The sequence below is a fragment of the Pollicipes pollicipes genome, unplaced genomic scaffold, assembly GCF_011947565.3.
Source record: "Pollicipes pollicipes isolate AB1234 unplaced genomic scaffold, Ppol_2.1 Scaffold_6052;HRSCAF=7182_pilon_pilon_pilon, whole genome shotgun sequence".
In the NCBI taxonomy this organism is placed as follows: domain Eukaryota; kingdom Metazoa; phylum Arthropoda; class Thecostraca; order Pollicipedomorpha; family Pollicipedidae; genus Pollicipes; species Pollicipes pollicipes.
This window is the reverse complement of record NW_023596805.1, coordinates 2935931-3000921: the sequence shown is the minus strand read 5'-3', so window position 1 is coordinate 3000921 and position 64991 is coordinate 2935931. Positions and strand designations below refer to the sequence as shown.

Sequence of the window (64991 nt, the reverse complement as noted above, 5' to 3'; positions counted from 1 at the left end):
GTTTAGTGGGCGCCACATTTGAGAGTGCAGATGGGCTGCGCCACACCTGCAGACGGCGCCGCGAGCGGTCACCCCGCCGGCACCGGCCCGCTTGCATGATGTGCGACTGCACATGCTCCTGCTCTAATCCTTCGCCGCCACCGTTCGTTTGGCTCGGTGTGGTCAGGGTCTTTGCAGCTGCGGCAGTCCGATTCAAAACTATGGAACCGAGGAGGGAGGGAATCAGGACTTGAGGAGGGAAGCAAGTGATGGGGCAATGCTGCGGCCTTTGAGAAATCCCCGTTGCCGAGCCTTGCCCCGCACAGGGAGCCGACTTCGGGGCGTGCTGGTGCTCGAACCATACAGTTCGAACGGCTGACTCAACGCCGGAGCGCCAGAGCGGAGCGGGGTTCCGCCAGAGCACCAGAGCCCAAGAGCGGAGCGGGGCTGGCCTTTCACTTGGCTGGGTCAGCAGCATGCTTCCGACCAGGCGTCGCGATGTAAGGATTTCGCATGCAGCGGAGAGTGCGGCGAACAGGCAAGTGGACGGACGCACCCTGCGTCGTCACAGCTGGTCCGGTCGACAACATAGCGAGCACACGGCGGGCACTGGTCGCATACCATGTGCGCGTGTGACATTGGGGCTTTACGATGCACCCAGCTGTTGAGGCTGTATGGCGTCGCCTCCCTCTTACCCTGGCAGGAAGGACGGGCACCGCGGGGAATCGAGCCTGTATATCTGGTTTCCCAGACGCGCATCTTAACCACCACACTATCGGTGTACCAGCCTCATGCCAGCATCACGCTGGTCCCGTGCTGGGAGTATGCTGGCCAGCTCCCAATCTAGCACTCCCCCTTCCCCTCTATCAGTGTGTGAGGTCAACATCCATCAGACTGCCGTCTTTAACAAGTGCAGCGCTCGCGCCTGCCTGCCATCTGCCGACCATAGGACAAAGTTATAGTGGCCACCACAGCCGCTGCCATGCCCTACCCTCAATACCTCACATCTGACAGAGCTTAACCAGAGGCGACAAACAAGATTCAGCGATCATGCAAATTTTGAGGAGGGCAGCAGCAAGACAACCGACGGACACCCGTAGGCGTACGGACAAGGTGTAGTCAGAACACTGCAGGCCCGGCCAATATTATATACAGTCAATATTATATGCAGTCCAATATACATTATATATATATATATATATATATATATATATATATATATGATATTGCTATATACAGCAATATTATGTACAGTCCGAGGCACGGATGGTGAAGCGCAACACGAAGCACACTTAGAAGCCGCAAGTAAAGGCACAGCTCCCTTGCCCAAGCCGAAGGTACAAGGTAGTGCATGGATTTAGACACAAGGACATACATCGCTCATAAGCCCTCCCTCGTCCCCTCGTCCAACCCAACTCACTGCACGTACATACACGCGCGTGACAGACTTCACCATGGAAACACCATGGAAACACCATGGCAGATTCCAGCGTCAGAACATATCACACACCGATTATGGGATATTTCTCCTGCAGGCGCTGCAGTCCATCCCCGAGAACCTCCTCTATTCTCAGGCAGTTCTCCATGAGCTTCTCGTTCTCTATCACCTTCATCACAGCCATCGCCACAGCACAGGAGACTGGGTTGCCGCCGTACTACCGGACAGGGCAGTGACAGGTCAGACAGATACCGCTGATCAATAGAACCCGTCACGCAGATACCGCTGATCAATAGAACCCGTCACGCAAAGACAGTTGATCAATACACGCGTGATTTGCTGCGTCTGTGTTCCTACTTTTGCCGTCCTCCAACGGTCATCTTCGAGGGCAAGTGAAGTATCTACGCAGTTGGTGGGACTTGAAATCAATTTGTCGGTGCGTCGCACGCTTTCCACCACTCATTGGATCAGGCACAATTGAACACGACCGTTTTAGCACTTTTAGCACATCATATTTTTGCGATCCTCTCCACCGACCACCAGGGATTACGCATGTGTCCAAAACTATCCTGCATAAAAGCATCACCGCTTTGTCCCAGCCAGCTGGCCGCATGTACCACCCATGCCATTGGGTCACAGAGCACAGAGCACACAGAGCACACAGAGCACAGCACAGAACGGCACCTTATATTTCGCACGGAGTAGGCATTCTTTCTATGATATTGGTGAGATAGCCGTGTAAATAAATTCCGACTGTGCCTCAGGGTAATTGATCGGATAATTTACCACGCTCCCGAAAAATTCAAACACGCGCCTCTATATCGTTCCGTAAGCATCTCCCGTACGGCGGCTTACCGTGTTAAAGTATTCGACGCCGGTTTGCGCGAAGCTTTCGGCCACCTCTTGTGTGGTTACCACAGCGGCTACCGGATGACCGTTTCCCATCGGCTTCCCTGGCGACCGGGCCAAGTAAGGTCAGATGAGATCGAGTGAGATCAGGTGAGTCGGATGAGGTCAGGTAAAGTTGAGATCAGGTGAGGTCGAGTGACGTTAGGGTAAGGTCGGGTGAGGTCGGGTGAGGTCGGGTGAGGTCAAGTGGGGTCAGGTGAGGTCGGGTGACGTGAGGGTGAGGTCGGGTGAGGTTGGGTGAGGTCGAAACAGGTCGGATGAAGTCAGGTTAAGGCATATCAAGTCGGGTTGGGTCGGGTGATGTCAGATGAGGGTAAGGTCTGATAAAGTCTGGAGACGACACGGCATGGCATGCCAGGGCCGGGCTGGCCACTTCATCTCGTGGCCAGCTTCGTCAGGACACACAAGTCTAGTCAGAGATCAACAGCTCTGGAGAGGTAAGAGCAGGGCAGGGCAGGTCGGACAGGACAAAATCGGTATGAATATACACGTCAGAACGGAACAGCGCGGAACACACTGTTGTTTCTGAACAAAGCAGAGTATGTTAGGTGAAGTCGATAACGCTAAGGTCAAGTAAGATAAGATACAATAATGTCATCTACGACCTGTTTTTGTCTTACCCAAAAATAAACCGGCCGTCTAACTAATTTGATGCATGAATAGGACAGAAATAGCACGAAATCGCGCCGATTTAGAGTAAACTAAAAGCCTTTCTAGGTACCATAAAGTGACGCCATGGATTGAGTCGCACTTACTGACGTACCAGCCAGAAGACACGGTGCGCAGTCTCACAAAAAGTCGCGCAACATTGCCCAACCAGCGAAACCCCCACAGGTGCGGCCCCCGAGCAGGTACCCAGTGTGACGATGTCCGGTATGACGTCATCTCCCTGCGTCTGGAAGGCCCACCAATGGGTGCCGACCCTGCCGAAGCCGACCTGAACCTCATCGGCGATGCAGACTCCGCCCGCCGCCCGGACATGTCTGGAGGAGGGAGGGGAGGGGGTGCGTCACCAAGGATACCACACGGAGTCACGGAGACGAAGTCGACCGAGTCTGCTACACGGCCTGTCGCCACATCAACCTCACCGCCGCGAGGGCGTGGAGCGGACACCTGCTGCCAGTTGCGCCAAGGATTATGACCACAGGTGGTGGGAGAAAACACATTTTTACATGTGTTTACATGTAGACTTGTAATATTCAAACTTGTAGCATATGAACTTGCAACAAGTAAATTTGCAACGCGCAAACCGGTAGCATGTAGACTTGTAACACGTTTACATGTTACAAGTTTATACGTTACAAGTTTATATGTTACAAGTTAACGTGTTGCAACCATAAGTTTACATGTTACACCTTTACATGCTAGATGCTATAAGTTCACATGTTAAGTGCTATAAGTTCACATGTTACTTTCACATGCTAGGTGCTATAAGTTTGCATGTCACAAATGTACATGATACAACGAATACATCAGGCCTCTGAGCTCCCACAAAGCATCACTCCTAACCCAGCGTAAACCTAGACGCGGGCCTGGCGCGGCGGCTAGACCATGTCAGGTGTTCCATACGTTACTTGAGTTTGACTGCTAACCCAGCCATAACCTGCAGCGTAAGCCCAACGTGTTTACAACAGCCAGTATGAACCCACTGGTGGACCGTTCACGTATAGCCAGGCGCGTCTTGGCACCCAGCATACATACAGCCACCGGCGCTGACCCAGTGCTCCTGGACCTTGTCCCCGCTGCGAGGCCGACCCATCCCAGTGCTCCTGGACCTTGTCCCCGCTGCGAGGCCGACCCATTGCTGGACCAAACCAGCCAGCCAAACAGTGATAAGCGCGACTGTTACACGAGAGTCGGGACTGGTGGTGTTATGGGCCTCTCTCGTTCTCATTGCATACAAAGTGTGTTTAGAATATCCTGTGTACGCCCACTCGTAGATTATGCAGGGCATAGCCTAGGTCAAGTGTGAGGACCGAGCGTAGTCACAATCCCAAGCACAGGCCAAGCGCCTTAATTTGTGAAGATCTAGCGTACTCACAACCCCCAGCGTAGACCCAGCGTCTTCAAACCCCACACCACCCACCCAGCCCCTCTCCCCACATCCCGCGTGAACCCACTCGTAGACTGCGCGCAGGTATCCGGTCGGCGGCAAGATCTGGCCGCCGCAGCTCTGTAGACTCTCGGCGATGAAGGCTGCCGGCCGTCGGCCACTCTCGGCCAGCTTCGCGATGATGTCCTGCACCTTTTCGGCGTACTGCTGGCCGGCCGAGCTGGCGTCCCTGAACTCGCCCCTGTACGTGTCCGGGCACGGCGCCTGTTGATGGCCGTTGATAACGATGGCTGACATAATCGCACTGCTAGTGATCATGGAGATAGACAAAATATAAGTACAATAGTAATGAATGTAACGAACACAAAGAAACGTCGGAATGTATGGTACACGTCAAGAAAACAAGTGTGATTTCGATGATTGCATCGATATTTAAAACAATTTGAATGTGAATTGACAGCAATGACAAATGGTGTTATTGTAATGTCACTGATCGTAACAGCCATCGACATAACTACACCGATAATAATTGAGTCTGTAAATCATCCATATAGCCATTGCAATTATTGTAACGATGAGCAACACAATGATAACATTGATTCCCGTGTCGATAACAGAAATGAGAATAAAAAGAGTAATACCATAAATAAGATCTACGGTAAGATTAATGGTGATTTCAATAATCATGATAATGGTGGCAATGGCAAAAGAGATGCGGCATTGCTCTGCGAACTGATTGGCAAAGACAACAGCAGGCGTTTGGAGCGCTAAGTGTTTAAAAATTCAGACCATTCGGAAGCAAAAAGGCATTAATACACGAGTCCAAGCGTTGGTGCCTCGGAAGCAGAATCGATGCCGCTCTCCTGTGACGTCACTCACCAAATGAACCTCGCCGGATTTGGGTGCCCGGTCACCCTTCTTAAACTTGTACGGTGATATCTCCATCGTGGATGTCACGTGACCGTGGTAGGCGCTGAAATGATTGTCATTGCCAACGTCATGTGACCACCACTTGGCGCCTGGTCACATTCAAAAACGGACGTGCGGCTTTAAGCGTTAACCGCAGCAGGGACTTCTGAAGGGATTCTGGTCGCCCGCATAGCCGATGATGTTAACCGACGCGACTTCTGACTTCTCTAAGCCAGAGGCTCCGCTACGGGTCAAAAGCTGTGGAGACGCGAGTGTTTTTTAATGCGTCCATTGCCCTTACTGCGGTCGCCGTGCTTAATTTCTTACAAATATAAAGATCCTTTCTCACCGTGCCCCCCATCTTTCTGGCAGATCACATGACTCAAGCAATCAAATCCACTTTTCCCAGACAGTTTTGCATTGTTGGGACAGTCCGCGCGGAGTACATACCCGAACTGCAAATTGCAACAACATTACATTACAAATCATACCCAATCACATTGCGAATACAACCGATTTCAAAGACAACGTAGCGACATTCGAAACACAGCCGTCTCAAAACGTCCGGGGACGGAGTCGCCGATGCGCGCACGTGACGCAAAACACGTACGCCACACCCACGCGGCAGCCAACCATCCGCTTGCTTCTCCCCCGCCCGTCCCCATTCGCCAATCCCCTGCTCACTGATCCAGCGTGATGACGTCACTGGCCTTGGTGTGCGCCTTGGCCAGCCTCAGCGCCAGGTCGTTAGCTTCAGAGCCGGAGTTCACCATGTAGACTATGGACAGCGACTCCGGAAAAGTCGCCGTTAGCCTGAAGCGCGAGCAGAGTCACTGACTCCGCGTCATCGGGGTAGAGGGCGGGCGGGGTGGCCACAGGTGTACACTGGTGAAACGGCTGAGCCGCGTGTGACGCTACTATGACGGAGTTGAAACGGCAAAGGTAACCAGTGGAGAAAATCGCCTCAGCGTGCTGCAACGTAAGGGAGCGCTCTGCAAACACTCTTTGATTATTGTAGTGGTGAATAACGGCGTGCATGGTTGGCCGTGCGGTGCTACCCCAAATGAAAAATAAAAATAAAAGTAATGAAAATAAACACAAAATGTCAAAAACAAATACAACCAATAATAAACTAATAAATAACAACTTAATAAAAATATATTCAGCGGGAGCGAAGGATTTCAGCAGTCGTCAATTCTCCAGCCAGTTCAGTCCACTTTCGTGAAGGCTCACGGTTCAACACAGCGTGCCAAGAACATGGAACACAGGCCACAAACGTCCTTAGAGTCGTCATGCTGTCGACGAATCCGCGACTCCAAACAACGCGCCGACCCCTGCACTCACTTTTTCGCGTAGAGAACGATGTTTTGGTGCAAAAATCGGCTGTTGGTATTCAATGCAGCTGCCTGGCGGCAGAGGGCGCCGACGACATCCGGATGGCAATGGCCGACTGCGGCAGGCAGGGCGTGGGGTGGAGGGTCACGCTCGATGACCCGAGGCCAAACAAGGTTGCCACCAGAGAGCACCGAGGTAATCAGCTTCGGCGGCTTTCGGTGACGTCCCGTGGTCACAAAACAATGATCAGTGATGAAAGATCAGTGTGATCAGTGATCGGTCATCAGTGCCCGTCCGCTGGTGTCACGTGATCTACAAAATTAACCATTGAAAGGCCATGATATCCGTGACCGCATGACAACAAATTCAAGAACGACTTTCATTGGAGCTTCAAGACGCACTCGACTGCTGGGGTTATATAGCCCCGCCTGCCTCTCACCCTGGCGGGCATTGCGGGCATCGCGGCGAATCCAACCCCACACCCCTGGTCTCCTCGACCCACAGCTTAACCGTTACACTATCGGCACCACGAATTCAAGCACGGAAAAGCGGATCTAATCGGTTGTTTTTGTTACGCCGTTCTTGAATTCGTGCTAAACCACAGACGTGGAGGAGGAACACTCAACCACGCAAACGTCGAACCAACAAGTGGGCATAGTCAGGGCCTCGCGTACATCGCAACTCAAACGCAATAAAGCGGTAACTTTTCTGCCCAGAGCGAGTCATTTCCATCCCACACACCGCCGAGTATTCCAACAACATTATCAAGTGTCTCCCGAGGTCAGAGGGCCTCTGTGAATGAGAACTGCGTTCAAATGGAAAGCATTCCGTCCAGAGCCGCCGCCTCCTTACCGTGGCAGACGTTGTTGATGCCGTCCAGATATGCCTGGCCGGTTTCATCATAGAGGTGAATGCCCTCGCCCCGAACTATCATCAGGGGTGCCTCCCTGAAGAACAGCTGACATGACCGCCTGCAAGAAAGCAGGACAATCAGCCCCAGGCGAGATCGGCAACACGACATGACCTGACCTGACCTGACCTGAGGGTTAGAACACGACGGAGTGTGGTGTGAGCATGCTGTGGTGTGAGCCTGTTCCGCACAATAAATACGATGTTGGTCAAAGCGTCAGCACTGCAAGGATATTCAGGATATGACGATCATCAATCCAAGCATCAACTGGCACCCAAATGCTTTTTACATCTGCATATATCTGCGTACCTCGCCATGAGGAGGTTTCTGGTTAGGTGCTACCGGTGTAACATTCGTACGCAGCCACCACCCCACTCCCCAACCCCTATTCGCACGCACACGCGCGCGTACGCTCAGCGCCATGTAAAAAATCAATTTTTCCGGCACATTTTCGAAACGACACTGACAATTCCATGCCTGGATTTCCACAGCACGCATGCGCATAGCGGGCCTATCCCGATGTCTCGCACCCAGAGGTCAGAGGCCTGCTTTGGGGGCTGAGAGCGAGGCCGTGTCGTCGGGGGGGGGGGGGGGGCACAGGACCACGATAAAACAAACTACGTCACGGCAGTCCAGGCCGATGAACTCGTTGCCGCGGGTGCGCATTGGTGCCGGGCTAATACTAGTGCCGCAACAAGACGATCACTCTTCAATTGCTGTCATCGGTTAAGTAGGAGCCGGTCGAGGAAACTCTGGTAAAGTCAAGCTTGATTAGGGGCGGGGGGGGGGGGGGGGGCACGCAGCATCAGCTCTACCATCCACGGTGCCTAATAAAACGAACTAGCATAATTTCTGAAGGGGGCCACAAAGATCAATGCTTGCCTTGATTTCAGCTGTGTTCTAAACGATTACGTTTATTTCGGTCGCTTGTCCTTCGAAAAGTTAGTGTGGAGTTATTTCATTGCAAGCATGAACAAGCCACGGAGAGTAATTATAGGTTATTCGTGCTTTTTGAGTGTGTTTCATTTAAAGAACTTCAACTGTGTTTGGTGTTTTTACACTACTCTTATATACTCCGCGCCCAAAATGACACTCCGTCATCAGTCAGTAATGAGATGGGGTTAAGAGAGTGGTATTAGCCTTATTCCTCGGGAAAACCAGGAGAATGGAGATATAGCTAGGTTGATATTTCGGTAGCATGCCTTCATCGAAACAATGACAGAAGTGCTATTGTTTCTATTTGTGCTACAAGTGCTACTAAGTGCTTAAGTGCTTACTACTTATGTGCTACTCTTTCTATTTGTGCTATTTGTGCCACACTTCTGCTATTGTTTCGATAAAGACATGTTGCCGAAATTTCAACCTAACTATATCTCCATTCGCCTGTTTTTTCCGAGGAATAAGGCTAATACTTCTGTCTCACCTATGTGAATAATGTTCCCCGCCAATGCACTGAACAACTTAGGTAATTATGAGCTGGGGTTTTTATCCTGACGACCAACCATCTACCATCCATTTACCAGGAGGCGTTAGTTAAGCGAGGCTGCCCAGAACACACTTGCAAAATGCTGACGTAGCTGGGCCAGTCCTTGTTACCATATCAAATGTGGACAATTGTCGGAATAAGTATTTGCAACTCAGAATGCCGGAAACCAGGATCTCAAGACCCTCTCTGCTTGTATCAAGTATATAGGGCTTCCTTAGCTTGGAGCGCAGGGCACCTCGTCATAAGCCGTCCTGGAGCCCCCCGGGGCGCCAGCGACTGTTGCGGCTATACTGGCGTCCAAAGCCCATGACGCAAACGGGATTTGAACCCGGGCCCCCACGTGGGAACCCAAAGTGCCAACCACTCGGCCATTGTACCCTTATAAAAAAGGCGTAAATAATTAAGCTAATAGCAATGATCAGCGGCTACGGGAGCAGAGCATACGTAACCAATGGGGCGTATCCACTGGGACGTAACCATTGGGACGCAACCACTGGAGTGTAACCACAGGGACGTAACCACTGGGCCGTAACCACAGGGTCGTAATCCCCGGAGTGTAAGCACTGGGCCGTAACCACTGGGACGCAACCACTGGAGTGTAACCACGGGGGAGTAACCACAGGGACGTAACCACAGGGTCGTAATCCCCGGAGTGTAAGCACTGGGCCGTAACCACTGGGACACAACCGCTGGAGTGTAACCACAGGGACGTAACCACTGGGCCGTAACCACAGGGTCGTAATCCCCGGAGTGTAAGCACTGGGCCGTAACCACTGGGACGCAACCACTGGAGTGCAACCACAGGGACGCAACCACTGGGCCGTAACCACAGGGTCGTAATCCCTGGAGTGTAAGCACTGGGCCGTAACCACTGGGACGCAACCACTGGAATGTAACCACAGGGGCGTAACCACTGGGCCGTAACCACGGGGGAAGTAATCACTGGGTGTAGCTACTGGTCCTAAGTCAAGTTTAATTAAGTTCAATCTGCGCGGACGCCGTTCTAGAAAAAAAAATAAAGACGGCCCAAAATATCTTACAGCGTCGACCTAAAAATGCTCATGTTTAATCCCCGCTTGCCCAAGCGGCGGTGACACTCACGTCCATAGCGGAGATGTCATCCTTGTTTACAAGACGTCACGGCTGACACGTGCCATCACCTCGCCCCATCAGCCATGGCGGGGACGTGACGACATTGGTGACGAGCCACAGATGTGTTTTCGCAGCGTCTAGTAAACCCGCGGAGCAGATGGACTCGATCTGCATACCACGACGCAATCAGCCCGCATACCGAGTCGGAACCGACCGGTCCAGGGCGCATTTCGCCGCCACTGCCGGTACCGTGCCGATGCGGCGAACTGCCTCCGTACTGAGTATGTTGTCAGCCAGGATCAGTGCCGCTTTTATCTTTTCTGGTCGGAAGTGACCGTTAGGATGCGGGATCATTTTTTATGAAAAATACAAGACTTGCCATCTCTTCTACCGTTAATTTTTTCTACAATTTTCTTATACAATCTTCTTAATTCCTCTTATTATTATGCGAACATATGTTCTCAATTTCTACCGTCTTTTATCAATCTCTACTATCGTTTATGCAGCTTCTTGTATTCTTTTCTCTTCTCCATTTCTATTTGCCTTCTGTGAAACAGCAACCATCCACAATGGACCGCGCTGGGGCAGAGGAGTGGATGACCGCATCTGCCCTCAGACGCGCGGCCCCGCCACCACACCAATCAGTCGAGAGTGACGCACGCCGCGGCCTCGCACCACACCAATCAGGCGAGGGGGACGCACGACGCAGCTTTGCATCGTACCAATCAAGCGAGAGGGACGCACATCACGGCCTCGCACCGCGAAAGTCAGGCGAGATCTACGCACGCCGCAGCTTCACACCGCGCCAATCAGGCGAGAGCGACGCACGCCGCGACCTCGCACCGCGCCAATTAGGCGAGATCTACGCACGCCGCAGCTTCACACCGCGCCAATCAGGCGCGAGCGACGCACGCCGCGACCTCGCACCGCGCCAATTAGGCGAGATCTACGCACGCCGCGGCTTCACACCGCGCCAATCAGGCGAGAGCGACGCACGCCGCGGCTTCGCAACACGCCAATCAGGCGAGAGCGACGCATCTGGGACGTGCCAAGGTTTCGGTGCGTCGGACCGCCTGCACCAACCACCGACGGCATGAAGGCCGGGCCCAAGCCGGTGTCACTGGCAGATGAAGCTAACGGACATCCCCCCCCCCCCCCCAATGCGGCGGTCCTCCGCCGTTTCCGGGAGTCGGGTATCGAGTCAAGTCGAAAGTCGAGAGAGAAGTCAAGTCAGGCAGCGCGTGTCACACGCACCAAAGAGCAGGGGTGGTGCCACAAGTTTTGAGTTGGGGGGTGGGATTGGGAGTTTTTTTTAGGGGCTTCCTGGATAAAATAGGACCTCCTCACAGGAGAACCTGCGCAACACAGTACTCAAGGGAGAGTAACACCAAGGGCATGTGCGCACTTATTAAACAGTTGCGTATATCATACCCTAGCAAATCAATGTCGACAGCTAAAAAATCTAGAATGGTGGGGGGGGGGGGGCCTTCTAATGATTCAGGCAATGGTTTCCCCTGCCTAAGACAAATCCCCGTGTTCCAGAAAAGTCATCCCGATAAATAGAGAGGCCTCCAAATCCAGAATAAGAGGCTTACGACTCACGAAGTGGCCACCAAATCAAACAAACGAGCCTCGCCATCCCAAACCAGAGCATCCTTATTTGGAGCTGCGGCCATCTGACGCTTGCAAGGGGCCCCCAGCCCGGAAATGGGCCCTCCTGAATATAAAGGGTGCCTCCTAAACCAAAACAGGGGCTTCCTGGTTTGTAACGGGGGTCTCCCACGGCGCCGCTGAGACAAATCTGATTTTTACCGCTAAACTGTTGTAGTTTGACGGAGACGGTTGTGGGAGAGCAAAGCCCAGCGTTGGAAAGGGGTGTGCGTGAAATAAAGTCTATCGGCAGCTTATCTTTATCTTTCAGTGATTCGCCCTCTACAATATGTACTGTATGGGTTGTTTTCATGACAACTAATACCTTGTTTATTGTAAGGCAAGAGACTAGTCGAAATAAGGTTCTGTGGTAAACATTTTCCGCCACTTAAGTCTCGCTTTGTTGAAGTATCTTGGGACCGTGATGTGGTTCTTTCTTGTAAAATGTTATGCTGTGATTACTTGCAGAGGTAATCTAGTTATCCATCGTAAGGTGTTCTTAAGAAAGCGGGGCCAGTCAGAAAGAACTTTGTTGCCACATTGCCAAACGATCGCTTGGATTTAAACCACCGCCCAGAGATATCCGAACTATCTAAGCCAACTAGAAAGGTAGAAAGCCATCAGAGCTAGAGCAATCAAACTATTTACTCACGGTTGCTAGTTACTAGTGTGAAATGTATTGTTGTTAACTAATTATTACGGTCTTACATCATAAGTTGTAGCCAGTTATTATAAACATCACAAATTCGGCCACTCTGCTGCGGTGCAGTGTTTGTGCAATGCACGACATGGTAAGTATTAAAAGGGAATTAAGATAACCTTACAATAATCATACACGTGACATTCGTTGAATGGTATTTTGAAAAAGTCTTGGAAAACTTAATCAAAATACCACTTTCTTAACAAATATCACGCATACAATTAATGTAATCATTCCTTTTAACAATTACCTATTCTTTTTTATTTGATTACAGCAAAACCTTGTATTTGCAGGCTGTACCGAGAGTTTTGTCGGGTGTGTGGTGTCGGGTGTTGTCGGGTGTGTGGTGTCGGGTGTTGTCGGGTGTGTGGTGTCGGGTGTTGTCGGGTGTGTCGTGTCGTGCGTTGTCGGGTGTAACAACCCCTAATTCTGGCAAACCTCAGAGGCTTTCCAAACTCATCACGTTTCCTGGCGGAAAGGCCTGGCTGAGGTCCCCACCCAGCAGGGATTTAGCGCCTGCTGACCAACAGTCAACCAATGAACGGGGGGCTCTCTCGCAACCCGACGGCAGCCGCCAACAAACCAGAGCCACCCAAACTCTTCCGGTGCCATTCAAACTCATATCTGTCCAACCAAACCGCCCGGATCGTCTCCAAAATACGCGCGCGCACCCACCACCGCTCTACAGCAGCTTCTGTGACACCACATCGTAACACCTCTGCAACACACTTTTGCTGCAACATGACCTCTGTCGGTCCGCCTCTCACCCGATGTGCCTGTTGCGGAGGCTGATGATCTGCTCCCTGGTCAGCTGTGGCAGCGCCGCGTCCATGGCGAGGTCACGGGTCACGCCCTCCCTCCCCGAACAGAAGCGCCGTGAACACTGAGCTGCTCGCGGCGTCGTCAGCTGATCGTGGTCGGCGACGAGCCGTGACGTCACACCCCGACCGCGGCTCAAGCTTGCCCGACAAGCGGTCGTTTAGACGGCGCGCTTCAGGCGTGTTTGTGTCAAGCGAAGACACTGGCGGATCGCCAAATTACGTTGGAGCGCTGCGAGAGTATGAGCGTCCTGACTGAGAGCGTCCTGAGAGCGTCCTGACAGTTCCTCGCCAGAGGGGACCTCGCATGGAAATTTCCATGCATTTGAGGATCAAACGTGCAAGTGTTTTCAACTGAATCGCTCCTGACCATTGCAAAGTTTCTGAACTTTTGGCCGTTAGGCGGAAAGGATTGGCCCTGTGCACTAGTAGTAAAGCGTCGTGAAAGCAGAACTTTTAAACCGTAGCACTGGCTGAATTCTGGGGTCTTCGGCATGTCTGACCGCAGCTAGTACAGCTGATGCATAACTTTTACGGCCAAACCCCACCTGATCCCGCTGGGCCACGCTAGCAAGGGCGTGCCTTTTGTCATAAAATTAGCACGATGTAGGTCGCCACGTCCCTTCCATGGAGCGTCACCGCCTGCGCTGGCCATAGTAGCGCACAGGGTCTACGACACAGTCAAGCTAGCCCCCCCCCCAATCCCCCAGCCACGATGTGCGATGCCACGATGCCATGATGCCGCGATGTCTGAGCACGACGCGCTAATCACTCGCCCTTTCCCCGCAGGGGGAGGGGGGCGAGTCCAGCCGACCCGCTGGCACCGGGCCAGCAATCGACCCCAGCGGCACTCGACGGTTTCCAGTCGCAGGTCGAGTGTGCGATCGATGACCTCCTGGACTTGGGTGACGGCTGGAGTAACTACAGCGTCGCCACGCTTTCAATTTCGCCGGGCAGTGCACCCGGCAAAGTTCGTGGAAACGCACATCGTCCTCCCCGGCTGGGACAGCGAAACCGCGAACTTAGCATTTCTAAATTCCGCGTTATATTGTGAGTTCGCGGTTCTTACGCTGAGCTATCGCGCTTCAGTGTACCAGGAAGTGCTGGTTAAGCGACGTTATAAAGAAAACATTGGTTGAATTGAGAGTGCTCGACGTTTCAAGCTGTGTTTATGACCACCAGTGAGAAATGCTGAGCGATGTTAGACACTATACTTGGAAAGGAAGACGCGTGCATCCAGAAAATGGCCCGAATCCGTACAGGCACCGCGCCCAAAACGATACCAAAATAGTGATTATTCGAGCTCCCACATCCTAACACGAAACACACAGTGCCTCTAAAGACTGCATGAAACACCATCGGTGAAGCTGAGAGGCTTCGATGACCTGTGTTACGGGTCGCGGTAAAAACAAATTTGTTCATGAAGTGTTGACTGTGTGACGTTGATAACCCTTCTTAGTGTTCAAACGCTGGCACCAAATCAGTGAGTTATGAGAGAACTGTAACTCGCTGCATTGTGGAAGCAATTTGCTCATCAGCAATACAAAAGGGCCTTACACAAACATCAATGTTTGTGTACGGCTGTTGTTCAGCTATGTTCAGGGCCGAAATGCCCTGCCCGCTTAGCAAATTGGTGACATTTCTCACCACAAGTAGTGCGGGAAAGCCTCCTTGCATAAAAAATTGTACTCAAACATCGATACACCTGGCTCGAAACCTTAACAACTGGCTGGTAGCTGGCGGCACGAACACTGGGCCGGATCCAGCAACGGGTCTTGGGTGGGGCCAAAGCCCGTTCCCAAAGTTGTTGCCAATTGAGCTCAAATGAAGCAAAGACGGTATTTTGGTGTTGACTATTATATTGAGGGGGGGGGGGTTGACTATTGTATTTATGACTATTATATTTGGGTTGACTATTATATGACGGGCAGCCATGCCGTAGACGGCACACGTTCGCTGGTGGGGCCTGAGAGGCAGTTATGTCGTTCTCGATGCTGCCATGGAGTGCTGGCAGGGGTCCAAGGAAGGGGTGCAGTTTTCTATTCAGTTGGGAACCCCAACTTGGGCTCTAGCCCGCTAGCCCCCCCCCCCCCCCTACCGACTTTGAGAACAAAGTGGGCCAAATCCGGGAAGAAAGCCGTTTGTTGACGAACTTCGAGAGTTGGTTTCACAATTTTCGCGGTTTATCCCCCTTCCCCACCCCAATTCACATTGCGATACTTCGCCCTAGTCAAAAGATCTACACCTCATGCTCGAGACGAGGGTGCCTATAGTGTAGTGGTTAACGCATCAACGTTTGACACTGCGCTTCTCGGAAACCAGAGGCACGGGGTTCGATTCCCCGCGGTGCCCGCCCCTCGGCTCCCGCGATGAGAGACAGGCGACTCCATGCAGCCTCAGGATTAGAGTGCGCCGCAAAGCCCCAGTGGCGACAACAACATGGTCGAGACTGGTGGGTGTACGGTGGATTAAAAAAAAAACAGTTGTGGCGATGGAAAAACGTGATGCTGTTTCAAACACTTTTCTCATTCGCCATATGAAGACATACAAATTTAAGTACGCAAAGCCACATCTACAACGTTATATTCTGGATAGGAGCTTGAGGCCGCTCACTTTTAATTTAAAGGGAATGTTCCAAACTTAAAGATGTCAACGCAAACACGAGTTATGATGACACAGGCCCACTTATAACTATTGGTATACTTTTGAGTAGAAAAGACTGCTCTTCACAACACAATATCTCCATTTAGTACATATGCTCATCAATGTGTCACTGTTTGATTACGTTATCCTACCTTGTACAGCATGAACCGAGAGCCTACTGAAGGCCCTACTGTTTGGAAACCGCACTCACACACGCTAAATATGAACGACTAGACAATCACTCTTTCTTGGCTTTGATCGCCGGGTGGTTATGACATGACGGGATTCACGGGTGTCGATTTGCATTCTTTTGTGAGAGCCCTGCCCCCCCCCCCTCATGTTGAGTTGCCTCCCCCCGTGTGGACTTGGGCCCCGACCAATATTTTTGCATGAAATATGATGAAAGCGTGGGGAAGTGTCGCACATCACACAAGTATCTTCTTTTATCTTCGTGGCGGCGTAGCCATGGAGGGTGCAACGGGGTAAGCTAATCCCGCAACCTTAAAATCATTTCACCAAATTGGAGGGCGTTAGCGAGCAAACGGGCCGTCGCTGCCGGCGCGGCGGCGGCGGCTCCGTGATGGTGTGAGCAGCCCCTCTGTCGATTGGTTCCCACCATCTGGAGCCCATAAACCCACGTGGGTTTATGGTGACACGCGGGCGGGGACGCACGGTCCCTGCCGAGCAGTCCACGTTCAGGCTCCGACGGCGCGGCTTGACGCGAGTCGCGACAGCGTTTACGACGACGACACGCCGCCCTTCCAACCCCTCTCTCACCTTTGCCTTGCAACTCTTTGGCTAATAGAGACTCTTTCCTTTCAACGTCTCAAGTCGATGGTCCTCCGGAATATTAACGAACTCTTTCGCACGCACAGAGGGTAAGTTAAGATATCGACCGTGAAACATTTAAAGGAGTTTTTGTTGTCCCTGTCAAACATCCTGACGTTTATTTTTTCCCCACAGTCCAAACATGATATTGACGCCGCTTATTCACCCATCTCGTGGTCCCGTTGCGGGACAGACATTTGGTTCTCACACCCATGATGGGGTACGAGCGTAACGTTGCTTTACTTGAAATTAAAACCCGAAGTAATTCATTGCAAGGTCTCGTGAGAAGACAGAGTCGGATGACATTTGGGGGGGGGGGGGGGAGGCACGGCATCGTTAGTCCAGATTATAGGTCCAGGTCAGATACAAAGTGATGAACAATACGGAAAACAAAAATTTTGCTGCGATGGATTTTTCAGCTGATGCCACGCTGAACACAATTTATTGCCAGCACTCTGGACGCACCAACCCATTTTTGTAGTGCACGTTCAACGAATCCACTTTGCCTTGGTCTTTATCCAAATAACACGAAAGGACCATCACCGTGTCATGCAGCTATACGACTATTTATGGTTCCGTCTGTGCGTCCCTGTGACCAGGCCGACACAATCAAGCCAAAGACTAAATGGCCCTCTCTGTCAAGCCATCGCGAATGTGTTCAGTATAACTTCAACGCTCTACGGAAGCTGGGCTTCCGCCATTTGGTGTTTTGGTGTTTGGTGTCTACGCGGATAGTTCATTTTGCGAGCATTTTACTTAACGCAGGCAACTGGTTCGGAGAGAGACGATGTCGGGAACTGTCCTTTTGCTAACTACCGCTGTCAAGAGATATTATCAGTGACCTAGAAAGCAATGGGGCTTAGATAAACTAAGATAAACGCATGACGTTAAGTGGAATATTGGTTTTGTTTTTAATATCGCTTGCGTTTTTCAGTCCTGTATTAGGGTGAGGTTTGAGCTTCATCTGGAATCCTCTGGCCAATATGTTCTATTTTTTGCTTTAGCTGCGTTCTTTTATCATAGTGGAATTAAGCGGTTTATATAGATCCGGTTGTGCCATCTGCACCATGACCGATTTATTTTAACACTCTCAGGCAAAAGACTTGGCCAATTTCGTACCATGTCTCGTGCGTTTTGATGCCGCGTCTTGCTCGGTATTCATCAAACATTGGCAAAAACACGGCTGAAAATGAATGAACGAAGAGAGGCATCAGTAAGGAGAAGCATACATTCCATATATGTACAAATAGGAAGCTGCTGTTCGCCATATCGCATGTAAGATGGCATCGGACCGTACTCTAATATAGCCGAACACCAATGTAGTCACGACGACAATGAATGCGGGGCTCGAGAGAGAAGATGATCATTGTTGTGATCATTGTGACAAGGATGCATGGAATGTGAAGATTGCTTCTTCGAGGAAATGTTTCACATTTGAAGATATTGTAGATGGCATCTGATATGATGGAACAGGCCCACTTAAAACTGTTGGTGTACTTTTTAAGTGGAAAAGACTGATCTAGACAGCACTATATCTCTGTTTTTTAAGCATGCTCCTCAATGCATCATGGTTTGGTTACGTCATCGTACCTTACACAACATTGATTGATGGCCAATTGACGGCCGTTATGTTTGGAAATCGCGTTCACGAACGCCAGATATGAACGTCTCGATATTTCTTAGCCTTGGTGGCCGCATGACTTATGGAATGGTAGGATTTTAATGACGTTAGTAGGACATAAAAGGCCAAGGTGACTTTGAAGTATCTCCCCGATAAACCTTTCCCTGTTTTCGCGGGCGTGTAGCTCAAATGCTCGACAGGCGTAGGTCTTAAGAAGGCAGGATTATGAACAGCACCGAAAGGTCCTCATGATGGATATTTCAGCTCAAGATACAAATGTGATACACTCCCTTTAATGTAGCCATGTTTTCGCATGGAATCTTGAAGCAGCGATAATGCCGACAGATGATTTGAGTGATGGGGATCAGCTAAAGTGATGGAGGATGGGGGTCATGGCTGGGTGGCCATCGATCATTCCTTGCACGAACACTATAGCCATAATTCTATATTGACAACTGTATTCGGTGGTCACATCGCGGCGGACCACCCCACACACAACGGCGAACTACCGCACACGCCGCCGGCAGAGAGACTCTCTCTACGCGCCCCGAGCAGCACCTCTTATGCTCCTTTCAAGCACACTCGCAACACGATCGGCGTGCGACTCGCCGGCACCACCGCGTCCCACCCCACCGCGTCCACGGACTGACGCATCGCCCCTGAGCCGTGACCGTTTCCCTACGTTAACACTGTCCTGGGGCGTGATCTATGCCACATATGGTCCACCGCTACATCCACCCCTGATCTTCAAAGATCATACTCTCACACCAACGTTCATTCTATCCAATCACTCGACACACTGTCCATAAAGTTGGCCCGGTTGCCGGCGCACACGCTGGCTGCGTCGCAGCGGCATCGTCGCGACTTCTTCCGCCGGCTGCTCAGGACAGGCCAGGATGCCCACCGGTTCCGTCCCAGTCGCCGTCGGTGCGTGCTCCGCGTTGTCCGGGTTGTCAGTGGCTGCGCCAGAGGCCTCCTGGTGTGACGGGCTCGCGCCCAGGCATAGGGAGGGGTCCGTCGTCCTCCTTGTCACTGGCGTCACATCGTGATGCATCGCTGTACCGAGGCCGCAGGTCCCGCACGTGCCACGGTACGCCATCCACCTCGGCCACTTGCGAGGACACGATCCGTGCGACGGCGCCCTGACGAGATGTTGCCGTACATCGGGGGTGGCGTCCAGCTTTGCCATATTGATGCGATCTGCGGCAGATCCTTCAGGTCGCAGCCAACAGCCATCTTCCATCACGCCGCGGTCCGGTGTCTCGACGACGACACCGGTCGCGATCGAGCTGGCGTCGGTCCAACGATCGCGCAGTCTCCGGCTCAGCACCACTGGCCACGCGTCGGGTCGGGTCAGCACCACTGGCCACTGGCTGCTCCACCGCTCCACCGGCCGCGGGAGGCTGCTCCACCGCTCCACCGGCCGCGGGAGGCTGCTCCACCGCCCCACCGGCCGCGGGAGGCTGCTCCACCGCCCCACCGGCCGCGGGAGGCTGCTCCACCGCTCCACCGACCGCGGGAGGCTGCTCCATCGCTCCACCGGCCGCGGGAGGCTGCTCCACCGCTCCACCGACCGCGGGAGGCTGCTCCATCGCCCCACCGGCCGCGGGAGGCTGCTCTACCGCTCCACCGGCCGTGGGAGGCTGCTCCACCGCTCCACCGGCCGCGGGAGGCTGCTCCACCGCTCCACCGACTGCGGGAGGCTGCTCCACCGCTCCACCGGCCCCGGGAGGCTGATCCACCGTTCCACCGGCCGCGGGAGGCTGCTCCACCTCTCCAACGCCATCTGCAGCACTGGCACTGGCGTCCGTCCACTTCCAGGCGACCGTCTACGCCTGCTGCTCGCCGCTAAACCTCGCCGTAAAGTCGGCTGCATCCACCTCCACGCCTCCTGGGTCACAGCTGCCGCCGCACAGAACCGCACGTCTGTCGGCGTCCGCACGCTGATACCTCCCAGGGCAGCGATGCCACTCATGCCGGGCACGACGTCAACACCCAGCGGTCGGTCCGGCACTACCAAGGCCTCGAGCATCACTCGACGGTCCTTGGTATCGACCACCATGCTGCCGGCCCCGCAGCATCCGAGTTCCCGGCCGCCAATCGTGGCCACTTTCACCGTCTGCGGTGTCCATTGTTCGCAGCGGCCAGCGTACACGAGCGCATCCGTGCAACCCGCGTCCACCAGCGCCCCGACCATCCATCCGTTCACCTCCAGCCAGGTGATGGGCAGCGCGCCCCTCAATGGCGGGGAGATGGCGTTCGCGCTGACGCGGCGTCCCCCGACTCGCTTCTCGTCCGACGCCGTGGGCAGGCGACGGCGACGTGGCCCGACTCACCGCACGCCCAGTAGCGTCGCAGTGGGGGCCTCGTCGGCTCGCGGAGGCGCCCCTGCACGCGCCACAGCCGTTGCCACAGCGACGCGTTTATCGCTGAGCACGGCCCGTGCCCGTGCGAGAACGCTCGCTAGGTCCAGCGCGACGATCCATCGTACGCCGGGATGAGCCGGGCGTCAAACGGCCCGCCTCCGTCCCGCGTGACGGCCCTGCTCCCGCTGGCGCTGGCGCTTCCGCTGGCTGACGCTGGTGTCGTCGCGCCACCAGCCGTGATGGACGTCGTCACACCGCCTGCTGCCGCTGCCAGGGTCTCGGGCATTCTGGCCAAAATAGCTTGTATTCGGTGGTCACATCGCGGCGGACCACCCCACACACAACGGCCAACTACCGCACACGACGCCGACAGAGAGACTCTCTCTACGCGCCCCGAGCAGCACCTCTTATGCTCCTTTCAAGCACACTCGCAACACGATCGGCGTGCGACTCGCCGGCACCACCGCGTCCCACCCCACCGCGTTCACGGACTGACGCATCGCCCCTGAGCCGTGGCCGTTTCCCTACATTAACAGTGTCCTGGGGCGTGATCTATAGCCACGTATGGTCCACAGCTACAAGAACCTAAGATTTTGGGATTATTGGGCCCTCCTAATGGTTTCACTCTGGTACCTAAAAAAACTACAAAATTAGGCTCAGCACACAGCGAACCGTTGTGTATGTGACGGTTTGGCTTTCAAAGTTTCCAGAAATCTTCAACTTTAACATTTGAAACAGCCCAGAAACACCAAACACTGAGCATGCCAAATATCGCGGGTGGAAATAAGCAGACATAAACATGGTGTTGAAACAAAATATATTGGTATATAAAAGGTCATAGGCTCGAGGTAGCCGAACCCATTGGATCCACGGGTGCATCCAAGTGTAAGGGGTCTTCCCCTTCTACATCACGCATCAAATACTGACGACTGTTTGCCTTCAAGTCTGTTCGCTACATGCTTGTGCACATATATTCCAATCAAATCTACTCATATAGATTTTGTTCTTTAATTGTTTTCCACTTGGCTTTTCACCTTGCCACCTTGACATTCTATCCTTTGGCTGTTTTTATTCGACTTATATCCCTGTCGACTACTTTAGGTCGACTTTTTCTTCCGACTTTTTCCATCCGACTTTTTCGTCCGGTAATCTTACGGGGTACGTCCTTGGCGCTCTTACAAAGCCTCGCCAGGTGGGCACTTAAGCCAACTCATGGCTGGTGCATGTAGCCCTGATCATGGGGTGTCGCAAGGGTGCGGGGTGAAGCGAGAATCAGGAGAGAAGAGCGAATGCCACTGCTTCTAGTATCCGACGCTTATTGAACAAGACGCTGCATTAGAAACGCAAAAGACAAAGTGCAAAATTTGCCGTTTCTCTTGCTTGAGCTGTGCAAAAGTAAATCGGGATCAAATCAAATCAGACTTTCAGACTGCAAGGGAGAAGTGCTCCTCCGTATGCGGCAGATAATGCTACCATCTAATAGTACGTAATTTTGCGCATTTAAGTCGATCTTATTTCGTACGCTGGTCATTTAGAGCTTTGTCATGCTGATGAACTATCCCTCACAAAATTAAGCTAGCTTAATTGATACAACATGCGTCCATTGAACGAATATTTACACGCACCTTAGGCGCACAACGATTTAATAAAAAGCATGCATGTGTCAGTCCAGTTAACAGCACATGCATTTTCTACAGCACAGTAAAACAAACTCCTCCGACCTTCATTTATACAGCGCGTTTGATGCATCTAATTGAAGCAGTTCCCTTTTTGCCTGAAACTATGCAAATATTGGTCAATATGAGTTGTATGATATGCGTTTTTGCACATAATTGAGTATTGTTTAGCACTATTGATCAGCATGATATTGTAAATTACAATCGCTGATGTCATGACACAGTCGAATTGAAGACAATTGTGTTTTGACGCAAAATTCAGGTCAAATTTTTGCACGCTGCTCGCGAGTCACGTAGAAATCATAACGTAAATAAAGCACCGCTGTTTTACAGGGGGCGTGGTGTCCTTTATCCAAGGACAAAAAAGAAATTGGGATAGGTTATTTGATCTGGCCCAATGGTTTGGCCCTCAAAACCCGCAATTGGATTCGTTAATGTAGTCGGGTGTTTACCCCCCCCCCCTCATAGACAAAAAGATATACGTTTATCGTATATAGCAGTACATTTACAATCCAAAGGACACCCTTTCCCTCTTAAAGAAGCTGTGTTTGCTTTCACCGCCAAATAAAATCGCAGCAGCTGAGCGCATAAACAATACAATAATCTTTGCACACCTAAGGCTAAAAGACACGCAAAGGCTTGTGAAGTCAAAATGAAAAGCTTCGAAGCACGAGAATGACCTAGGCCATTCGGAACTAAGCCCAGTCCCCGTCTCCAACATAACAGAATACGTGCCGCCGCCCATGGCCGCCATAGGGGAATGCTTTTGGCGCCTTACGGCGGTCTCTAGTGTGGCGCCTTAACTTTCCGACCAGAAGGGGTACGTGCCTCTAGTGTCTCCCCATCCGTCTAGATCTGCCCCTGCATGGCTACTTTGCTGCTGAAATTAACTACAGTTTCGAATTATATGAAATTCAAGTTGAGTTGCCTTTTGCCGAAAAGGAAGTGGGCTTAATCCGTAGAGAAAAATTGGTGGGGGGGGGAGTTCGTCGGGACCTGGGCCTAGCCCCCCAATCATTCCCAAAATTGACGCCCCGGCAGGATTTGAATGTCGTTATTATGGCGTCATGGATACCTGGGTGACCTTGAAATCGTCTGCACAAAAAAGTCTGTGCATCTTCGCGAGCGTGAAGCTCAGAAAGATGTACACAGCCAATAGATAAAAACAACCCTAAACAACCAACCTTAAACAATATCTAAACAAGCTTAGATATCATCTAAACAAACGCGTTCCGCTCGCAGCGTAGGGTAAGGGCCTTCGCGTCCGCAGTTTCAATGAGAACTGCATGCAAGTCACATCAGCCGCCACCGCTCGCGTCGGATGGCGTGCTTACACCGGCACCGAGGAGTCAGTCTACACCGGCGTCGGATGGCGTGCTTACACCGGCACCGAGGTGTCAGTCTACACCGGCGTCGGATGGCGCGCTTACACCGGCACCGAGGTGTCAGTCTACACCGGCGTCGGGGCGTCGGTCTACACCGGCATTGGGGTGTCAGTCTACGCCCGCATCGAGGTGTCAGTCTACGCCCGCATCGGGGTGTCAGTTTACACCCGCACTGGGGTGTCAGTTTACGCCGGCGCCGCGGTGTCAATTTACACTGGCACCAGGGTCATGCTACTTCACTCAGTCTGACGTCACCGTTTGATATCCCGGAGCTACAAATGAGCTTTGCATCACTTGCCCGTCCACCCCTGCCCTGCGGTTCTTTCGGCCCAGCAAAATCACGACAACCTCACCCAAAACGCAAAGGACACTCATGTGACGTAGGCACGTGGCCCTACTTTATTCCTCAAACCATTTGATAAAGCTTTGCTCTTGAGGCTCAAATCTGAAAACTCGGTGTCTGTCTTGCCGATACTTAAAGGTCCCCCCCCCTGGGTCCAAAACGGGCACGTGCGAGGGACATAAATGTGAATAATAAGCACGTGACAAGAAAACGGTGATACCAAAGGTGGAGGGGCACCAAGCAATCTTTCATCCCATACCCCACCACCGTTCTTCGATATGCAACCTCGGCCCTGTGACATGGAGCCTAAGTCCCCCGGCCCCCCCAAGGATAAGCACGTGGCGCCTCTCCCCGGCCGGCTTCGTCGGTTGCCGGGCGCCGTTGCAGCTCGTAAGATTGGCAGCGTTTACCCACGCGCGGCTGTTCCTGGTCACGCGCTCTGGAGATGTCAGACGGCGGCCTCACGCCAGGCACGCCGCCCAAGGCACATGACCTCCATGATCTGTGCGGTTTTTGGGGGGAGGCTCTCTTAAAGGAATGCAAATTGACACTCCTGCCCAGAACCTACGCTCATCTTAATGGTTTAAACGCACTGTAACGTAAGCTTTCCGGAACATCTAATTGCCTTTTGAGGCTATACATTGCGTTATCCATGCCATCGCGTTCTGTATCAGATTCAGCGCTAAGAATTGGCCTGGAACTTACGATAACTGTGACCGTGTTAGACAATAATGTGTGCTCCCTATCCCTTCACGCTCCTTGCTTGAACATGTGCTGTTCTCCCCCCCCCCCCCCCCCCCCCACCTCCACCAAACCCCGCGCGACAAGCCGCGACCTGTCCGCGACACCGACGCTCGAGAACATTCCCGCCCACCGACCGGTAAGTGCAATCTCGTGCAACAACCAGGCTTCCCACGCGCAGGACGACAAGCGGTTGGCGCGAATAAAACGGCGCCAACGATCAGCTGATCGGCCAACGACGGAAACCGAGCAACGGTAGTGATATTCAACTGTATACTACGCAACAGGAAATGACGTCAGGAAATGACGTCGGAAATGCCTCTAGTTTGAGAAAAGGGGCCTCCCAAAAAATACTAATGGGCAAAAACATACCCTTACCTTGCCTACCGGCGGAGGGGGCAGTTGTCTCCGCGGCCCCCCCCCCCCCCCCTCCGCTGCGCCGCCCCGTCCGGACCACTTCCAAAAGTGTGCGCCAAAGCCGCCATAGCAGCTCGGTAACTCCTTTCACACTCTGCAACACAGCACTACGACGGGTGGCTTCAGCCTCTCACCCGATGTGCGTGTCGCGGAGCCTGACGATCTCCTCCTTGGTCAGCTCGGGCGTCGTCACGTCCATGGCGAGATCACAGGTCAGCTCCACGGCTGAACCTTTTCCGGCCGGCGTCGCCGTGAGTACTGGACACCGACGACGCCGGCGGCGGCAGCGGGAAAATGGACGTCTGATCGCAACCGACGACGCGACGTGACGTCACAGGCCGCGTCGGTTATTGGTGGAGTCGCCGGTCATACGAGAACTCCAGGTCAGACGAGAGGTAAGGCTCATGGGGGGTGGGGTCGGGTCGGGTCGGCATCTGCTCAGGGTTAGACTTAGGAGATGAGAGGATTGGGTAACGGAATCCTGGGAGCGCAGGGGGCTAAGCGGCTGGGTGAGAGATGGGAGGAGAGGAAGGCGGAAGGTATGCACAGGGTGGAAGGAAAGGTCGGACTCAGAGTTAGAGTCAAATCTGAGAGAGGGTCAGATTGTGGTGAGGTCTTGCACGATTTAGGGTCGACGTCGAACGTGAACCTGAGTCAGGGTCTAATGAGAAGCCAGAATCGGAGTCGGAGCCAAAGTCAAGCAGAGGTTTGTTCCAGTCAGACTCAGAGTCATGTCAATAGGGTGAAGATAGCTGCACGCCGGATTGTCATACCGAGATCGGAGCCTGGGTCGTTGGGTGCAGGAGTAAACGGTGGGTGCAGCAGTAAACGCGTGACCTCTGGGCAGTCGCCTCGGCGAGAAGCATCGCTCGACAGGCACGGGCCGAACCAGGTTCGGAGACCGGGCCGCCTTGGTTAGCCTTGCCCGCCCATGCACAAAGATAATTTTTGAACTCCTGCAGATTTGAGCTGAATCCCGCGACATCACCTGGTACTAAGTGAACTTAAAAGCACAGCCTGGGAAAGGGTGAGTGAGAGTGAGACCTAGGGTGGAGTGTCTCGTGTTCCTAAGCTGACACGAGACACTCCTGGTGTGCCTCTCCCGCGTTATCCCACCGGTATGCTGGCATTCATCAAAACCCTGCACCGTTTATGAGTACAACGATAACTGTAAACTGTTGCCGAGCGGCTGAGAAAACACGTGACCAGATGGGCTGTGCTCCGCAGTCAAGGATGTGTTCATGCTGCCGCCTTGACGTACGGAGAACATTGGTGTCAATCGTTTAGTATAGGATTTAGTATAGTATAGGATTGGTATATTAGTATAGGATGAGTATAGTTTTTCTCAGAAAAAAATAACGACTTGGTGGTGAAACGTCAGCAGTGACTTTCGAAGTCACCTAGTCTTCAAGAGCACGATTTCACAAAATATGCCCCGCTTGTCTGTCAAAGCGCTTGGTATTTTCCTCTGCCCCACTTGGGTTGGAGGAATCCTAATGTGCGTAACTCAGGTAATGCACGAGGGGTCGTCCACGTCATACGGTACGCATGGAGGGGGAGGAGGTTCGGGTGTCATTTTTGATGGAGTGTGACTTAAGCGCAATAAAGCGGAGAGGAAGGTAGACTGTAACTTTGCGCTGAGGTGTGGTTGCAAATCATGCAAGAGTTTTTGTTTCCATGTTTTGAAACCTTAGTGCCCGGTGCCATTGACCACTTTTCATAACAAGCAACACGCGAGTTTTTTCGCACCACTTGCTCAATTAGGGTTTGTTTTTTGCTTGTTTGCTCGTTTGCTCGTTGCTCGCGTTCTGCTCAGTTGCTCGTTTTCCGGCGCAACCAGCGGAGACGGGAGGGGGGGGGGGGGGAGATTTGCCCATCATAAGCAATGCGTTACCAGGAGGAGGATGTTGAAACGTGGTCAAACATGCGTAACGTAGCTTATGGACGTGCTCCCAAGTGGCGCAGCCGTGTGTGGTTCCCAAATTGCAAATCAGACGCACGCATATCGCAAGAGTATGCGCGCATCTCTCGCACTTTGAGAACCACACACACAGCATTGCGCTAACCTCAACAACAAAAGTTCACATAAAGGTCGCCTTGTTACCCCTGACGGCCGCAAAGTCCACCTAATCGTTTTTACAAGCCGCAAAATAACGGCGCTGGGTCGTCCCACTCCTCAGTGCGTGTGCCTGGTGCCATGAGGTTTTGTTAATGAAATTCACATGCAGTCTTATTAATGCGACCGACAGATCCGGATTTTGCAGCTTCAACAAAGCAGAGGGGGTGTGGAACATGGCTGACTTCCTCAATATTGACACCGATGGTGTAGCGTTGCTGTCTGCACTCTCCAGAGTTACGCTGCGAATCAGTTATTGCAATACAATCACATCTAGACATGTACAAACCAACATTCATGGTACCTAGAGTTCAATGAGGAAATGTTTGATGTGGCAAGATGGAAGCCAGGCGCCGTTGGGCTGTGGCTTCTCGGAAGACGTGTCCCGGAGCCGGCCGTTATGCAGGAACGTGCACCACGACAGCTCCTGGTTCAGGAACGCGCGCCATGGCAGCTCCTAATGCAGGAACGTGCACCACGGCAGCTCCTAATACAGGAACGTGCGCCACGGCAGCTCCTGATGCAGGAACGTGCGGCACGACAGCTCCTGATGCAGGAACGTGCGCCACGGCAGCTCCTGATGCAGGAACGTGCGGCACGACAGCTTCTGATGCAGGGACGCACTCAACGACAATGTCGACTTCCTCTCTCCAACAGACGCACGTCTCACCCTCACCTCCTCCCCACGGTCTACTGCTGAAAAACGGCTTCTCAGGATTCTGAACGATATTTGGAGGCCGTTTAACGAAAGCACCTGAGTCGCTGCTGTCTCATAAACCGGCTCGGAGACGGTGACAACTGACCACGCGAAGCTGGTGCGAAAATCAACGTGGTCTATCAACGCGTAGCCTCCACGAACGTCCAGCAGACTAGCTGCAGCAACTGTCATAAGCCCGACGGTGAATCCCAATCAAGAGGATAAAATGTTGTGACGTTCTTATATGCCATGCTGTTTCGAACAAAAAGAGTGCTTTGCTCGCTTCAAGCAAAGCGGGATTTCGGTTATAAAGCGGTCGCTCAGAGAAGCTCAGAAGTTCATTTTTTAATGTGTTTTTTCTGTGTGCATGTTTGTATGTGTAAGCTCCCGAACGTCATCGCGGCAAAAGTGGGACGCAAGTGGACACCCGACGCCGAAAAATATGATGGCTGCAGGGCACGCCAATAAAAAGACGACTAAAAAGGCGGCTGCTCAGCTGAATGACCTGCAAATCAATGGATGCAACAGCTGAATAAGCTCGCCGGACCGTCGAAAAACGTGGCCCTTTCTGACGACGCATTTAGCTTCTAGTTTTCGTATATCCTTACTTTGTGGACAGAGAAATGATGGTGAAATTCAAATTGAGAAAGGTGAAAGTGGGCCTTACATCCCTTCGGTGAGGCCATGAATAACGCTTGCTCGGGAAATGCGTTGCCCGATAAATCAATGACTTTAATCCTCTAATCGATTGATATAATTGCCCATTTAATATGAAGGATCTATAATCTTATGTAAAGCATTGTCTCAATCAATCCCCTAGCTGGCAGCTAGATTTTCCCATCCCTACCAATACAAAGAGTGCAGCTCAATTTACTTTTTCTGAGAAACATCTTCCAAGGTAAACTGGACTCTCAAATCTTCTTAAGCTGTTTTTCCTTGCATGTGTCGCCTCGATCAATCCGCACCCCAACTCTGCTCGCTGTACTTGGCGTTCGTGTGCGGACAATGGAGAGTGGTCTGTTCTGCAGATTCCCAAGCTTTGGGAACACTTTTTAAGCTAGTAGCACCACCATGTATATATTTCAGCATAGTTCTGGCATATTTAGAGTTCAAGGGATCAAGTATGCTTTAACTCTGCGGCATCTTTGCTTAGCTTTGAGATGTGTCATCCCTTAATTATTTTACTACTGTGTGCTGTGTTTTCATTGCGTTTAAGCGACTTAGCCTACTAGTGGGATGCCGCTCCGTTGACGATAAGAAATAAACAAAACAAGCAAAATAAATTCACAACGTCATGAAAGTCATAATGTTATTGAGTTAAAAATGTCATAAAACTTCAGCTATAATCCGATGTTGGTCTGCCCGTCCGTGTCCATGTATATGCGAGTTTCTGAGCGTGCTGTGACGCGCCGGCAGGTGCCGACGGCGCCGGCACCATCTGGTGCGCCGGCTCGACGGAAAGACTCTGGCGGCTAGCACCATGATCGGATAAAACAGAGCCCGCCAATTGAAAACTTGAGTTGTGACGCTCGTCAAGGTTGTAACCACTCCTCATTCAAAGCTGAACAGATAGACGGTGGACCCAAAAAGACTGAACGTAAAAATTAATCCATACCCAGATTTGTTATCATCGTACCTGAAAAAGTTGCATTCGGTCACTAAATTAAGTCCCTGGCGCACTAAAAGGAGAACGGTAGCGCGACAAGGCCAATGTACCGTGCTTCCATTCATGCTCAGTAGCCTGTCAGTATGCGTCGAACACAGCCGAGCGCGTACCAGCCTGTGACGCAGACATCTGAACGCGCTAGAAATGACACGCACCAATCTAGACATGGCCTACGATCTGGCGTTTTCATGCCTTCGTCCTGCAGCGAATTGGGTTTTAAGCGTCAAACCTTCTTTCTACGTCACGTCCCCGGTGTGTGATCCTCTCAAGAGCTTGCTGATTTGTTGGCCGTCGACAACGTTTTGATGTGCACTGACCAAAAGCGCGGATTTAACAGCCGGATGTGAATGTTGACGCTGATGGTAAAACATGCATTTTGCACTCGCTGATGCCTGACATTCCACGCGAGGATTACTCAAAGTATAAGGTTTCGAGGTGTGCTTACCACGCCAAGCCGTCTTCAAGCTTTGCAGCACAGTGAACAGGCTTCTGTAACTATCGGAGGTGACCCTCCCCAGCCTCGAAGGCTAACCGCAAACCTGCCATGCATTAAGCAGCTTTGTGGTGTGAGATGTCTCGCCGCACGGCGCAGTCAGCACCTCCTGGAAGACTTAAAATCCCGTGGCTGGTATGTTGTGCTCCGCTGTGATGGGTGGTGTATCGACCGTGTCATGTCTTTTAGACAGTGAAGTACAAGTAACGTGTTTTGAAATTAGGCATTGTATGGTTTCAGAAACTTCGCAGCCTCAGTTCCCCTCTAATTCATTGGCTAATGAGGTTTTTGCAAACTCTGAGCAATGACGACAAGGTGAAAAATTGATATATATATATATATATATATATATATATATATGTATACATGCATACAAATGTAAAATAAGTTATAGTGGTGACCGACCACACTCCTTCCCTCAGAGTGTCATTAAATCAACGCCACGCTCCATCCACGTTCGCCGCCCGACCCACAGTCCTCGCTCTTTCCTCCGCCGCACTTGCTTACTTGAAGACGAGCGAATGGAGATTAAGCACGCGTGTTTATCTGAGCCCATGGGGCCCAAGATACACGGCTTGATCGACAGCGCCGCATCATCACGGCTCCATGCCGGAGGGATCCTGTACAGCGTGGTGTGTAGACGCTGCTTCCAGAGGTCATGCATGCTTCCTTTTTGGTGGGGTCTCACCCCCACCGAAATTTAGTAAGAAGTTGGGTCAAATTTGCGGATAAACATGCCCTTGTGCTGGTGTCACGCTAAATGTAGCCGGTTTCTCCACTCAGCCTGATGTAGCAGGTTTCTCCACTCAAACTGTACTGGGGAACTGCAGCTCTGATATGTTTGTTATGATAGATCCGTCCCATTGACCTCTCAGCATGGACCAAGGGCACAGAGATTTCCGGGCCTGGAAACCGGGCAACCTTAGTGCTTTAGATATGGCCATCGAGACGAACCCGGGTGTTGTCCTATACGTATAAGCATAATATGCGGGTCAAAATGTACAATACTTAATTTGCTCACCACCGTGTCTAAATTCTCGCGACAAGCAATCTGTCCTTCGCTCTAGGTGAGCGTTGTTCACCTACGCCCTACTACGTGGGTGGGTTACACATCGGTACACGTGGACATGGGCTACATATGTGTCCTCAGCAGTTCCTAAATGCCCGAACAAAAGTCACGGGAAAACACATTACGGTTCTCTTAAAATTGCTTACCTTAACTGTGATTAAACAATGGTAAATGTGACCATCGACTTGTAAAAAACGCGACAATGAATTTGCAACAACACAATATGCATATATTGTATATATATATATATATATATATATATATATATATATATATAAATGCATGTAATAATAATATATACATATGTATACATAAAAGTTCCACTGTGCTTACATAGAAAGGTACCGTGGAACCCGAGCGACACAGCGACCATTCACATTGCGATGTGCCAGCCGTCTTCTGCCGTACCCCGACCTCATGAAAAACTCGAGCCAATGACAGACGCGATTCTGAAAAGGTGCACAGGACCACCTCCACAAAACGGCGGTGTAGTTTCGCATTCAGATAGGAGGGCGCCAGTCCCACCCCCAACCCCATTACTCTCCCAACCATGCGCAGAAAGTGGGCAAACTTCGGGGAAAATGTTGTTTTGAAGTATTTTAGGAAGCGGTTACTATTTTGTTCTGCTCCCCCCCCTTACCTATGTTTCTTCTGCTACCCTGACTAAGCACGCCCCTGCCAGCCAACTGTGAACGTGTCACGTGGCTAAATAAACGCATCCGCTAAAACTAGACGGCAGCCGGTCGGGACTTGACCGGCGCCGGCCTCTGGGCACTGTCAGGGGGAGGGAGATCAGGAGTAGGGAGGTTAGAGGAGCAGGGAGGTCAGGGAGGAAGACCAGGAGGAGCAGAAGTCAGGAGCAGGGAGGTCAGGGGCAGGGAGATCAGGAGGAGTAGGGAGGTTAAGAGGAGCAGGGAGGTCAGGAGGAAGACCAGGAGGAGCAGAAGTCAGGAGCAGGGAGGTCAGGAGCAGGGAGATCAGGAGGAGCAGAGGTCAGGAGCAGGGTGGTCAGGAGCAGGGAGGCCAGGAGGGAGATCAGGAGCAGGGAGGTCAGGAGAAGCAGGGAGGCCAGGACTGCTGAGGTCAGATGCGGCATTACGCTACAAATAAAATTCGGTTCTGAACTATTCGACACATCAATTCTTCCGGATCTTTTTCCATAGCGTTGCGGCTTATTTCCATATTGGTCGCGGTCGAAATTACAGAAGTGGAGTTGACTCATCTCCGACCAAGCGGTATGCAAGAAACCAACCGTACCGGGAACCCCATAACAAACCCCGGTGGCGCGCTTGATGACACCGAGCCGCGTGTCCGTGCTTCCGGCCCTTGCGCCCCTGCCCAGCCCACACGTCGGCATTGGCTTCTCGGACATTTTACCCACGCCCCAGTGGGTAGCAGTGTGGGCATCATAATCGTTTTACGGCGTACTTTTCCTGCCAGCTCACAGGATCAACGTGTTAAACGCCCGCTTCTTACAAAGCTGTGGATGAAATTCTACCAGGCCGGCTTCGACGAATCTGGCAGCAAACGAGGTTATTTATAGCGGCCTTTTTGTCTGGTGAAACGAAGCTTTCACGGCGCACCGGTAGGTTTTCGTGCGCAGCATGCCGGGAATTCCGATTACCACGTGTCCACTAGTATGAACAACTTAACTAGAAACGTGCCGGTTCCACATTGCGTATGTTCGAACCCGGGGCGCGGTGCTTCAGTTCTCTTTGAAACGTGTCAAACTGCCTGCATCACCCAAATCATGCAGCCAGTAAAACTAGGGCAGCATTCCGCGACCGGCTTCCAAACGTGTGGTTCTATCCATAATTTCAGTAAACCCTACATACGAATCCGTAGTGTATCACCAGTCTTGTGCTGCTGCTCTTGCCCTGGACTTCGTTCTACCCGGTGTCCGTTGTCCTGCATTATACCATCGCAGCACATTCCATGCTTTACAGCCATTCCTGGCACAAAATGTCCTCCAGCTGGTACGCCAAAAATAAAATTACAACTTCCACCCACACCCACACCCACAGCGGCAACGCTAACCCAGGTGGGCTCAATGTAATTCCAGAACTAGCTGGCACTTCATTCTAGTTCCGTGCGGAGGTCAAACACATGACTAAGCCAGAACAAATGTATTCCAAATTACAGCCACAGCCGGGCACCAAATGAAGACCACCACTACCGGCGAATGCCCGCTTGGGCGGGCGGGGACACGTCCACGCCGTCGTTCAGCCAATGAGAACTTCCGGACCTGCAACGGTAGAACAACCAATGACGTCACGTGTCATGAAATGACGTCATTAGTTCGCAGCGGCCTCTCAGACAAGTCGAATGTGTTACCCTCATGGGTTGTCAGGCAGAGAAGTGGCATCAGTGCACAGGAGACGGCGGTGTTGTGAAACCTCGACGGTTATGCAGCAATAGCATGTTTAGACCCAGAACAACCATCCAACCTCCTTCAGCCAAAACGTACCGTCACGAGTCAAGATAGCCAAGCGCTGGTGCTGCCACCTGTCGGCGAAAAAACACCAGTTACGACCACGTCCCCTGACGACCACACGACCTGCATAAGGTGACAACTCAGCGGGTTGTGTCATCAGCTGTCAGCGAATGTGAAAGAACCATCAGAGAAGCGGGCGCGTGCGTCTGGGAGGCAGGTGCCGAAGGCAACAGTCAACACTCACCGACAAGGCCGGCCATTGTCAACAATCTTTTAGTGACCTAAAAAGCCTTGACGAGCATTACAAATGAAACACAGCCGCTAAACAAATGCTTACACCGCAGACACAAGCCAGACTAGGCATCAACACCACGCTCTTACCTCCCAGCCGCCTCGATGGACCCAGGCAATCCAGCGCCAATGTCTGAAACCGGTTCCAACCAGACTTCAGAAAGAGGTCTCAAAGCCTACACGCAGTACACAAAAAGGGCAGATACTCAGTGGTAGTGACAATAGTGATCTCTCACAGCGGTCAAGGCACACAGAATGCATCACAGCGACTTCGGTGACCTACGACCATCCGAACACAGAACACAACACGACGGGGAGGTGTTGGCGTGATGAGGACAGCAGGCAACACGTGCTTACCGAACCTGTGACGTCACACCGCCGGCGGTGTCGGTCAGCAGTACACCCCCGCCCGGGGGAGATCTGGAAACACGGGATAGATGACGTCAGAGGCCGGTCCGCGCCGAGTTGGACAACGCGCCGGTCGACACGGATCTCAGACAGTAATGTCCACATTCGAATTCGGACAGCGGATCTGTTATCCTCATTGAAAGACAGATGAGCGATTAAAGAAAGGGGGCGAGGTGCCCCGACTGTATCGTCACGCGACCACTTCAAGAAATGAAACATCCATTACCTGGTGGCGCGTGCTGAAGACTGCTGAAGACTGGTGTTCCCTGCGATGAAAATACACGGTCAGGACCAACGAACTGGGAACTGTGCTACTTCTGTACTCAGCACAGACTACTGTATACTTTGAAACATTCTACTTCTGCTCCAGATAGTGCAAAAGAATGTATGGCTGGCGCCAAATTATACATAGCTTCCTAATAGAATCTCTCGATAACATAGGCTAGCATAAATACATTCAGAACACATTAGCCCACAATGACAAACCCTACAAAACTGCTTATGCACATACATCACCAGTTCACAAAACCAAGATGACAAAATGTAGCTCGCATGGTCTTTCCCCATGGTCACTGTGACAGAGTCACTACATGAAGACACTGGAGAATGCGTACACGCTGCCCACACCAGACGCCAGGTCCGGGGACAGAGTTGCTCTGTGATGCTGTGGCATAGGACCATACTGCATGTGATACAGCTCCGGGACCACGGTGCAGACCGGCGAAGGACAGTCTGCACACATCATGTGTGAAGAACACGACAGACTGAGCAGCACTCACCTGTCTGTCTGAAGAGACACGGAGGGACGGAGAGAGGGCAGACTGTCCCGCCTGCAAAAGCCAGGGAGAGGTCAGACGACACCAGACTGCCGCCGAGCCGGCCGACCGCGGGAGCAGTTCAGATGGCCGTTCTGGACTCAGCACCGCATTGTCAGAACAGGTCTGTGATAGAACAATCATCAGGGCACGGGGAGACGGAAGCCGACCCTGGCCTCGACATACGCGCGACTCACCCGTTAGAACGGGGATGGAGTCGGGTCCAGACAGAAGCCGAGTTCCGTGTTACGAAAGGGGTGGAGCCGAGTCCCGACAGTAACCGGGTCCTGTAAGGGGAGAACAGGAGATGTCATTCCCAGGTCACGGACGGGTACACACTGCTGTACACTCGGACACACTCAGATGGCCGTTCACGACTCAGCACCGCACTATCAGAACAGGTCTGTGAAAGAACAATCATCACGACACAACAGCTCGGGCCAGACCCCACAGCCACACGCCCCGTAGGACAGCCGGGTACGTACCGGGGCAGGTGCTGCGGCTGTGACGGAGAGACGTCTCTGGACCGCCGGCCCTGACCACAGACACACAAACAGAGGTCAGCCCAACGACCTCAAAGGTCACACCTCAGTCTCAGGTCACGCGGGGTCAGACGTGCACGGCCGTCACGAGCGCAGAACGCCTCCGGTGGAAACCGCGAATGTTTCAGAGCAAAGCTTCATCATGATGAAATGCATCAAATAAATCACGTACGCAATTTATCCCAACATGGCACTGCATGCCCACAACCCAGGAAATGCGTTGGCTCCGTACCTGTGCACACATTACTTCATCCGGGGAGTAACCACGCCGCAACCGCCACCCATTCCGAAGTCCACTGCAAAGGCAGACAACGTTCAGAAACGGCCTCACAATCAAACGCTGTATGATGTCTGTCAAAACATCAGATTAAAAGCAGCCATGGAAACTGTTTCATGCGTTTCAAACGGTAATTCCGAGTTTCATCACAGTAGCGAAAGAAGTGCCGCAGCAGCCGACGGCCCGCTCCCCACCTACTGGTCCCCGATCTGTCACGTGACGAGCCCCGAGGGCAAGGCGAGCTCCAGTCCGCAGCCATCCGGTGCTGATCCACACTACAAACGGCGATCGAATATCAGCACGTGCCAATAGCAGCGTTTGCAAATCTAACGGTCGTCAGTGGTCAGAACATTGAAACCATTCAGTCACAGCAACTCAGACTGGGGCGGTATGATAGGTCATCACTGAACGCGCGGAACTCCAGCAAATGTACAACCCAGTCATCTGGGAACAAATAACTTGTGACGCAGTACCAGAGAACTTGCGATGTAGTACAATAGGAGCCAAAAAGGCAGAGCTAACAAAAAGAAAAAAAGACTAAGGCACTACTAACACAAAATGAAGTAGTCCAACATAACCCAAATCCCAGATATCTGAGATGACTCACTGACCTGATGAAGAAAGGCAGCAACACAAGGCAGAGCCAGGTCTTCTGTTGAATGCTGCAGGTGAAGAGGGACAGGGTCAGTCGCAGGTCACGGACGGGCCCACACGGCCGTACACTAGGACAGCCTCAGATGGCCGTTCTGGACTCAGCACCGCACTATCAGAACAGGTCTGTGATAGAACAATCATCACCACACAACAGCTCGGGTCACAGACCCCATACCCACATGCCCCGTAGGACAGCCGAGTACGTACCGGGGCCGACGCTGCGGCTGAGATGGGGAGAGGCGTCTCTGGACCGCCGACCCTGACCACAGACACATGCCAGAGGTCAGTCCAACGACTTCGGAGGTCACCCCTCAGTCTCAGGTCACACAGGGTCAGACGTACACGGCCATCACGAGCGCAGAACGCCTCCGGTGGAAACCGCGAATGTTTCGGAGTAAAGCTTCATCACAATGAAATGTATGAAGGTGATTTGGCGCGGCCTACGACCGGCTGTTTACCTGTTTGCCCGCAGGCTGCGCCAGCTGTCTACCAGGGCCGGCAGTGAGGCACAGGTCCATACTGCAACGACATGGACCGTTAGCACAACTGAGGCCCCTCTTAAACAGCGCTGAAGAAACGGCCTACTCCAAAGGCAGATAACCAACCGCACGCAGAAACTGAGTCGGAGCGGGTACGCCAGCGTCCCAACACGCCAGTCTTAGTCAACAGTCTGTACACCACCACAGCTGATTCAGTGGGAAGAACCCCGACCAATCAGTCTGTACATATCCACAGTTGGTTTAGTGGCAACGACATCCCTGACCGATCAGTCTGTACGGGTCCACAAGTCCCGCCCAAGCCAGCTGGACCGGCGGGGAGGTTAGGGCTCCGTCCGTTCGCTCTCCCAGCGCACCTGGTCGGCAGAGCGACAGCTACGCCCAGCCGTGGTTTGGCAACTGGGTACGATCGGACCCGCACGGCACCGCCCACGTACCGAGCCGTGTTGCCGTGGCCGCAGCCCGCAGTCATGACCGTTCCCAGCCAATGCAGGGACCGCTTCGGACACGTCCGTGGCTGGCCCACTGCGACAGACACCACAGCCAGGTCAGCTCGGGGACAACGCAGACAGCGCGTCGCCGTCACTTGTCCGCATCAGCAACAAAAGGCTATCTCCAGGCTGTCGTCAGGAAATGGATCCGAAGTTTGTCATCAGCGATGTAAACAGGCAGGTGTGTTAAGGGCCCTTGATCTCAACTTACCACTAATCTCGCCATCTGTCTGGTCCGAGGCCGTCAGCTGTTGGCTGCTGACCCGCTGCAGATGGACGAGAATCACGTCAACAGACGTTCTACGTAATGTCATACGCATCAGGCATCACATGGAACACATTCTATCCGGAACTCACTGAACCCTGACAGGAAGGATCACCAGTTTTGGCCATTCACCCTAATGACTGAAGTGATAACCAGTCGCCAGACGCGTGATAAGCGGCAGATTCGGTGTTACCAGTGTCAGGATCCACCAGTCTGACTGCACCAGAAAGATGGGTTTTAACAAAGGTTGTCAATGTTTCCCAGTAATAAAAACCACACGCGCTAGTGACAGCAGCATGGCTTGTTCTCTGGGATCTACAGCAGCTCAGCATCGAGTGGGCTGCTCCCATCACACAGCCGTAGCCGGCACTCACCGCGGCGGTGACGCTGATGTAAAGGACACCTCACACATCGCCTCCCCGGGAATGCCTTAACCGGTGCCACCACCAACAGCTCCACTGGTGACAGACAGACCCAAGGTCACGGTCAGCGGCGGCGGCGGCGGCGGCGGCGGGGCCTGCAGGGCGGCGGGGCGGGCGTTGTCGCCGGGTCGGATAAGATCAAAGCTTCTCGATACGTCAGCGGTGCCGGCCGGAGCCGGGAGCGGCGGCTCGACCGGCGGCCGGCACCTCAGACTCGGCCTTTGTCGTCATCCCCGGTGCCGCGCACACGCAGTTATGGACGGCTAGTGGGCATGCCTGGTGACGGGACGGCCCGACCTACACGAGCGAACACACACGCATAATGGTAAATGTAGTTACCAATTCATTTGGCCCGCCATAATGGACCTTGAACCCTCTGAACGCAAGCTTTTAACGAAGGCCGCGCCATGTCGTCACCACTCACCAGTTCCGCCCGGCGAAGACGCGCCAGCGCCGTACCGCTCCCCAGGGCAGCCAGCCGCCGCCTCGGCAGCACTACAGAGCCGGGCCTGCGGAGCGGGAGGAGGGGCGGTCCACGTGAGCCACGCACCGGCGCGGGCGCGTTGTAGCGGCGGCGGCGGCGGGCGAGCAGCGCGACGGACGCCTGTTCGGACCAGGGTCTGCCCGCCGGGCCGCGACAGGGCCGACGGGCGTGTGACCCTGCCCGGAACGCTCTGCCAAGGTATTCAGCCGCCCTACGACGGCCGCGAGCAGGGCGGGAAATTGGCCTTGGTCGCAGCGGAACGTGAGAACAGTGGTGCGAACGACGCTCTGACGACTCGCAGAAGAATTGCGTTGGGGCGGCAGATGTGATCCCACACATGAGCACGTCTAGTAAAGTAAGTGCACACGCCACACCTTTATCTGCTCAGTTTGCAAGGAAGGCCAAACTCATTGCTATTGGCAATCAATTTTCAACTGGTGTTATGGACTGTAACAATCACTTACCAAGTGCGGAGACAAGATGGCAGTCATTGTGGAAGAAGTGTTCCTAGCTGCTCAGAACCAGCTGTGAAAGGAAAAAAAATATTGTAATGTGGAAATTCTTAGTGCAAAGACAGCACATGGCCCAACCTTACAATGCACCCTGTTGCATCCACATCGATGCGTGTTTGCAGTCATGCTGTCTGGAGACGACCACATGTACTGAGCTACCAGATACAGAACATATTCAGTATCCCAAAACCAATGTGAAAGCAACCCTCCTGGGTGTTTCTCCTTTAAATCAAACACACATCTCCTACGGCTCGAAACTGTGACCACCGCGAGATCCATGACAAAGCATATCGCGCACTGAAGCAAAACATAGTGATTGTCCGGAAGTCTTAGTTCCGCCTGTCCAACATCCAGAGACGGCAGAGTGGAACAGTCCGGGGGCGCGAGGCACCGTCACTGTGCCAGAGCGTTGGCCCCGGCCAGCCAGGGCACGGCCGGCCAGGAATTTGACGGACTCTGGACGGCGCACACGACTGTGGCGACGGGCCTCACCCGGCAGGCCTCTTCCTCTCTCTCTTCACAGCAGCCGGCGGTGGGACGCCCTGAAGCCGGGCCGGCGGAGTTGCGGCCGGCACGGACCCTGCCGCACACGGCAGCAGAGAGTCAGCTGGTACAACACAAGCGGCGAGGAAGTACCGTTCACTCAATGGTGTTAGCCGACACGACGACCTGCCTTGGACGTTCTCACTCAACAGAAATGACCACAAGCATGGCCAATACCAAATGAAGGCAGTTTTGACGACGCACACTGCTCAAAATAGTGAAATAGGCCTCTGCATGTAGCCCATCCCAACACATGCCATCCACCATGTCCATTCCACCCGGCCCAGTTCCAACACAATGTCGACACCTGCCACAGACAAGTTGTGCCCGATCTTCTAGAAGGCGGCCCGTGAGGCGGCACGGACGCCAGCTGGTGAGGGGGGCTTGGCTCTGGCACGGTTTGCACGTCGGTGACGTCAGGACGACCGTCACAGATTCGATCACGTGCCATGTGACGTCACACCGAACGGTGACATCACACTGAGCAGAGACCCACCTGCAGATCCCGCCTGGTCGCAGTCTGCACGGCGTCACGTTTGCTCCAGAGATTCACCTAGGTGGCTCTAGGAACCTTCTCAGTGCCATGGGTCCTTCTGATCTTCTAAGTGTTGTTGCAATTGCAGTATGTGCACCACCGAGGCGAGTACAGCCCTGGGAAATCACATGACAGATGTGACACAGCACAACACGAACCAAAACCGAACGCCGACAAAAGGCTCAGAGAAAAGCAGCCATGGAACTGGTTTCACGTGCATTCAAACGGTAATTCCGTGTTTCATCCTTGCACGCGCGGAGATGGCCGCGCCGGAGCCGTCGGGGCTCACCTAAGATGGAGTGACGGCGGAGTGCGGTGCAGGCGCTCCCAGAGCCGGCCGGACCGTCTGTCGCAGAGGGAGGCACGGAGAAAGGTCAGACGGAGCCGGATGGTCGCCGGCGCTCCCGACGCGTCACGCACGGCATCAGTAGTGTGGGAGTTGTCGTCATGCGACAGTCAAGAGTAGCAAATACAGCACAGCATCATCTGAGCGGGGAACCCACGCGGACACGGCTGGCAGCCAAGTGGCTCACTCGCCAACCAGCCTTTCTTGGGTGCAGAGACCAACTGCGTCCTTGCCTCCTTACCTTGGAACATGGCGGGCTAGAAGCGGACCAGGCCTTCTTCGGCTCCTGCAAACAATGATTGTCAAGGTGGCACCAAAAGAAATCATGCGGTGCAAAAGAATATCGACCTGCCACATTACATGAGCTCCATGCTGGCAGCATCACGCATTTTACTGCCAACTCAAACTCATTCAGTTAGTTTAAGGATGTAGCTCGCATGGTCTTTCTCCATGGTCACCGTGACAGAGTCACTGCATGAAGACACTGGAGAATGCGTACACGCTGCCCACACCAGACGCCAGGTCCGGGGACAGAGTTGCTCTGTGATGCTGTGGCATAGGACCATACTGCATGTGATACAGCTCCGGGACCACGGTGCAGACCGGCGAAGGACAGTCTGCACACATCACTGGCTAACAAAATCAAAACACGCACAATACACCCTTCACATAGCCAAGTTGGCAAAACAGTTCAAAAAGAAAGAAAAAAGACCAATCGACAAAACACAATACAGCACTCCCACATTCACATAGGAAATTTACCATAAGTTTGCCGATGGCGAGAAGGAGCCGGTACGGCGGCCGCACGCTGCCGCCCTGTGAATGGACCCCAGCCGGTCAGCGACGCCTCTTCCCGCGCGCGGAGCCGCGCCTTCCCCGGCCAGCCTTCCCGCGCCAAAACTGTGGCCGCCATCACTTTGACGCCGTCCCAGGCAGCGACGGACGGCACCAAGCAAGAGACGGCTCGCTCACTGTGCCCGCCTTCAGCATGCTGACCCGGCCACGGAGCGACCGAGGCCAGCCGGCTTAATAAGGCGGGGTGGCGCCGCCGCGACCACGGTGCACGTGAACCAGAATTGGTGTGCATGCTACAGCACACAGCTCCATGCAGCATAGTGCGGAGCTGTGTATGATAGCAAAACTACAGAAACCTGCTCAACCCCAGGCCACATCACCTATGTGACCTGCAGATATGCTTTCCACCAAACTACAACTCAAAAATAAAATCACAATCTTGGCATAGCACCATGAAAACCATACACATTGACATACTCAAAATTTTCACTGAATGGAATCCAGACAGCAGATCTGTGTGCAGATCTTGGTCATCATTAAGCAATCATCTGTTAACTGACAGAGCTTGTAAAGAATTGACAGCATCAACCCTGTCACTCACCCGTTGGTACTCTTGTCCATGCCAGACATGGTGCTGGATGATGCAGACCTGCAGAGGAGACAACATGGATCACATGGAGACCTCATAACCAGCACAGCCAGAGGCCACATGGTCTGCTCAGATGTGACAAACTGTCACTGACTCAGTCTCTGGTGGAAACCGCGAATGTTTCGAACGACAACTCTTATCATAACTGTGCATGAACAAATGACAGTTCTGGGACCTGCAAACCACAAGTTTCACCACTGAACTCCCTAGTTACTCTTGTGGTGTTAATTAAAACCAATCATTGAAGCCATTTTGGTGCCACTTACCACTGGCCAGAGGTGAAAGGGATGTCAGTGTTACCCTGAAACAAAACCATATATCACCAGGTGGTCTAATCATGGCCTTAGCAACAGGTCTCATTGCACTGCATCAGCCAAGAGTGTGTCAGAAAAGTAAGAGTCACCATGTGTTCTCTGAGGAGCTAAGGTTCATCACAACAAATGCCATGGTCAGCATTGTTCACATTCATACCCATCCACCTCTCACCTGCCACTGATGGAACAGGTGGTCAGGCCCAGACAGGATGGACCCCTGGCAGGACAGCATCACTGCAAAACCATGGAAAGACCGCTGAGTGCCAGGAACATCTTACAATCTCGGCTGGGGCTGACAGCAGACCAGTTCAGAACAGTGTGGTGTTGTCACCTGACCATCAAGAGTAGCAAATACAGCACACATCATCCGAGCAGGAGAGGCAAATCAACAGCATCCTCCAATACACACCTGCCCGCAGACGATGTACCCTGCTGTGAAGGCAATGACCATCCCTGTACAGCCCTGCAAGGAACAGGTCCCATTATCATGCAGAGCAGTCAGCAGCCGTGGCAAGAGCTTGATTTTGGAACAATCAGAATAAAAGCAGCCATGGAAATTGTTTCATCTCTTTCAAACGGTAATTCCGAGTTTCATCATTCCACATGCCATCCAAAATCATCTGTGCCAGCCAGAGACAAAGTGGTTTCTTACCTAACAAGACCACTCCCATGTGCTGTGACATCTGACATCCTCGGCCAGCACCCATTGACCTGCATGACACAACAGCACTGTCAGTATAAGACAAGGGCATAACCAGTTGGCAATAAGGCCTTGAATGGTCAGAACATTGTAACCACTCAGTCATGAATGCTCAGACTGGGGCGGTATGCAAGGTCATCATTTAAGACCAACAACCGAGTTTTCAAACAAGCGCCCTCACTGACAAGTTCCCAAGCTTTTCACAAAAATAGGGTATGCCAAGTTTGGTGCACAATCAGCACCAATTTTGGTGTATTAAAAACAACTGCTTCCAGGAATTTGGATGTCATGATGGCAAATCAGTAAAAAAAAAACCAAAAATCATGATGCAAAAGTGAAAAACACCTATCCCAGCCTTAGGCACACAGATGTATGAGATCGAGCACATCAACAAGGTGTAGATGCCCACATTGTGCAGGCAAACCCCCAAACATACCTTACAGCCATCTTCCTTGCTGGCCAAGCCCTGCAAAAACAAGAGCACTGTAGTTGTTGGGAGCCAGTGGACATGTACTCCAACTTCAGTGACACCATGCACAATTACTGAACAGAAAATGTGTCATGTAGCTCACATGGTCTTTCTCCATGGTCATTGTGACAGTCACTACATGAAGACACTGGAGAATGTGTACACGCTGCCCACACCAGACACCAGGTCCGGGGACAGAGTTGGTCTGTGATGCTGTGACCATACTGCACATGATACAGCTCCGGGACCACCATGCAGACCAGCGAAGGACAGTCCGCATGCATCACTGGCTGCACCATAACAAATGAAACCACAACCTTTGACAGATAAGCAAGAGCATTGCACTACATGGTAGAAAGACATAGCCAAATCTCAACACATAACCAAAAAACAATACCCAATAACCAAATCAAACCTTGCAACCCCCTCTGCTGATATCTCCTCAGAGCAGTTCACCTAGTGCTGCACATCCTGTTACATCTGTGGGAGCAAAACTCACTGAGCACACTTGCAGATCCAGTTGTTAGCTAGTAAACCAGCATTCAGACATCAGGTGATATTCTGTCTTCATTACAATCAGACATCGACAGGAAGTCATCATTGATGTGTAGTAATATATCACTAATAATTTAGTTAACATTTGACACAAATCACAGCCATCCATTGATCACAAAAACAAGCATTAAGTCACCACTTCATACCTCAGTAGCCTGGCACATTGCAGTAACCAGATTCCATTCAAGAAGCACTCTGGGAGGCCACCTTGTTGCAATCCCATGGTCTGTCTCTCATGTGAGCTGCAGCTTGATGCATATATCAACCCAGCCAGTCTGTCAAACAAGACAGAAAAATCCTTAGGTACCATTTCTCAGTATTTGAGCAGCCCTCCACCTCTGTCCTAAATGGCACTCAGCAAATGGTTCAGTAGTCATTGATTCCTCAGATACTATCTAGAAGACATCATCGCCAGCAGCACGATATTTGCATAACATCTTTATGATTGACTTACCTAATCTGGTTGCTTCATGATTCCACAGGATACAGCCAGATTCCTGAAAAAGATGACACTGATTACTTAAAAGAACTTTTGAATGCATCTGAAAACAATGGCAGATGTCAGAAGAGGTTAAAAGCATCAGACTACAATGTAGTTCAGAAAGACCAATCTAATCATCACGTAAGTTACCAGGCCAGCAGATCAATGGTATTCAAATTCAGGTCCTGAAACATATTTGTTTACACAAACTCTCCCCATAAGACACATCTGGCATCAATGAGCCCCAACCAAATTGTGCTTACCTGCTGGGCAAAGCCATCTGAGTGCTTGAATCTGTGGCCTGCAGTATGCTGCATGCTGAAAGACAAATCATATGTATGCAAAGGCAAAACCAAACAAGCCAAACAGGAAACAACTGCACTTTCAGACATGTTATGGTGTTTTCAAACAATTTCAAAGAGATTCCCACAGATTTCATCATGAAGCAGTGTGAACAACCCTGCTCTTACATAATACACTACATACCTTTGAGATCTGTGTGAGAATCACAGGCAGAAAGGTCTGATGGATAGTTCTGGTGCCACCTGAAATAAATGAAATGGTTTACACAATACACATTAAATAATGATCTGATTTCACCACAACCATCAGTTCTACTATCAAAGAATATCACTAGCAGCCAGAAGCTGCCTCCAAAGGTAAAATAGCTCATCACATTCTCAGTCCCTCTATAGCAGAGTAACTTTAATCAAACAATAGGACAAAACTTACCTGCCCTGATTTCAGCAGGAAGGAATCCACTGTTGCTCCCTGGCATCCTGAGGAGGGCATGATGTCAGCTAATGATGTTTGCCAACAAGGCAATAACTCACTGGGTGACATCAGTGGGTGCTATCAAGCCTTTTCAGCAGGGTGCTCAGAAGAGGTGTCAGAATGACATCATGTCCAGTGGATAGGTGGTCATAGAAGCAGATCTCAAAAGCCACTGATCATTACCTGAGCTGGGCTGAGTGAGCATTGGCTGGTGGTATTCTCAGGAGCTGTGAAAGAAACCCCATATTAGTCTTCAGAGAAAACTATTTATAATGCATCTAGTAAGATGACCTTCAGTGATGGTTTTCATCACAAATATGCAGAAACTCTAATCAGACATCATCAGCATGGCATCAACTCTCACAAACCCCAATCTTGTATGTACCTTTCCAGATCACACCTATGGTTCTGATGAAATCCCAAAAAGCACCTGAAACATAGCAAACTTTCTAAGTCTTCCCATGAGACCTGTTACTGATGGGAGAACCAATGAAACATCTGAGCATATAACACCAAAAATAGGTGTAAGAAGCAGAAGCACATGCTATACACCCCTGGTCTTGACACCATTTTGATATCTTCCAGGATGAGCTCAGTGAAAAACTAATTGAATGAAATGATCTAGTTTTCAACAGAGAATGAAAAGAAGTGAAGTATTTGAAGTAAAAATAAACTAATAAAAAAATAAGGTGAACAACTTTACAAACCAAGTAACTTTTTGACCTCATGGACCTGAAACACAACCAAATATTGGTAGAAATTGTAGGTTCTTTATATACATAAATAGCATTTAAACATCTGTTCAAATACATGCCCCATGCTACCCTAGATATATAGGGCAGCGTAAATTATAACTTAAATTAGGAATGCCTCTTGATCTCATTCATTCATGGAGACTTTTCAATCTCGCAGACATAACCTGCATGGTAGACAAAAGATTGATGAAACAAACTGAAGAGAAAAAAACAGCACAGAAACTGCTGCTGCCTTACACTACACTTCTAACCAGCTTTGACATCCTCGGGCAGTACAGCCACAGTGCTGGTGATTCAAAAATGTGCCACCATGGAATAAAGATCATACCAGATGCCACTTCATTGAGAGCCATAGTAAGTGAAGCTTGTGAAAAAGCTGTGCCATGATTGAAAACTTGGGGCATGCCACCTACCATAGTCACAGAACAACAATAGAAGTTATTTCCTCCTTTGGGGGCCTATTCCTCAACTATAACATTACAACACAAACCCATCTCCTACTCTGCATCATAGACAAATAAATCTTTCTTGGCAGACCTTTATAGCATGTAAATGGTAAATGACAATATGCTGTTTTTGTATCCAGACTTGAAATTAAAGGCATTCTTTTCAACATGCATATAATGCTATGGGCCACTATCTGAATGGACAGAGCCTGGGCCATAAATATGTGAAGAACTAGGCTATGTGCTCTGGGCATCCAGAGCACTAGGCAATATTTCAGTCATGCACATATCACAGCCCATCTCTCATTTTTGTTCTCATGGCACCCTTTCACACCATAGAATTACTTGGATTTGATCACAGACCCAATCACAATTCAGTGCTCTACTAACTGAGCAAGCCAGGAAGAAGGTTATTGTAGTATTTTGGTCATTCTGAGCCAGATATGCAGGAAAGGGAGCCAAGGCCTAATCAACTCACATCCCTGGACATGTGGGACTATTGCACACCACAGAACCTAGAATACCTTTGACTGCAAAAAATATATGCAACAATGAGCATGTCCCATAGCAGCAATAGAGCAACAAGTGGATGTACAGAGCAAAGCTGAGCACTCCAGTTTGATGCAGGATGGCTAATTTCAGTAACACATGTCACTGTTTCAAGGGAATGTCACAGATGCAATTTGTTAGGTCTTCCCTCCATATTATCACCAAAAGTTTAACATTCAGCATCGTTTGGCTAAGCCAGGTCCCATTTCACATAACCTCTGGGATTTGGGTACCAGCCCAATGCATGGCATCCAGATAATCCATGTAATCTAACACAATATGAAATAAGGCGATGCCAGAACACAACAGCACAGGTAAAGAAAAGTTGTGTGATGGTATTTGGCCTCTGCCTGTCGCCAGGTCTGCTAAGGGCTACTCTGGTCCAAATGCTTAGTACTAACCCACTCGTATGTGGGGGAACAACCGATGCCCTCGACACCAATCACCACGCTAGCGCACGCGACCAAGCCAAACACACCTCGTTCTGTACTCCAGAGATACCAATTTTATGGGATAAAAGCTGGCAACACAACCTACGATGGCAACCAGACAAAAGTTAACGAAGAACGCGAGAGAGGACCGCCGCGCCCTCCACGCGCAGCCACCACGCCGGAAAAGAGCGACGGAGACGACGTTGCTAAACTCGAAGACACAAAATATATTTTACAAATGCGTGGCACGCCGATTTTACACCCAGAAAAGTGTTTGCTTTTGTAAGTTATGCATCTTAGTGTTATGTTAAAAAATAATTATAAGTAATTGCGTGAATGCATTGAATTAAAACGTCTTTCTCTTAAAATTAAAGCATTTTAAAATTAATAAAGTTTTTACCTCGGTCCAAACCTACGCCTGTATTTGACGTCAATAGTACAGGTTTTTGCATACTCTGAGTATTTTTGAGCATTTCTGTGTCATGTATTAGGAAAAATTAGGGATATAGGATATTTGGCGGTCACTAATTTTGTAGTTAAAATGCAATAAAATATATTAAAGGCATTATTGGGGTCATAGACTACTGGAAAGACAGAATTTACTTTTCATCGGAAACGCGCACGAGGCGGCGTCTTCAATTTCTCAATTTGGTTTTTTCCGTTCATGTCCTGCTGCGCGGGGTTTTGATGTACTGCGTTTGGCGACCACTAGAAGATATTGAAAGTTAGATCGATAGGTGACATGCAGCTGATCAGCATGCTCATTTCCGTTTTCTTGAGTATGGAAGTGCATTCAATTTCGATGTTTAGACGCAGTTAAGGGACTTCCCAGTTGTTTGCATCGCATATAATTTTAGCTTTGTCGATATATACCACTTTCACAGCCAGGTCTTTGGAACTGCCCTGTGCCGGACTTCTGCCTCGTAGTTCCGAAATCCAAAGTTTACGATGGCAGTGCCGCACACCGGTCGCGTAGAGCGGGATTCTCGGGACACCGTTTTGGATTGGTTGTGGGCAAGGCCATAGAACAGAGTTGTGGGGTGGGTGGGCCACCGCGCTTTCGTAGCTGCGTGTGACGTGTTCTCAATACGTTACAGGTCAGCGCCCCGTTATTTTCCTTACAAGGTGGCGGGGCCAAATTGTGCAGAATTTCGTACCATTTTTCGGTGGGATATTTCGGACATTCTTGCCAGAATTACCTTTTGCATGATCGCAATTCAATGAAACATGCTGAAGTTGGTGCTGTGTTATGTGGCTAAAATCTATGCTCATGGATCAATTGCTGCTGCTTGTATTGGCATCATTCCTTCACTGATATGCAGTCATGCCATGTAACCAGCATTGCTATGAAACTTAAGGATTAGGCTTTGATGTCTGGGGTAGACAAAACTGTGACCCTGGACAAGTCACTTCATATATGTATGGTTGATGGAATTTTGTAGGGGCCTGAGTGTTAAATTTGTGTTGTAATTTTCTCATCTGAACCAAACTTATTCAAAGTCAACCAGTCTAGTGTAAACATGGCTCAGGGAGGCTTGGACCACCAGGCCCCCCTCCCCCAGCTATCTTCCTGTTCACACTATGCTGTCCAAAAACCCATTTCAAGTGGGAGAAGTCTCAGGCTCCTTTCAGTTTTGGATGGGGTGCCTGTGAATTAAACATGGGTATTCCAGAACACTCTATTGAAATATCCACATCTGGTTACATAAATGTATTATGGCTGGTTGTGAGAGCATTCATACACTTTTTCTAAATACTGTGAAAAAGGCTTGATAGGTAGCAACCTCTTCTGTCATGTAAGGAATGCCTTCATTGCCAGCTAAGTCAGCTGACAGCTAACCAATGTTGTTTCCAATAGAGGACACTAAGAAACATACAACATGCTGTGGTTAAGATTAAACCATTGCTGGTTGGACATCATATGCTATAGCAAGATTAACCATAGAAAGTACCAGGTGGGTCACCATTTTACATTTTGGAGTGTTCCTTTACTGCATTTCTGCCTGTGATGGTATCTGTGGGAATCTCATTGAAATCTTATGAAAATATTTACATTCCTAAGGTATTGTTCAATTGTGCAGTAATTGCTTGCCTTTGTACCATTAATGCATTATACATTGTATCATTGCAGGCATCCTCCACCCAGTTATGCTACATTATTCAAGAAGGTTTTAAGGGGGAGTGCACAAGACATTGTGGCTTTGGTATTCCCACATCACATGATGTTGATGTCCTACTGATGAATGCAAAGTAGACATCTGAGGGTTATGTTGATGGTAATGAAACATCAAAGTAAGCATCACAACTCGTCTGTCACAGGTGTCACAATGTGTTGGAACTGGGTCAGGTGGAATGGAAAAAGTGGATGGCATGTGTTGGGATGGACTGCACACCCAGGGCTATTTCACTATTTGCAGCAGCCAAAACTGCCTCCATTTGGTACTGGCCGTGCTTGTGGTCATTTCTCTTGAGCGAGAACATCCAAGGCAGGTGGTCGTTTGTCAGCTGTCTCCACTGAGTGAACAGTACCCCTCACCTCTCTTGCTGTACCAGCTGACCCTCTGCTCCTGTGTGCGGCAGGGTCTGTGCCCGCTGCACCTCCACCAGCCCTGCTCCAGGAAGTCCCACGGCGGCTGCTGTGAAGAGAGAGAGAGAGGGAGAGGAAGAGAGCTGATTCGGTGAGGCCCGCCGCCACAGCCGTGTGCGCCATCCAGAGTCCGTCAAATTCCCGGTTGGCCGTGCCCTGGCTGGCCGGGGCCAACGCTCTGGCACAGCGACGGTGCCTCGCGCCCCCGGACTGTTCCACTCTGCCATCTCTGGATGTTGGACAGGCGGAACTAAGACTTCCGGACAGTCACCTTATGTCGTGGCGTTTCGAGCTTCACAAGATGCGTGACCTCCGCATAATCCTAAGCTTATATCTGGAAGCAATATTAGCGAGTTTTCCGAACCAAGGTCTAGACATTTTGTGCCAGCATCTGGCATGCTGCCATGATGAGTCACATGCCACGTGACCCTCTTCAGGCTTGCGGCATAAGTGTGCTCCTTCGCTCCGGTGTGTGCGATCTTCACTCGCAAGGGCTGGCCTCTAACAGCGTCTGCCCCTCGCAGCCGTCGGTCGGAGCCTCCGTTGACAGCGCGAGCTCTGCTGATATGTTGCAGTGCGAGAACAGCCCCATTTGCTAGGTGCGCATGTGGATGTTAAACTGTGGTATGAACAGAGACTGACAGCACGGGATGTTCACTGACTTAAGTCATGTATCCACTGATTATCATGCACTCACTGTTATTCATGTATTCGCTGATAATCACTTCATGCGCTTGATGCTCGTGGTGTGGTCTGGTTGCCCCGTAGTTAAGTCCACTAGCCGTCCGTAACTGCGTGTGCGCGGCACCGGGGATGACGACAAAGGCCGAGTCTGAGGTGCCGGCCGCCGGTCGAGCCGCCGCTCCCGGCTCCGGCCGGCGCCGCTGACGTATCGAGAAGCTTTGATCTTATCCGACCCGGCGACAACGCCCGCCCCGCCGCCCTGCAGGCCCCGCCGCCGCCGCTGACCGTGACCTTGGGTCTGTCTGTCACCAGTGGAGCTGTTGGTGGTGGCACTGGTTAACAGCACTCCCGGGGAGGCGATGTGTGAGGTGTCCTTTACATCATCGTCACCGCCGCGGTGAGTGCCGGCTACGGCTGTGTGATGGGAGCGGCCCACTCGATGCTGAGCTGTTGTGGATCCCAGAGAACAAGCCATGCTGCTGTCACTAGCGCGTGTGGTTTTTATTACTGGGAAACTTTGACAACCTTTGTTAAAACCCATCTTTCTGGTGCAACACCGAATCTGTCGCTCTTCACGCATTTGGTGACTTGTTTAGACTTAGAGTAAATGGCCCAAAACTGGTGATCCTTCCGGTCAGCGTTCAATGAGTTTCCCGTGGAATGTGTTCCATGTGATGCCTGATGCGTATGACATTACGTAGAGCGTCTGTTGACGTGATTCTCGTCCATCCGCAGCGGGTCAGCAGCCAACAGCTGACGGTCCCGGGCCAGGCAGATGCGAGATCGAGGTGAGTTGGCATCAAGGGCCCCCGTTAATACCACCTGCCTAAGGCCATTGCTGATGACAAACTTCGGGTCCATTTCCTGACGACAGCCTGGAGATAGCCTTTTGTTGCTGATACTGACAAGTGGCGGCGGCACGCCGTGTACGTTGCACCCGGCTGACCTGGCTGTGGTGTCTGCCGCGGTGGACCAGCCACAGACGTGACCGAGGCGGTCCCTGCATTGGCTGGGAACGGTCATGACTGCGGGCTGCGGCCACGGCAACACGGCTCGGTACGTGGGCGGTGCCGTGCGGGTCCGATCGTACCCAGTTGCCAAACCACGGCGGGGCGTAGCTGTCGCTCTGCCGACCAGGTGCGCTGGGAGAGCGAAGTGACGGAGCCCTAACCTCCCCGCCGGCCAGCTGACTTGGGCGGGACTTGTGGACCCATACAGGCTGATCGGTCAGGGATGTCGTTGCCACTAAACCAACTGTGGATATGTACAGACTGATTGGTCGGGGTTCTTCCCACTGAATCAGCTGTGGTGGTGTACAGACTATTGTCTGTGATTGCGACAGGTCGGGACTCGGGTGACCCGCTCCGACTCAGTTTCTGCGTGCGGTTGGTTATCTGCCTTTGGAGTAGGCCGTTTCTTCAGCGCTGTTTAAGAGGGGCCTCGGTTGTGCTGACGGTCCATCTTGTTGCAGTATGATCTGTGCCTCACTGCCGGCACTGGTAGACAGCTGGCGCAGCCTGCGGGCAAACAGGTAAACAGCCGGTCGGAGGCCGCGCCAAATCACCTTCATACATTTCATTGTGATGAAGCTTTACTCCGAAACATTCGCGGTTTCCACCGGAGGCGTTCTGCGCTCGTGACGGCCGTGCATGTCTGACCCCGTGTGACCTGAGACTGAGTTGTGACCTTTGAGGTCGTTGGGCTGACCTCTGGCATGTGTCTGTGGTCAGGGTCGGCGGTCCAGAGACGTCTCTCCCCATCTCAGCCGCAGCGTCGGCCCCGGTACGTACCTGGCTGTCCTACGGGGCATGTGGGTATGGGGTCTGTGACCCGAGCTGTTTGTGATGATTGTTCTTTCAAAGACCTGTTCTGGCAGTGCGGTGCTGAGTCCAGAACGGCCATCTGAGGCTATCCGAGTGTACAGCTGTGTGGACCCGTCCGTGACCTGGGACTGACCCTGTCCTGAGATTTGGGTTACGTTTGACTGCTTCATTTTGTGTTAGTAGTGCCTTAGTCTTTTTTTCTTTTTGTTAGCTCTGCCTTTTTGGCTCCTATTGTACTACATCGCAAGTTCTCTGGTACTGCGTCACAAGTTATTTGTTCCCAGATGACTGGGTTGTACATTTGCTGGAGTTCCGCGCGTTCAGTGATGACCTATCATACCGCCCCAGTCTGAGTTGCTGTGACTGAATGGTTTCAATGTTCTGACCACTGACGACCGTTAGATTTGCAAACGCTGCTATTGGCACGTGCTGATATTCGATCGCCGTTTGTAGTGTGGATCAGCACCGAATGGCTGCGGACTGGAGCTCGCCTTGCCTTCTGGGCTGGTCACGTGACAGATCGGTGACCAATAGGTGGGGAGCGGGCCGTCGGCTGCTGCGGCACTTCTTTCGCTACTGTGGTGAAACTCGGAATTACCGTTTGAAACGCATGAAACAGTTTCCATGGCTGCTTTTAATCTGATGTTTTGACCGACACCATACAGCGTTTGATTGTGAGGCCGTTTCTGAACGTTGTCTGCCTTTGCAGTGGACTTCGGAATGGGTGGCGGTTGCGGCGTGGTTACTCCCCGGATGAAGTAATGTGTGCACAGGTACGGAGCCAACGCATTTCCTGGGTTGTGGGCATGCAGTGCCATGTTGGGATAAATTGCGTACGTGATTTATTTGATGCATTTCATCATGATGAAGCTTTGCTCCGAAACATTCGCGGTTTCCACCGGAGGCGTTCTGCGCTCGTGACGGCCGTGCACGTCTGACCCCGCGTGACCTGAGACTGAGGTGTGACCTTTGAGTTCGTTGGGCTGACCTCTGTTTGTGTGTCTGTGGTCAGGGCCGGCGGTCCAGAGACGTCTCTCCGTCACAGCCGCAGCACCTGCCCCGGTACGTACCCGGCTGTCCTACGGGGCGTGTGGCTGTGGGGTCTGGCCCGAGCTGTTGTGTGGTGATGATTGTTCTTTCACAGACCTGTTCTGATAGTGCGGTGCTGAGTCGTGAACGGCCATCTGAGGCTGTCCGAGTGTACAGCAGTGTGTACCCGTCCGTGACCTGGGAATGACATCTCCTGTTCTCCCCTTACAGGACCCGGTTGCTGTCGGGACTCGGCTCCATCCCTTTCGTAACACGGGACTCGGCTTCTGTCTGGACCCGACTCCATCCCCGTTCTAACGGGTGAGTCGCGCGTATGTCGAGGCCAGGGTCGGCTTCCGTCTCCCCGTGCCCTGATGATTGTTCTATCACAGACCTGTTCTGACAATGCGGTGCTGAGTCCAGAACGGCCATCTGAACTGCTCCCGCGGTCGGCCGGCTCGGCGGCAGTCTGGTGTCGTCTGACCTCTCCCTGGCTTTTGCAGGCGGGACAGTCTGCCCTCTCTCCGTCCCTCCGTCTCTCTTCAGGCAGACAGGTGAGTGCTGCTCAGTCTGTCGTGTTCTTCACACGTGATGCGTGCAGACTGTCCTTCGCCGGTCTGCACCGTGGTCCCGGAGCTGTATCACATGCAGTATGGTCCTATGCCATAGCATCACAGAGCAACTCTGTCCCCGGACCTGGCGTCTGGCGTGGGCAGCGTGTACGCATTCTCCAGTGTCTTCATGTAGTGACTCTGTCACAGTGACTGGGAGAAAGACCATGTGAGCTACATTTTATAAACGCCTGTTTGTCTTCCGTCGTCAACTCTGTCATCTAGTAATGTATTATTTATCAGCAGCCATGTAATCGACGTACGCTATGCCAACATGTCAGTGCACTTTTATGTAGGATGTGGGGCGGAAATTGAAGAGCATGAAGTGCACAGCAACGGTGACAGCTCTTGACATGCCCGCTGAGGTCGGGGCTTGATGCTGCCATCTGTGGATGTTCAGTATTGACTGTGATGTCTGCTTTCGCCGACAGGTTGCGAAAACAGCGCCCGATTGGCTGGCCAGCTCCCGTGTAATCCAATGGCACGCGTTCGCCGGTCATGGCTGTCTGCTCGCTGTGTATGCGGGGCCGCTGTGTGGCGTCATGATGGTGGTGATCGCGGGTTTGAGGCTCGCCGACATCTAGGGTCATGTAGCGCCCATGACGAAGTGTGGCTGCGGTACGCAGTCCACCGTCGGCGTGCGTCACTGCGGCCTCATGACGCACTCAGCCGCTAAGGCTGTATGGCGTCGCCTGCCCCTTGCCCAGGCAGGAAAGGCATGTAACGCGAGGAATCGGACCCTGCACCCAGATGCGCTTCCCAGATGCGCAGCTTAACATCTGCACTATGGGCACCCGTACTACTGCAACGTTCAGTACCGGTACTATCCCTACGCTCTCGAGTGATAACCAGGCAGCGCGCTGCCTTGTTCTTGATCCTACGGTCTCGACAGCTCCTCTTGTACTCACCGCAGTCTGCGTCTCAATCACATTTTTCTGCTTGAAAACTCGTTGCGGCGCACACATTCCGCTTGTCCGTGTGACCCCTGTGGTCGGGTAACGTAACTCTGTCGGCTTAGAGGTCATCTGATTGTGACGTCATATGGGTTGTCTGTCGTAGGTCCCACGGGTTGACCTCGGCGGTCGTGGATGCTTCGGTGCCCTGACCTACCCGGGAGATTGACGCCAGCGGACTGGAGTCGTGTGGTGCCCTGGTGTGGATGCTGTATGCAATACGTGGATGTTCAGCCAGGCGTTCTGTGTCTGGGGATCGAAATTGGAATGTTGAAGCAGTAGAGCTTAGAACTGACGGAATGTGAAATACATTGACCGAGGCTTAACGCGAGTGCATTTTCCTGTCGTGACAAATTGAGATGTAAGAGGCGTACTGTTGGGTTTACCGGATATGGTAATATAGTTGCAGAAATGTAATGTTTTCCGACGCCGTTTCTGTGGTGACTCTACGCGCTGAAGGAACGGCATACCATCTTAGAAGAATTGATGACTCATCTGATGCTTGCGCATTTGTTTTTGCCGTCGTTGTTTCGCACTGTACGTACCAGGGTAAAATACGTGACGTGCTGCGCAATAATGCAGCGTTGAACTACGGCACGCGATGGCTCTGTTACTCCACGCGGTGGCTCTGTTACTCCACGCGGTGGCTCTGTTACTCCACGCGGTGGCTCTGTTACTCCACGCGATGGCTCTGTTACTCCACGCGATGGCTCTGTTACTCCACGCGATGGCTCTGTTACTCCACGCGATGGCTCTGTTACTCCACGCGGCGGCTCTGTTACTCCACGCGACGGCTCTGTTACTCCACGCGACGGCTCTGTTTACTCCACGCGACGGCTCTGTTACTCCACGCGACGGCTCTTGTTACTCACGCGACGGCTCTGTTACTCCACGCGACGGCTCTGTTACTCCACGCGACGGCTCTGGTACTCCACGCGACTGGCTCTGTTACTCCACGGACGGCTCGTTACTCCACGCGACGGCTCTGTTACTCCACGCGACGGCTCTGTTACTCCACGCGACGGCTCTGTTACTCCACGCGACGGCTCTGTTACTCACGCGACGGCTCTGTTACTCCACGCGACGGCTCTGTTACTCCACGCGACGGCTCTGTTACTCCACGCGCCGGCCTCTGTTACTCCACGCGACGGCTCTGTTACTCCACGCGACGCTCTGTACTCACGAGACGGCTATGTTACTCCACGCGGACGGCTCTGTTACTCCAACGCGACGGCTCTTGTACTCTACTCCACGCGACGGCTCTGTTACTCCACGCGACGGCTCTGTTACTCCACGCGACCGGCTCTGTTACTCCACGCGACGGCTCTGTTACTCCACGCGACGGCTCTGTTACTCCACGCGACGGCTCTGTTACTCCACGCGACGGATCTGTTAATCACGCGACGGCTCTGTTACTCCACGCGACGGCTCTGTTACTCACGCGACGGCTCTGTTACTCCACGCGACGGCTCTGTTACTCCACGCGACGGCTCTGTTACTCCACGCGACGGCTCTGTTACTCCACGCGACGGCTCTGTTACTCCACGCGATGGCTCTGTTACTCCACGCGATGGCTCTGTTAGTCCACGCGACGGCTCTGTTACTCCGCGCGATGGCTCTGTTACTCCGCGCGGTGGCTCTGTTACTCCGCGCGGTGGCTCTGTTACTCCGCGCGGTGGCTCTCGTCTACGGTCAGTGTCTGTAATGAGTCCGCGCGAGACAGTATTCGGGAACGAGACTGATGCAAACAAAATTATTACACGCCACCCGCCATAACGGATTGTTGCTGCGCGTACGGCTTCTACGCCACTGATTGTACGGCCGATCACTGATGTCTTCCGTGAGGTAATTTGCACTCGGCAATGCTTCCGGGCAAAAGTACGCATGTTCCTTTTATAAGTGTATATGCAAATATATTCGTCTATTTATGCACATGTATATATGTATATATATAACGAACAAGTACAAAACTGGTGAACGAAATGTGTCCGCGATCAAACTAGCGAACGAAATGTCGCCGTATAACTTAGCGAGCAGGATCGCATTATAGCATGCATGCCGAGAACTGGGCATATGGCCTACTATGTCGGCATGTGGACATTTATCCGACCTGACATGACCGAACCAAGCGTACATTGTCCTGACGTAACCTGCGTGACCCAAGCCAATGAAACCAACGTTCAGGGTCAAGGCCCTCACCAAGTATTGTAAGAGGGTTAGTGTCTAGGCTTAATCGCTCTGAATCTAAATACGTGAACAACGGCGTATTGCCGCCATTTTCTTTTAAATATGGGCATTCTTAGCAAGCCACGATGACATCCTTGCGTTAGGTCGTGCGGTTTTGGTCCCGACCGGAGTGGGGGGCGCCAGTGTCGGGGCCCATATGTCGCCCATCGCTCCGACATCCACTACCAGGACTGGAGGATGCCTCGGGCTGGGTCAGTCGACCCACCCTTCAAGCGTGCAACCAATGGGGGAGAGGGGCGCCGTGTTGTTGACGTGCATGGCGTCGAAGACCGTGTGCGCGCGTGGCGGCCAGCCCCACGAGCCAGCTGACCTCGCGAGTCAGCTGACCGGGGCCATGATCAGCGTGCGGGACGGGAGAGCAGTCAGCTGCGTGGTGTCATGTCGCGGGCGGTAGGACGGTGCCACCGTTTTTTGTGAAATAAAACGGTATCGTATTTGTTTACTTGATATCCACCATGTTATCAGTGACTCACGTTTCCACAGGAAGGATGCAATAAAACAAATGTTGAGAACGAAATACTGCAAACAAAATGACATCGCCTATGGCTGGTGTCGGGCTCGTAATCAAACGGTAGATACTGGCTGTTGTATTTGTTTTCATCCAATATCCTCCGGCGTTTCAATGCGCTGGATGCGCACAAAAGTTAAAAAACACCACCAACGAATATCCATGAAAATGCCTAAGGAGCATTCTCACGTTATCCATTGTGTTAAGCAATGTAAAAAAAAATGTAATAACTCTTCCAGACCAATATATGAAAAACAGTCTGCCACGCAGAGACCAAAATTCTTACCTAAACAACCTACTTCCAAATAAAACGGCTTTGAGTCGGTTTTCCCCGTACAGAGCGCGCATTACGCATGTAATGCTCATGTAGCCCTGCAGAAGAAAGGAGCCCATCATATACCACAGCACATGTGATGTACATACAACAAAGACATTGTATACAACATCTGCACTGAAGTGTGCATGAAGTGTACAGCATCTGCACTGCACTGAAGTGGCATGTAATACTCATGTAGCCTTGAAGGCGAAAGGACACGTCCATACAACAAAACCATCACATATAACATCTGCACCAAAGTGTGGCCCGCTGAGCTGCATTCATACGCCCTGCTGACTTCAGGTCACGTCAGGTCAGATCAGGTCAGGTCCGATCTTCATCCCTCAACACCAGCCCATCAGACCTCTACTTGTGTGCTCTGGCATCCTCGGCCGCCGGGATGAAGGACCTGCCGTAGCCGTGGCCACCGTTCCGGCCCTCCTGACGCCGTCGGGGACGTCTGGATGACCCCTGACCCCTGTCCTCTCGCGGGCCGTCTCTGTCCCGCTCCGGCGCCGCCGGCCCTGTCCGGACAGGTCAGCGCCACGGAGTGTCGTTGAAGTTGTCGCTGATGACGGCAGGGGACAGGAGGTCCGTTCATCTTCAGGTCAACGAAAGTCAGTCCAGTAGGTACGTCCGGTGCTCAGTCCATGAGATGTTTCCCACCCGGGCCTTCTCAGGCCAGTATGTACCGTCTTGACTCATCCCAGTTTACCACCTTGGGCTTCTCAGGCCAGTAGGTCCGACTTGACTCAGTCCAGGAGACTTTCACCACCCGGTCCTTTGACTTTCTCGCCCTTAGGTGCGTCTGCTCAGGCGAGGAGACTTACCATCTGGGCCTTCTCAGGCCAGTAGGTGCGGTCTTGCTCAGTCCCAGGAGACTTTACCTGGGTCTCAGGCCATTGGTGTACCGTTTACCCTGGGCCTTCTCAGGCCAGTATGTACCGTCTTGACTCAGTCCCAGGAGACTTTTACCGCCCTGGGCCTTCTCAGGCCAGTAGGTGCCGTCTTGACTCAGCCCCACGGGTCTTCTGACGGCCGCTGTGGCTGATGCTACGAGAATAGCGAGACAGATCTGCAACAGAAATAGGCAGGTCACAATCGGTGTGCGTGCCTGTGAAGTGTATTTGTTGACCTTTTGATGGTCACGGCTCGTCCAATTTGATACTTGCTCGTCATTGCTGTAATTCAGTTCCTCAAGAGAGGTAGCCAGACATGAAATGGAAATTTGGATGCCTTTCCAGTACCTGAACATCTATACTACACTTACGATAACAATGCACAGCAAATTACGTGAAATCGTGCAATTCGTTGATCATATTTAACGCTACAGAGTCGGCAAAACTCAGTTTTGTTGCTCGTTAAGAACACGAGCCAAGTTGGACAATTCAGTAGAGCATGAAGACGTAACGACATTTTTCTTACTATTTTGACGCATTCACATACAAAAATAGCACTCATCAGTTCACCGCAGCTCCGAAAGGTGCACCACTTAAGAGTTTGCGGCAAAGTCACAGTACAAAGTATCGGACCAATGGCCGTTCGTTACCCTCGCTTATCACAGTTAGAAAACTGACCTGGATCTTCATGATGACCTTCTCCCTGTAGACCGGTACGCAAGGTCCGATCCTGCCGCTTCAATCATGCTCTGCCAGCCGGTGCCATGCGCTTTATACCGGCTGTCCTATCGTGAACTGTGATCATCATCAGATTATCAGCGCTTGCGTCAGCTGATATCAGCCGCCCTGTTTCGCCGCTCGGCAAAGCATAGCCAGGCAGGTGTTTGGGTGGGAGTAACGCGAGTAATGTTGATATCCGAGCATACTTAGTTGTAGCTCTATCCAATAATCTAAGCTGAGTTGTATGACACCTGATATGTAAAAGCCCCGATCAACTGGTGTCTTTCCAAGCGGTATGCAATTGGCTACGACCGCCCTGTGACCGCTCCTGACTGCGCCCGTGTCCACCGGTTACGCACACGGTTCGGAAGTCAGACCGTGGTGGCATGTTGGCCCTTGAGCTTCCGTCACTGACCGGAAGCCGCTGATAGTGTACACCGCTGATCGGTCGTAGGACCGGTGCTGGTGGGTGGAAGTGTGACTCATCTGCCGCAGGCTATCTCTCCGGGAACGGTGAGCACAGCACCGCCCACTAGCATATGAGTACCGGATGTGGTTGGTAAGGGCAGGAGACTTCTTGATTTTATTTGTTGGCTTACATCAAGATGATTTGGACTTCAAGGATTAGGTATTTGACGTCTACGTTAAATCGTTAGATGCAGCACAGTCCGGTACCTCTTCACTGTTGAAAACATGACGAATTGCTAGGGGCTCTCCTGTGGAAGAACTTGTAATGTTGATGTATGGGCTTTCATCATCATCACCATCATTATGCTTATTAAACAAGGCATGCAATAGGCAGCGAACACCAATCAGAAAAGCCTGGAGCAGGAGCTCAAATCGAAGCACTGCCTGAAACAAACAAAAATAGATGCTAAACCGTGACCTCCTTCACGATACAGCCCGCTCAGCTATTCAATTCAGCTAGATGGTCGGCCACCCACGCCTCATCGGGGATACGATTGTCATTTTGTAAGGCGAGGGGATTACTGACAACAGTACAGGCCCATCAATCGTCTAGATTTGAACAGAAAATTTTGGAAATGGTAAGTCAATACCAAACAGTCGACGTCGCTGAGATCTGCGCCATGTAAAAGAGTTTATAGCTGGTATGAAGGTAACTAGTGTCTAAAACCGATATGTGACGTTGAGATATGCTGTCAAACATATGGCTTCTTTGCTCTACGTGCTTTTGGCGCGAGAGGACAAAATAACGAATGGTATCAATTTGGTGTCCACACTGGCACGCCGGCGAGTATTTTTTAACAGGAAATGAGTGAGAATTCAAGTGGGGCATGTCCACTCTAAGTCTCGCATGCAAAATGTCTTCTCACTTCGACCACACTGTGTAGTTATGGAGAGGATTGGGCAATCCCAATCGCTCGCAAATCTGTTTTGTAAAGACGAAGTGGGTGAGGTGTCGCGTGGTGTCGTGCGGTTCATTGCGTTGCTTACTAGCTCTTGGGAGAAATGATTTGTGGTATAATGGTGTGCGATTAGTGGTTGTAGAGTGCGTGCTTGCATTTCTGAGATCTCTTAGTGTTTTGAGCGCGGGTATTAGGCGTGATCGCTATGATATAGTTTCAGCTGAACAGGGGAACGGGTGTGCGTGGTGCGAGGCCGTTTAGTTTGTGATAGGGTGTCAGTCGGTGTATATGTCATCTCGTTGTCAGTCTGTTCCATCTTAACTGAGCTCGCAGTTTGTCGGATGGCGTTCTGAAGCAGTGTCCTAGAATTGTTGACTTTGGGTGTAAAGTAACACCCTATGAGGAGGAATTTTTCACTCATTTTCCCCATATTTTATGTGAATTTTTCACTCCCGCCTGACAGTGTCTCATTGCACATGCCAAACCCCTATTTTCCTTTCTGAGGTTTTCAGATGTCATCCAAAACCGAGCTCACTTGAAACCACCAAGCATAAATGAGGCTCCACAGAACCTGGACACCTATGGCTATGTCCTGCCTCACCTACATCTGAATCATGTCTATGTATGCACAGAGCGAGGGCACCAGGTACCTCCAAGCCCAAGAACCCCAGCGACTCCAGCCGCTTTCACACATTAAGTTTGGTTTGCTTACAAAATGCATTACAATCGGCAGCTGTGCGCCAAACGCAGGGTTTTCACGCATCCCCTATTTTTTCGTCTCACAACCACACCACGAAAGCAGAGCCTGGTACAAACACCAGCAAGGCCTGGTAGATAGTTTTATTCCACATTTTGATTTTTCCCCGAGGAAACTTGACTACTAAATCGCATCACTCCCGAAATGCAGGAGTGAAAGATTCAAAAAATGTCTTCCAAATTAAATTTACAAGATGAATATCACCATTTGAGCACTTATTTTAACGGCTCTCAAGTTGAATCAGCTGATTAAAAAATGTTGCCAGAAAGTATCAGTCTTTATATTCATTGAACTATATTTACTTTCCTTGGTATCATGCGAGTGTGATGCCACTTTATTCTTCCTTTCTTTTGGATTGCCATTGGAAGTACCATCTGTTGCTTAAAATGTTGACCAATTTCTCTGCAAGATTTTCCAACTGCAAACTTGTACACATTTCATTGATAAATTGGATTAATTCGCCAGCCGCCCAAACATGCTTGATATGCACCCAAGAGTGAACAATGGACAGGGAGTGAAAGTGACAAGTTGAAGCACGGAACTTATTTTTACCGTCATTTTTGCCCCGTTAAACCCTCGTTTAACCGTTTTCTTGGTTCATGGCTTTGCTCAATAATGATAAGTCTAAGACTTTCGAGTGTCTAACTCACCAGGTTACCTGACAAGGCCATCCTAATGCTGCCATACTGAGCTTTGGGGCAGACCTGACGCAGCTAATACAGAAGTGTTTGATGGCGAAATTCCACCCTGTGGAGATGTTTACCATGCACACCTCTTGCTTGTTTCGCATTTTAATCTGGTAGGTTGGTGGACATGATTGATATTTATATTTGGGGGGGGTGAGTAGGATGACTCTGTCTGCCAGCACACCATGCAAAAGGTACTGACTTTTTGTCTTGGGGGAGCAGGAAGTAGCCAGTAAGCCTCCAGTAATACAAATGCAAGTTGAAACCAGCCAAAAATTAGCTATATCATGTTTTTATCACAAATACCGCTGTCAACAGATCGGCGAGTTGAGATGATGTACAACATATGGGCTACTCTAAGTTAGGTTAAGTTGGTTAAGTGCATGGCAAGTGGCAATAGGAATTGTACAAGAATCAGTCACTCACAACTGCTGCTGTGATACAAAAGGTTAGACAGGATGAGATGGAGTAAGGCCTGTTTACATTAGGCATAGTTAGGCTACTTCCATAGAATAAGCACTGGTATTTTGTATTAAACAGCGACAAAATGTTTGTTTTCACTGACCCCACCTTAACAAAAGCCAGAGGTATGTATATTGTGTTTGACGTGGTGATGGGCTGATGTGTAGGAGCCCAAGGTTTTGTTTTTTGTTTAAGTGTTTTATGCTTGTTCAATTTTCTGTTGTTTTGTTATTTAATTCCTTTGCTTTGTTTTGTGTTAAAGTGCTGTGGGAGGTAAGTGCAAAGGACAGCATCAAATTATTGGTGTTAATAATTGTTTATGCTCATTACACTCATGAAATTACTATGCTTTAATGTACTTTGTTTCCCTTTAACGGCTTAAGATGTTGAAAACCAAAAAGTTTTGTCAGGTTTATGATATTACGTCCTTGCCAACTTGAAATAGATGTCTTTGCTGAAGCATCAGTCACGAGTTCATAAGTTCCATCTTTTGTGAATTGATTTTTTTCACTCCTGGACGGCCTTTTTTGCGATTAAATTTTTCACTCCCACCCTAGTTCAAAAGCAATTCTAGCTCCCTGTTCTGAAGAGTGCCCCGGTCACCAGTCTCGCGGCTCTGTTTTGTAGTGTTGCAAGTCTGATCTGGTCCTGCACTGCGATGTGTCCGTCATAGATGGCGTCGCGGGTACTCAAAAAAGGTCTAGCGTGCACTTTGTAGATTTGGTCGAGAATGGCCGTGGTATGTGCTGTGCTATCAGATGCAGACAGTTGAGTATTTTGCTTCTTTTTGTGGCATGTTCTGTTAATGTGATTGTGAAAACGGCAATCTTTGGAAACTGTCATGCCAGGGTGTGTGTGTGTGTGTGTGTGTGTGTGTGTGTGTGTGTGTGTGGTGTGTGTGTGTGTGTGTGTGTGTGTGTGTGTGTGTGTGTGTGTGTGTGTGTGTGTGTGTCGTGGTGTGGTGTGTGTGGTGTGTGTGTGTGTGTGTGTGTGTGTGGTGTGTGTGTTTGTGTGTGTGGTGTGTGTGTGTGTGTGTGGTGTGTGTGTGTGTGTGTGGTGTGGTGTGTGTGTGTGTGTGTGTGTGGTGTGTGTGTGTGTGTGTGTGTGTGTGTGTGTGTGTGTGTGTGTGTGTGTGTGTGTGTTGTGTGTGTTGTGGTGTGTTGTGTGTGTGTGTGTGTGTGTGTGTGTGTGTGTGTGTTGTGTTGTGTGTGTGTGTGTGTGTGTGGTGTGGGTGTGTGTTGTGTGTGTGTGTGTGTGTGTGTGTTGTGTGTTTGTGTGTGTGTGTGTGTGTGTGTGTGTGTGTGTGTGTGTGTGTGTGTGGTGTGTGGTGTGTGTGTGTGTGGTGTGGTGTGTGTGTGTGTGTTTGTGTGTGTGTGTTGTGTGTGTGTGTGTGTGTGTGTGTGTGGTGTGTGTGTGTGTGTGTGTGGTGGTGTGTGGTGTGTGTGGTTGTGTGTGTGTGTGTGTGTGTTGTGTGTGTGGTGTGTGTGTGTGTGTGTGGTGTGTTTGTGTGGTGTGTGTGTGTGTGTGTGTGTGTTTGTGTTTTGTTGTGTGTGTTTGTTGTGTGGTGT

The 64991-nt window shown here is 51.4% G+C and overlaps 2 protein-coding genes, 2 long non-coding RNA genes and 3 other non-coding genes across 12 annotated transcripts; 2 read left to right on the top strand and 5 right to left on the bottom strand.

Annotated features, from left to right (window-relative positions):
* Window positions 1-1489: 1489 nt before the first annotated feature.
* LOC119104497 (ethanolamine-phosphate phospho-lyase) lies at window positions 1490-25556 on the bottom strand (the record flags this gene model as incomplete). 2 transcript variants are annotated; one of them, XM_037228211.1, is given in 9 exon segments in its annotated part: window positions 1490-1634; window positions 2273-2370; window positions 3182-3309; window positions 4447-4643; window positions 5259-5352; window positions 5973-6101; window positions 6633-6738; window positions 7476-7594; window positions 25434-25556. In XM_037228211.1, coding segments are annotated over 9 exon segments (1081 nt in total), but the record flags the coding sequence as incomplete, so codon positions are not given.
* Window positions 25557-35550: 9994 nt separating this feature from the next.
* Window positions 35551-40531, bottom strand: LOC119104227 (uncharacterized). 2 transcript variants are annotated; one of them, XR_005094902.1, is made up of 14 exons: window positions 40472-40531; window positions 39925-40012; window positions 39385-39445; window positions 38861-38945; window positions 38389-38472; window positions 37961-38015; window positions 37696-37783; window positions 37220-37280; window positions 36969-37020; window positions 36719-36769; window positions 36306-36382; window positions 36063-36126; window positions 35774-35823; window positions 35551-35575 (listed from the first exon to the last, which is right to left on the bottom strand). It is a non-coding gene; the product is annotated as an uncharacterized LOC119104227 (long non-coding RNA). The 2 variants fall into 2 exon arrangements; XR_005094903.1 differs by lacking the exons at window positions 35551-35575; window positions 35774-35823; window positions 36306-36382 and having other exon boundaries at window positions 36065-36126.
* On the bottom strand, window positions 36445-36519 carry LOC119104943 (small nucleolar RNA SNORD31). The gene has a single exon (XR_005095027.1). It is a non-coding gene; the product is annotated as a small nucleolar RNA SNORD31 (small nucleolar RNA).
* Window positions 40532-43388: 2857 nt separating the features above from the next.
* Window positions 43389-43463, bottom strand: LOC119104944 (small nucleolar RNA SNORD31). The gene has a single exon (XR_005095028.1). It is a non-coding gene; the product is annotated as a small nucleolar RNA SNORD31 (small nucleolar RNA).
* A 287-nt stretch (window positions 43464-43750) lies between these two features.
* LOC119104228 (uncharacterized) lies at window positions 43751-47950 on the bottom strand. 3 transcript variants are annotated; one of them, XR_005094904.1, is made up of 10 exons: window positions 47822-47950; window positions 45979-46023; window positions 45777-45820; window positions 45552-45598; window positions 45306-45364; window positions 45083-45137; window positions 44793-44835; window positions 44485-44613; window positions 44199-44263; window positions 43751-43780 (listed from the first exon to the last, which is right to left on the bottom strand). It is a non-coding gene; the product is annotated as an uncharacterized LOC119104228 (long non-coding RNA). The 3 variants fall into 3 exon arrangements; XR_005094905.1 differs by lacking the exon at window positions 47822-47950 and adding an exon at window positions 47745-47767; XR_005094906.1 differs by lacking the exon at window positions 45979-46023.
* A 4072-nt stretch (window positions 47951-52022) lies between these two features.
* Window positions 52023-54476, top strand: LOC119104622 (uncharacterized). Of its 2 annotated transcripts, XR_005094976.1 has the most exons (7): window positions 52023-52101; window positions 52517-52576; window positions 52776-52827; window positions 53578-53641; window positions 53881-53930; window positions 54129-54218; window positions 54401-54476. XR_005094976.1 is itself a non-coding variant. In XM_037228340.1 (5 exons), exons 1-5 carry the CDS (start codon window positions 53338-53340, stop codon window positions 54453-54455), a joined length of 324 nt encoding a protein of 107 aa, XP_037084235.1. In that variant the 5' UTR covers window positions 53046-53337; the 3' UTR covers window positions 54456-54476. The 2 variants fall into 2 exon arrangements, 1 of the variants encoding a protein (XP_037084235.1); XM_037228340.1 differs by lacking the exons at window positions 52023-52101; window positions 52517-52576; window positions 52776-52827 and adding an exon at window positions 53046-53402.
* Window positions 53185-53259, top strand: LOC119104942 (small nucleolar RNA SNORD31). Its single transcript, XR_005095026.1, has one exon. It is a non-coding gene; the product is annotated as a small nucleolar RNA SNORD31 (small nucleolar RNA).
* Window positions 54477-64991: the final 10515 nt, after the last annotated feature.

What these genes read in the sequence shown, in the direction of transcription:
- LOC119104622 (XM_037228340.1), top strand. Translation starts at nt 53,338, where the DNA reads ATGGCTGCGGACTGGAGCTCGCCTTGCCTTCTGGGCTGGTCACGTGAC. An exon ending in ATGAAGTAATGTGTGCACAG is followed by an intron (nt 53,642 to 53,880) that starts GTACGGAGCCAA and finishes GTCTGTGGTCAG; the next exon opens with GGCCGGCGGTCCAGAGACGT. An exon ending in CTCCATCCCCGTTCTAACGG is followed by an intron (nt 54,219 to 54,400) that starts GTGAGTCGCGCG and finishes TGGCTTTTGCAG; the next exon opens with GCGGGACAGTCTGCCCTCTC.